The sequence below is a fragment of the Sardina pilchardus genome, chromosome 6, assembly GCF_963854185.1.
Source record: "Sardina pilchardus chromosome 6, fSarPil1.1, whole genome shotgun sequence".
In the NCBI taxonomy this organism is placed as follows: domain Eukaryota; kingdom Metazoa; phylum Chordata; class Actinopteri; order Clupeiformes; family Clupeidae; genus Sardina; species Sardina pilchardus.
The window spans coordinates 13,054,639-13,126,727 of record NC_084999.1 but is presented as its reverse complement, the minus strand read 5'-3'; the positions used below and the strand labels follow the sequence as shown (position 1 = coordinate 13,126,727).

General features: G+C 43.9%; 3 protein-coding genes, 1 long non-coding RNA gene and 1 pseudogene across 4 annotated transcripts; 1 reads left to right on the top strand and 4 right to left on the bottom strand.

Annotated features, from left to right (window-relative positions):
- Nucleotides 1-224: 224 nt before the first annotated feature.
- On the bottom strand, nucleotides 225-6,904 carry tent5aa (terminal nucleotidyltransferase 5Aa). Its single transcript, XM_062538510.1, has 2 exons — nucleotides 5,875-6,904; nucleotides 225-4,310 (listed from the first exon to the last, which is right to left on the bottom strand). The coding sequence occupies exons 1-2, from the start codon at nucleotides 6,295-6,297 to the stop codon at nucleotides 3,531-3,533; spliced, it is 1,203 nt and encodes a 400-aa protein (XP_062394494.1). The 5' UTR covers nucleotides 6,298-6,904; the 3' UTR covers nucleotides 225-3,530.
- An 8,518-nt stretch (nucleotides 6,905-15,422) lies between these two features.
- LOC134082330 (serine/threonine-protein kinase pim-1-like) lies at nucleotides 15,423-18,610 on the bottom strand. Its single transcript, XM_062537976.1, has 8 exons — nucleotides 18,549-18,610; nucleotides 17,953-18,300; nucleotides 17,721-17,815; nucleotides 17,516-17,566; nucleotides 16,910-17,288; nucleotides 16,628-16,804; nucleotides 15,612-16,472; nucleotides 15,423-15,499 (listed from the first exon to the last, which is right to left on the bottom strand). Exons 1-7 carry the CDS (start codon nucleotides 18,571-18,573, stop codon nucleotides 16,375-16,377), a joined length of 1,173 nt encoding a protein of 390 aa, XP_062393960.1. The 5' UTR covers nucleotides 18,574-18,610; the 3' UTR covers nucleotides 15,423-15,499; nucleotides 15,612-16,374.
- Nucleotides 18,611-21,457: 2,847 nt separating this feature from the next.
- LOC134082648 (serine/threonine-protein kinase Nek11-like) lies at nucleotides 21,458-32,366 on the bottom strand. Its single transcript, XM_062538509.1, has 15 exons — nucleotides 32,189-32,366; nucleotides 31,214-31,379; nucleotides 30,710-30,828; nucleotides 30,114-30,178; nucleotides 29,555-29,681; nucleotides 28,062-28,211; nucleotides 27,784-27,862; nucleotides 26,974-27,059; nucleotides 25,926-26,045; nucleotides 25,098-25,191; nucleotides 24,538-24,733; nucleotides 24,060-24,232; nucleotides 23,480-23,540; nucleotides 23,024-23,105; nucleotides 21,458-21,931 (listed from the first exon to the last, which is right to left on the bottom strand). The coding sequence occupies exons 3-15, from the start codon at nucleotides 30,718-30,720 to the stop codon at nucleotides 21,733-21,735; spliced, it is 1,443 nt and encodes a 480-aa protein (XP_062394493.1). The 5' UTR covers nucleotides 30,721-30,828; nucleotides 31,214-31,379; nucleotides 32,189-32,366; the 3' UTR covers nucleotides 21,458-21,732.
- Nucleotides 32,367-57,471: 25,105 nt separating this feature from the next.
- On the bottom strand, nucleotides 57,472-68,235 carry LOC134082647 (uncharacterized). The gene is made up of 4 exons (XR_009939647.1): nucleotides 68,102-68,235; nucleotides 67,268-67,354; nucleotides 66,998-67,094; nucleotides 57,472-57,753 (listed from the first exon to the last, which is right to left on the bottom strand). It is a non-coding gene; the product is annotated as an uncharacterized LOC134082647 (long non-coding RNA).
- A 1,239-nt stretch (nucleotides 68,236-69,474) lies between these two features.
- The window catches only part of LOC134082329 (polycystin-1-like protein 2), a 36,800-nt pseudogene continuing 34,185 nt past the window's right edge, over nucleotides 69,475-72,089 (top strand).

The window sequence follows — 72,089 nt, the reverse complement described above, 5'->3', positions numbered from 1 at the left end:
TTATAAACTTTTGATCTTTCCCTTTTCCAATAACAACTCAATTCCCATTTGATGTCTACATTTGAAATTGTTGACTGACAGAGAAGGACCAAGACATTTTTTTTCCATTTTCGTTTTTTTTTTAATGACATCATCGACCCATTGGACACATAACAGCATTTGCAAAACAAAAAGAAGGGGAAAAAAGCTGTTCAAAAATCCTCTTTCAGCAATCTGACCATAAATTTTCAAAAAGCAACATTTATTTAAAGCATCAGATACAGTTATAAAAAATAATCATTTTCTTTTTAAAAAACACAAAGCTTTCATAAATTTGTCAACCTTTTTTTTTCAACAGTAAATGAGAACTATGTGCAACACTCCTCACTGATCGCTAAGACCTGAGCACTGGTCTAGCGATGCTCATCCACCTTTATCACCTCACAAAGGGCTTAGGGTGCGCTCTCGTTTCCCCACAATCCACAGGTTACCGTTACATGTACAAAAACAAGCAAACACAAAAGAAAACGGAAATGAGTGAAATATGAAGATTAATCAGGCTGAACACTGGTGACCAGGAATCAGAGAAAAAATAAGCACTGACATCACAAGAATCAGAGTGTAAAATGGTCTTAATATATAGATATATGAACTACACTGTAAATGAGACCCATCTCTGGTAAACTGTAGCGAGTTGATTCGGCACAGACCAAACGGACCAACACAGAGTGGAGAATGGTGTGTTCAGCAGAGCTGAGAGGAGGAGAGTTGCGCTGAGATGGGATCAGCTGCTCTGAGCAGAGAGCTCCAAGGCCAAACGGGCCTGCCTGGAACAACCCCACGCTCCCCACCACACACACACACACACACACACACACACACACACACACACACACACACACACACACACACACACACACACACACACACACACACACACACACACACACACACACACACACACACACACACACACACACACACACACACACACACACACACACACACACACACACACACACACACTGCTTCTGAAAACCTGGCTCTGCACAGTGAAAACATTACAAACATGCATCTGAGTGTAAACAACGAAGGAAAATAAAAGTACCATACATTTGAAAGCGAGGATCAACTGCTGCACACGAACAGCATAAATTAACTTTAATTAGTCGTGTAGCATTTAACCCGGGGGATGCTATGTTAAAAAATGACATGAGGCATTAGTTTAGCCTATGAGTCATTACCCATGAGCTCACAGCACAACCACGGGGTAATTATCTCCTAATCAAGAGGGCAGTAAGAGACATTAGCAGGACTGTCTGCACTGGGACACGAGGAAGTAGGTGAGCAAGTAGAACACTTCATCAAAGCATCATCCAAAGGTGGAGCAGGACTGGACTTGAGCACCTAATTTTTTTCTCCTAAATTCACCACAAAGGGAAAGATTACTGCGCGTCCCTTTTGCTTGCCTCTCCCTCTCTGTGTATATACTGTATATATATATATATATGTATATATCTTTCCTTTCCTCCAAGTTTGGTAACTCTGTGGTTCTGATTGAGGCCTTTTTGCAGAGAAAATATTTTCGCTTGCGGGACAAACCCCTTCACCAGTTGAGCCCATCTCACCAAGCCCTCCCTTTCCTTCGTCCTTTGTCTCCCTCTTTCGTTTTCTGGATCAATCCCTCACTTCTTCTCTTCCACTTCAGGGCTCTCTGATCGTCTCTCTCTGTCGTGAAGTCTATCGGACGGCTGGGCGGTATTCGACCAGCGACAGGTCAACGTGGGGTCAGCGTGGCATGGCTGTGTTGGACCCTGTTCAGAGCGTGAGAGAGAGTGCGCTCAAACACAGCCCGTCTTAGTCCAACCGCTTCAGCTAAAGCTGCCAAATTCCCTGCATGGCTGCTACAGTAAACAGAATCTCGTCCGCTCCCAGTGCCTCAGCAAATATCGCGACAATGCCAACCCCTCCAAACATACACACACACACACTCACAGACACACACACACACACACACACACACACACATTCACACACACATCACTGCTTTCGGTTCGGTAGTGAATGGCCCAAGATTTTTCACTTTGCTGTCCACCAATTCCTGTAATTCACTGCTGTCTTACAGAAATAGAACTCGAGTGATGTATAGGTTTTGTCAGTGCAAACTGCTTGAAGTGACACGAGATGTGCTGATTAGAGAATAAATTAATGAGCTGCTAACACTAAGGGGTTTCAGCGTTTCTCTCTCAGATCGCTGCGGTCCTGAAACGTCCTGGGGCATGGCAATAAACATCTTAATCTCATCGCTTCTCTAAGGTGCCTACACTGGACAGAGCCCCACTTGTCTTGCAAAAAATATACATCTACCCATATGCACGGGCTGCACAAATCAGAAAAAACTGCTGGACTGTTCCAGGCATTACATTCTTTCACAATGTTCACAAACTATCAATGTGTTGTGGGGTTGATCATAAAACAGACAGGGTTAAGTCCCAAAAATAAAAACAAAAGTCTATTTCATGTCATTCACCAAACAAGGCTTCAGGCACTTAGAAGATATGGTCACATATACAAATATAGACATTGATAATTATGTTGTTTTCCTCCCTAAAATGTAGGTCTCTTTAAAAAAAAAAAAAAAAAAACAAGGAAAAATATTTGTCAAATCTTTGGTGTATAAGCCATGTCCATTTGGATGTGTTTCTTGTGGAGTCAGTGACAGTCACATCACTATGGTTGACTAAGACCCCTGTAGCTGTATCAAAGGGGGGTTGAAAAGGCATGGGGGGCTCAGGTTTTGTGCTCTACCCCTGCTTTTGTGAGCCCTCAGCCTGACTCACCTAGCACACATTCTACAGAAAGCAAGGCGGCTTCACACATGCAGTCTGCGAGGCAGCCTTCACACAAAAAAGCCACGGTGCCTCGGAAGCGTTCCCTTTTTAGTCCATCAGACTCGCCACATCTTTCATGTTCTCAATTCACACAAATTCTTTTTTTCTTTTTGAATTATTCTTCTCTCAAGATACGTAGGAGACTCACCTGATCCTGGGTCAGGCTCTACAGTGGCAGGCGTGGAAACAGCTGCTAGTGTTCTTAGCTAAAAGAACTCGGTTGACCTCAGGCAAGAGGTACCCTGGCCCGCACTGCATGCGCGGAGAGAGCAGGGGCAACAACACACGGCCCACCCCAGGTTCTGTTTGAAGAGAGGTCGCCGTAGTAACGGTCTCACCAACAGAGAAGCACCATGCACTGAGCCAGGGGAGGAGGAGGTGGTGGGGGGAAGGGGGACCTCACAGGAGCTGGAGACCAAACAAGCCCGATCCGTCACGTTCAAGCTGTGATACACACGGAAAGCGCGGGGGCCTGGGTGTCAGGCCGGGAACAAAGAGAGACACAAACCTTTTTTTTTTTTTTCCTTTCTTTCTCTAGCTGATTTCAACTGAAAACAAAACACAGGACAGACTCGGGCCAATCACCCAGCTCCTGTCCGAACAAACGCTTTTCTCTCTGCCTCTCTAGTTTTTTCCTCTCTCAGTCTGTCAGCATACGCCTCAGTTACACGGCAGCCAGGTAGAGTAGGCGTGCTGCTGGCACGGGAACATGGGCTGCACCTGGGCGATGTAATAGTTGCTGAAGTTGGCGTCTGCCACGTAGGGCGCCGGCTGGTAGTAGCAGGTGACGTTGGCCACGTTCGGGATGACGTTCTGCTCGCCTAGCACGCGCACTGCCAGCATGGCGATGAGGCCCAGAGTCTGCCGCCTCTCGTGGCCCATCAGGCACACGGTGCTCTCGTTGACCACCCCGTACAGGGTCATCAGGTAGTCGTACTTGCGGTCCTCCAGGCCCACGAAGTGGTTCTGCAGGTAGGACTCCAGCTTGCGCTGCTGCTCGCCGATGTCCGAGAAGTCGATGAAGAAGCGCGAGCACATGTAGCGCTGCAGCGACTTCATCTCGGACTCGGAGGCGGCACGGAAGCCGCGCACCAGCAGGTGGCAGTACTTGAGCAGGCCGCCGCCGCGGATCTCCTCGGGGTTCCGCGTGCAGATCAGCTGGTGGCGCAGGTGCTCCAGCGCGGCGCTGAAGTCGCCGTAGACGCTCTCGCCGATGATGGTGGGGTGGAACGTTTGGGTCATGGGGTTCTCGGAGCACTCGTAGAACAGCAGCAGGGAGTCGAGCTTGATCTGGAAGGAGTCCACGCTGAACTCAAACTGCCGCCTCAGTGAGTCCACAAACTTCAGCTCCACATTTTTGCCACGGTTGTTGGACAGTGAGATGAGGCTCCACCGGTCCGAGTCATTGCACACCTTCACCATCTTCTGTACATACGCCTCCTACAACACACACACACACACACACAAATCACAAATCACACATTATAACAATACCATAAGCTAGATAGCTAGAGAGAGAGAGATGAATACATTAAGCTACTGTAAATTATTCAAGTCTGCATTGAACTGTTCAAGTGAACTTACTCCTTATACTGTATACACTAGAGTGTGTGTGTAATATCCATGGTTTAGCTCTGTGTTACACTGTTAATGCCAATATTAGTCCTTTGACATACTGTCAGCGTGTCTGTCACTGTGAATGTTCACCTGGCTTCCTGTCCCAGAATCAAGAGAATCAAAACCTTTCTCTTATCACGATATAGGCCTACAGTACACACAGAGAGCTATGGATGCAGACGGGCATTTAGAGAGACTCACTTTCAGTGTAGACATTCAATTATTTAGTGCGACCTCGAAAACTATAATGATTTTAATCAGAGAGCTTCATATTCCTATTTAAAATGTATTAATTTCACTTTTCTAACCAGATTGCCAAAAGGCTAATTGCGTTTACTACGTCTAAGAGTTAAGTGGCTGAGAAAGCGGGATCGGCTTAAAATTGGTTTAACGCAGAGACGTCATTAGACGAGATGGTTAGGGAGGCTAACCCCACCGGAAACGATCAATGTTCAAGATTATTTTTTGTGCAACAATCTTTGCGAGGTATAGCTGACAGACGGCTCTCTTGCTGTTGTTGTGCAGTTGACTTAGGCCATATCTCATCAAGGTTTGCACTAGAGTTATCCATCTGCTGACAACAGGTGCCTTCTTAGCCTAAATGCACTTTTTTTAAAAAAAATTCCCATGAACAATGGTCGTCTATTGCAAACCAGTTTTCGAGATAATGGACGCTATCACAATTACAACTGATCTGGTAGGCCTTGACTACGCAATCACCGAATAGAAAAGTAAAGTGTGTCTGCTAAATATTTCCTCCATAATTGCACTAATCATCGTGCAATAAACAGCCTGGCCACTATCTTTGTTTTGGGTGATATTAGGACATTTGATTTCAACTAGGCTCCCTAACTATTTCAGCAGATAGGAAGGTGCTGTTGAAATTTTGCGGTGACAGACGTTTTCAGTTTGGCGATGCTATCGATTCTCAACAGAGTGGACTGTAACTATGTGCACAGTTGGAGCTCCTATTGCTCGCAGAGCGCACAGGCAATAGCAACACAAACAGCCTTCCTATTTGCAATTTGCTTCAGCCAATTTTTTTTTTTAATTACTCGGATGGGGGGGGGGGGGGGGGTAAATACTACTTTTGGAGGTCACAGTCGCTTCAAACATAGGCCTGGCGACGCCCATGGGTTAGCACAATCCTAATACTACTGGGGTAAAAAAAGTAATAACGCTCTGACGTTTTAATGAGGTCCATAACGGTCATATCAGTAGATTTTAATTTCTAAGTAGCCTATATGCCTTTGCTAGAATGGAGTTTGGATGGACACGAGGCAAAATGTAGCCAACGTATCTGCTGGACGAATAGTATGATTCATACCATAAAGGCACTCAAATAGCCTGAATAGCCTTTACCAATAAATCTAAACCCGTAGCCTACCTTTAAGGTCAATGGAGTAATTTTCTCCTTGTTCACTCCAACCGGTAAGAAATCAAGTAGACAGTCCAAAACAATATCCTTGACCATTTGAAATTCCGTCTCGCTTTTCAGGTCAGCACAAAATATGAGATCCAAGTCCTTGTATCCGAGTCCGGTGTCTTCGTGCAGAACATGACTCGCTGCGGAGCCGTTTAGACGCACATCTCGTACATGTATGTTTCGCTCTTCCATGCGACTGCGAACCACTTTGACGATTTGGCGGGGCTTCATCTCCAGAGTAGGAAAGTTTCCCCGACCATGGATGGGTATGGTCTCCGTTAGGATGCTGTCCAGACGCTGCACTTGCTCCCAGCTTAGAACACTAAAATTGCAACTACTGCCAGTCGCATCGCTATTCTCTAAACTAATATCGTCGTCAGCCATCGTAAAGCGTTGTTTAAAAATGGCAAAAAGGTTGGATATGTCTTCTTTGTAATCGTGGTAATCTGAGTATTAACCTGTTTTAGTTTTCTGCATTGGTAGCCAGAAGCCTGATAAATGTGTTGCTTCGTGCGTCCGTGATGTCGCAGATAAAAAAATCAATTACATCGATGCAAATGTCGTTGCCTTACTAAACTTGCTGAGGTGTTGCGGATTGCAGGCGTCTGACTGCAGCACAGTTAGATATTGGGGAGTAATAGTGGGTCTTCTCCGATGCTTCACTTTTTCGTTTCCCGGACGCTTCCGTCAGTCTCGTCCGCATGAAATATCCACTTAACCGACTACACTGCGAGCGAAGCTTACTTCTGCTGATCATTTGTATCGAACTGGTTTGTATATCAGGCTCGTGGGAGTTCCGCCTGTGACCCCATCGCCCGAAGGCACGCCTATGAAATTTGCATGAATGTGCCTTGCGCCTGGCCAGAAGGTTCTGCGCGTTGACAAGCTGACTCGCAGAGAATTCTTTGGCGTCCTCAATTCTTCTACGTTACAAAAAAACTCGTGTAATGTCTCTTCCTCCTATTATGACGGTCCGTCAAAGAGGCTTGGTACAAACAGGCGATGAGAAAGCACTGAATAATTGTGTCCCGATGCATCTTCTGCCGTCATAATTTTACTGTATCTGTATCTTTCTCCTTGCGATCCTGTTCTTTGTACGGGCCTTTAGCTGTGTCTGACGACCCTTCCTTCCTTGTGTAGGCTCAGCACAAGGTTCACCCTACGATCAGGGTCAAGCTGCTTTACGCTGAGTGCGGACTAATTTGAGTGACAGCATGAGACTCCAATTACAACTTGACATTAAAAGAGCTGTCTCATAGCTAGCCTTTTCGCAGTGCATGGACATCAAAGAATGAATAACTGCACTATACTAATGTAGCCTCGAAACTAGTGATTTGTAGCCTACAAGCAAACCAATATATGCAAAACATAGTAAACTAATAGAATCCGACAGCATGCCGGTCATCGATTATCTACGAAATCATTTACATGTTGCCACTACATGCATTAATGCTGTTAATGCATTGTGTTTCGGGGGGAAATTCAGGTTTGTAATATTTTTTTTTGCCTGACGTTTCTCCATCGCCATCTAGGGGTTGAAAAGATTATGCAGGCCAGGCACAGCCCACAGGCAGATAGCCTACTCATGTTGATATCGAAACTTTTCAAAAATGTTTCGAAAACATTTCCCCTCTGTTTCATTTTATATGCATGCAGCCCTCGCCTACATAACTGCCCTGCGAGTTCTCTGGATATTTTTCTCCCAGGTGTAATATTCAGTTATTTTGCCTACTTAAAAGGTTAATCCATGAGCCCTAATATCTCAATATTTCTGCTAACCCTTGACCTACAACAGTCCCTGCATTAACTGTCTCACCCTTTGGCATAATTTAGTGTAATGCTGTTTGATGACTACAATGCAAATAATCTGATTGAATCAACCAGTCATTGCAAATGGCATCAAAGACGTGTGGACAGTTAGAAGAATACATTGGGGGGCATGTTTGCTGTCTGGAGGTTCTGTGATGGAGGATTCTTGTCCCTCTTGAGTTGGAAATGTGTGTCTCCCGTCCAGTTGTCAGTGGACAAAGTGAGTCAATGGTGATCTCTTTTGTTCTAAGACCAGGGCATGTCAGCTCTGCTCGTTTTCAACCGACTACGCCAAAGCCACTGGGATGGATTCTCAGCTGTACCACAGCCAATTCCAAAGCTCACTTGATGGTATCAGTGTGTTTGTGGTAGTAATGACGAGAGTGAGGAGGGAGTAACACACTTGTAAGGGGTGTCAGTACAGGGCACCTGTCACCGAGGATCCATCAGCGAGCCCAAAGCCCTGCGTCACTCGGCCCATCCATCTCCATAAAGCCAGATTATCCCATTTACTCTAACTCTGCTTCATGCCTCCGCCCGCACTAAGCAGCGCATTCACACTCAGCGCAAACTCCCAGAGTGCATCAGTGCCTCTCCCCTAATCAACGCTACACACTCTTATGCGGACATCCTCTTCCATCACGTAGCCGGCGGGAACCAGCTGTACCCTACTGTAGATGTGTCTATCACATAATTGACACATCACACATCTTAACTAGACAGCTTTACACACAGGGTATTTGAACTTTACCTGAGTGTATGTCCATATGGTGCTGTAGTCACAGACACACACACACACACACACACACACACACACACCTACATGGCCACAAGACATTCTGATGATTATTGTAAAATAGAGGCCAAATGCAGCTATCAGTTTTTATGCACTTGGCCTTCAGCGTTTTTTTTTTATGCGCTGACCACGAAGCCAAGAAGTAGTCAAAAGTCTACAGAGAGCCCTATTGACCACTAGTTGTTTTTCATCTCCATAAGTTCAATATTGTGTGGAAACCAGGCCTACTGCCCTCGCTTCTTTTTTTTTTTACAAAAAAGCATTTTTTTATGATCAGAGAAAACACTTCACCAGAGGCCCATACAAGGTGACCTAGACACTTAGGACCAATAATATGGAAGAAGAGACCCATTCTGTCTGCCAATGAGCAGATGGAAGCCTCAGATTTATGAGCCTGAAGTTCAAAACCCAACTGAAAAATACCTCTAGATCTCCAAGAGCCAGGCATGGGAGGACACCGGCGTCACTCTTTCATAACTTTACATGACTGTGGACGAGGCTAGCAGCTTTAGGCTGACTAAATAAACAAAGGAACATCTGGCCTCCAAACAAGAAGAAGATGTTGCGATCTGGAAAAATAAACTTTACAGTGTCCACAGGGGCCCCGATTTCAGTCAGGTGCGCTCTTAAACAAAAACCTCTTCCCATTTTTGCTGCTTTGTTTCCGGGATCAGAGACTGCAGAGGGTCTAATCCAATTAGGCCGTCTTCAACAAGCTTGACCCCACCAGCCTGACCCTACTTGACCTGACCAAAACAAACATCCTGTCTGTGGTCCAGCTGGGTCAACCGGTAGAGCAAATTCCAGTGCATGGGGCTAGCAACACCAAGAACGGACCAGAAATGTGTAGCAACAAGGGTACACTTAGCCCTGAAGGCAAAAAAACAGCCCCTTCATCTCCTTAATTTCATACATCTGTCAGCACAAAGGGGACTCACCTACAATGAAGCACTGCCGAGACCATGACTACAGATAAAGATCTATCTGCATGTGCCACAGGTCCCATAGTTAGTTTTTAGCAACGCGAAATAAAACAAACACTTCCACTAGTGTTTCCACTGGGTCACTAATACACTGTGGTGAGCATAGCTGTTGTGAAACAGTAAGAGAGACTTGCACACACGGACTATAATGAGGATATGGCCACATGCAGCAGAGAAGCAGAACAATGATGATTTCAAAGTAGATAAATGCAACCGCTTTGTACTGGCTGGATATTATGGCTACGCAAGCTGCTGTGAATTTCATTGCCTCTCACTGAACAGCAATGTCTCATCATCAATATCTCACACTATGCTTTTTTTTCTGAGCCGAAGTTTCACACTTAAGTGAAGAGGTGAAGAAACAACAGAATAACCCCCGACTTGGCTAACATCCTGTTTTGTAGTGGAGTGAGTGTGAATCAAATTACTATCTTGTTTATTGTACGGCTGCATATATGCTCACAACATGTCTGGCACAGCCTCAGTGTGTTGTGCTCTTCTAATGTTGTCATAGAAGCAGAAAATTGGCAAGGCCAATCAGGCTTATATCAATGATGGGGAAAACTCTGGCCAACTTGCCAAAAGAGACTTGTACAAACAGTGTTTAGCACTGAGGGGGAATGTGAAATTGCGTGTCTATTGCACTTCTTTACATCATTCTTGGAGCTGCTACACAGGAATCTCTCATTTAAGCGTGAGCATTCATCAACGGGATGGGGACATATTTCGCTTGATGGATGAGGCAGGGCTGCACCTTTATCTATTTCCCTTCCGCTGGACTGTGACTGCAGTGGGAAGTGAAAAGGCCACATGCCTCCAAAAAAAGCCGTCCCTCTCCTCCTCTCTCCCCCGTCCGCTGAGCTGACTAGTATTCCAGGTGTGCAGCCTTAAGTCCATCTATCTCGGCTGATCGCCCCGGCGCTGGGGCTGCAGTTAGTTTTGGGAGGAGATCACAGGTGCGCAGAGCCAGAATGGGATTCCCAGCCCCTCGGTTAATTTGTCGTGACCCGTGTGACGAAGGCCTGGGGAATTGCTCTGCTCTCTCCGCGACGGCACGGCGCAAGGGTTATATCAGGCCGCTGCAGACGCTCGGGAGGAAGCAAAAAAGAAGAGGAAAAAAAGCAACTCACTGTTCATTGTGTTCCATTTACGAAGGAAAAAAGCGAAAGAAGTTTACCTAAGGCCCAAGCCAACACAACTGTGGATCTCCAGTTGGCTCGTCTCCTCTCTGTTACTTAACACTACAGCAGACACACACACAAAAAAAGCAGAGCCGTTTCCAGGGGATGGTTGCATCAGATCACCCATTCCAAATCCCCAGGGAGGCTTGATCCTCTACGATTATGGGGTGTTTGCAAACTATCCGGCACCGTGACTCTGGACTCTGGACGGGCGAGAGGTATGGAATGCTGTAGGAGTGCTTTACCACACTAATGTCCCTAACAGATCCTCTCTACAAGCGGTCGAAGTGCTCGAAGCGCTTAAGTGCGAGGCGAGTCCGCACTTGCCGTCGGCAGTCTATATAGGATGATAGAGTGGAAATGTTGAGTGGGCTGGCCTTGAGCTATGGGCTGCTGTCTACTGGAGATGTGAGGGCATTCCATAACTGCCATTAGAGCTCACAGAGATAAGAGAGAGGAGGGCAAAACTCTTTCCACATCAATTAACTGTATTCACTGTATTCAGGGTGGACTTTGGATGTTTATACTGGTGAACAAAGACTGTATTCAAATTGTGGCCCTGTGGTACAACGTAATTTTGTTAAATGAGGAATCAGATTAACACGTAGAGAATCAAATGTTAGGCGTTGATGAGACTGTGATTATGCCTTAACTAGTGACGGAAGTTATAAATGATCCCATGAAACTGCTGACCACTCAAGCCTTGACAGGCTGAGAGTGCAAAGCTGACATCACTGTCCAAGGAAATAGGCCTCGCCGGTCTTCTCAGCATAGAAGTGTCTGTTTCTAATGAGCAGTATGACACATGTTGTCAAAATGTTACGCTCTACTATTGTACAGACTTGGACAGTTTTATTGTTGTTGATGTCATGTTAGCCGCCACAGCCTCATAACCTGTATAAATGAGACTCTGGGGTTTGTTGGTTATGCCACAGCCACCACAGCCACAGCTGTTGGCGTAGAGCAGCTGAGATCAGCGGGGGACTGTAGTTCTTGAGTTCGCCCGATGGCACCCTACCACTCGACGCTTTGGCACTGGAGTGCTTGGCATCAGGACAGAGCGTGCCAGACGGCCTGCAGACTAAGGTCGCCTCGGTGACGCCAGCCGTGGGAGGTTTATGATGTCATCAGGTTGGGACGGCACATCCTGGGCACGCTCCGAGCCAGATTCCCCCCCCTGGCCCTAATTATTCAAAGTGGCCAGCTGACCAACGAAGAGCATCCCTGTAATCCACGTTAACTGGCTCCATGACGGCGAAATGGGATCAGGAGTGCTGGCTAGCCTTCTCCTTTACCAGGAGAGAGACTAAGTTGTCAGCCAGGGATTTAGACTCGGGGACTGTGAGGCCTACTAGGAATGGAAAGCTGAGCTGAAGTTGAGTGAGGATTTAAACTCGTCACTCTCTCTCTCTATCCATCTGCCCCCCCCCCCCCCCCCCCCCCCCCCCCCCCCCCCCCACACACACACACACACACTCTCTCTCTCTCTCTGTCCCTCTCTCTCTCCCTCTTGCCTTGAAAAGTGAAAGTGACAGATGTCAAAGGGTGAGACTCGACAGCACATCTTATCTGCCTTTGACGTAAGAGTGTAACTCTGCACATGGGAAAGATTAGATCTCCGATTCCAGGATTGTGCACTGTGGGTATCATTCTGCATGCCTACAGTAGATAGGCCTTGGAGACAGAGAGAAAGAGATACTTCATGGCAAGAATTAATCCCCGGAGAGAAGACTGTCCAGGCAAAGGTTCTGCTTCTATTCTGTTTCATATGTACGCCTGGTCGCCGTTTTAAGAGTCTCAATATGCCATTCTCTGTGAGTGCAGATGCTGAGTGGGACAGCTTAAGACATCACCATGAAAGGCCCTCTGTTCAACAACCAGACTACTCCAAGTCTTTTATAGTTTTCAGTCGTAAAGAAAATACTGTGATTCATCTTTTTATTGTTCCCTTAACCCCACTCCACTGGCATTTGATGAGATGGGCGCACACCATACAGCACACTCTTTTGAAATCATGGGCTTAAACGGAGAGCTGATTTTGTTGAGAGTGGACCAAAGGACCTTGTCCAGCGATTGTCTGCATGCTTCTTGAAACCCTCAGCTTTACAAGCTGGTGAGCAGCAGCATTGGTGTCTAGAACCAGCTAGATCATATCAGAGCTCATTAGCTTAGTGTGCTCAGGGCCCACGAGTCGGAGCTCAGTGCACTTGTGGATGAGCTGGCTGCCCCCTCATTGAATCTCGGCAATTCCAACGCTTCCAAATTGTTATGATAGGAATTTATACATATATTACATTACCGATATATGTGCATATACCGTGCGTGCATGCGTGCGTGTGTACTGGCCTCTCATGCAGTGAAGCAACCTCAGGACTTTCTCTGCATGATTCCACCAACAACAAAAACAAATAAATAATAATAATGAAAAATATATAAAAAGAACTACTAGGCTGGTCTCAAGCATTGCAATACAGTATAATGGCTGCTGATGTTAACAGATAGAATAAACATATCTGCTGATTGATTAAAGGTACTGATAGCACCACCTAGTGGTAGACTGGGATGTTTTTTGTATTACTTAGTGTGTGTTTTAGTTTTATTCAGAGTATGATCAGTTTGGGAAGATATGTTTTTCTATATAACTATATGATTATGGGGATTTTCCCTTAACCGACACGTGATATAAATTTTCACACAACTACATAAAGTGTTCTTTTTTAACTACATTTTTAGACTTTTTGGCTTTATTCAGCTGAAATAGTGAAGAGTGACAGTAGTTCAGCAGACAAACGCCATAATTTAGGTGAACCTGTTTTTTTTTTCAGAATCTAGTAGAGTACACTGTAGGTACCTCTTTAAGATTTAGGGGGGTGCCTGGTGATATCCCTTGGGCAATTCGTATGTTAAGTCTTTCTTGTCCAATGTGTTGAATATAAGGTGGACATACTGTACTACAGGTGAATAGAGTAAAAATAACAAGCAGATATCACTATGAAACTTCACCAATTGATTGCTTAGATCAATATTAAAAATAAATGTATTAATGTTTTTAAAAAAGGATCCTATGTTCCCCAGTTAGGATTATGATAAATGATAAATCCTCTCCCCCTCCCCCTCTCACTTCCGTCAATAGAAACAATGAGAGGATTTTTCAGGAGCGATGATATTACTGTGGCGAGTCGTAGTGCTCCCAAGTGCTACTCCGCCATACATTATCCGTTTTACCCTTCTTTCTACCGTTTTCTCATCGTGGTGAACACAATGTCATGAAGCCAGATATAGCCCACTCTTTTCCCCCACACATGTTTCCTGGGAAGAATGGTAGATTAAAGCAACATGAAGTGCTGCATGCATGTGTTGGAGGGAAATAGAGTTTAGGTTCAGTAGGTGCATCAGGCACATCCCACCTCACTGGGGCCAAGTGCAGGACACAATAATTGTAACAGTGATAAAAGAAAGTAGATGTCCGCACACTGAGACTCCAAAACTAACAAGGTTTAGTTAAAACCACATGCAACGTTTCGACCCACCAGAGTCTTCTTCAGGCATCTGGACCAGTTTACCCATGACCAAGATTCTAGCGCATAGAGCTGTATGGTCTTTGCCCATGACACCAAGCCATGCAAGACAGACAACAACCAAATTAACAAAATAATACAAAAAGCAAAAAAAGGGAAATCAATCAATTAAAAAGAAAAAAATCATGTTAAATTGGTAAAATTTCTAATCGGCTGAAAATGTCCAAGGGCAATGATGACTTGTATGAAACTGCGTAGCTGTGTCTGTATGACTGTAGGACAACTGCACAAGTTTATTGAATGATCCAAGGACCGACATTAGCAAGTCAAACTCTTTGAAACAGTCCAACAAGAGTTATACAGAAGCGTATCAGCTTCCTTCTCCTCAAGTCAAGTCATGTCAAGTCACATTTATTTATATAGCACATGAATGTAATTCACCTCAGGTGCTCATAGAAATAAAATAAATACAGTAATAAAAACAAAAATATACATGACAACAAAAACAGAAAAACAAAACAAAACTGTCAATTAAATGATGGAAATAGCAGAAAGTAATCAAACCAAAATGTGCCAAACCGAGCGGCGCATCTTGTCTGAATCACCGTTCCTCATCACAACCAATCATTGGAAAAGAAAGGCATTTCAGTACTACAGTCTATAGACCACAATGTACTCTGAATGCCTCACTGATTGCCTCACCTCTGTCCATTATGAACCTGTTCACAGTAGCCCACTATTCAGCAACCTGTTTAGGCTACATACTGGTGGTGAAAACTGTTCTTAGTTTTGCCAAAAGAGTGATAAATTCAAGAAATGTGTTCAGGCAACTGATCATTTGGTTCAAAGAATGGAGTTTTAGCAATTGTGCCAAAACTGTAACATTTGGCTACAGTTAAGGTTGAGGTATTTGAAACTTTGTTGGGCACCAGGCAGGTTTGGTGACTGTGACTTTAAATGGTGCTGGCCTACATTTTCTTTTATGAGCATCATTTACATTAATACTGAATATTCTCATATATCAGGCTTTTCAGATTAAAGCCCATTTGATATTGTTTATTGTATGATTGCCTACATTAGTATGGTGATTTTTTTTTCTTTAACCTTTCTTCTTGCTTTCCTTAACCATTAACAAAAAACAACTGACATTAAATTGACCACATTGTTTATTTTTTTTATTGAAATATTCAATGTTTTGAAAATTATATAATTGATAAAAGAGGTGGTCAGCTACAGTGGAGAGAGAGAACAACAACGGTTGTCAGGGAGAAGCCTTCTGGAACAGTCCATGAAATGATCCTTCAACGGAATAAAGAGCTCTGTTAAGTAGCCTACACTTCAAAGTATTCTGTATTCTCAAATTATTCTTTAAAGTCATTCAGTGTATAGCTGAATGACAGTAACTTCTTACTTTTTCATGAAATGAACAGTGCTTCCCACAACAGGCCCAGTCCGTGGTACTTTTGACACAGGCATGCTGGCTCGGTGTGCAGCTGAGAGCAAGGCTGAGACAGTGGCATTCAACCAGCCCTACTGAACCTTGTCAATCATGGGAGTGTTCGTAATGGGAGCAGGCCTTTAAAAAGAAGATTTTTACAATGAGTAGCTCTTATGTATGATCTATGTGCTTAGTATCATCTCGTATCCAACCTTTGATCCAAATATCATTATAATCTGTTACTTCATGTAAATGTTCTTTTGGAAACACTTGCTGGATGAACCCACCGGAAATGAGATGGTATTTGCTGCCTGCTCCATCTACAGCGGGCCTTTTTCATGTAACAATTATCGACTCAGCAGGGTTGTGAGAGCTCAGTGAGACTCAAAGTCTCAACCCACCAACTCTGCTTAGTCTCCACAATTTTACAGGAATACTGTTTAGATGTTAGACGTGTTCTTGTGAACTAATACACCTCCTTGCAGTTCTTGTGGAGATGGTATTTCCCATGGCTTTCCTTGTCCAGATGTTCTGAGGCTTTAAGGGATGCTGTTCCTTAAGCAACCTCCTTCCCTGTCACTCACTGGTTTTGTATGAAAAGATGTTAGATAACACGTACACACATGGTAAGAAGAAAATGTTTTTCATCTGTGAAATGTGTAACATTTTGATTCACTGTCGATTAGACTTTATTTGCCTTACAGTTCCTCCTCTCTCTCCTTGCTGTAACCTAACCCTAGTCGGCTGAGAGCCACTTGTGCTGGAGAATTTCCTCCAGGACTGGCCGTTTGGATGGGTCTTTCTTCAAGCACCAGTGAATAAGATTACGGCATTCTGTACAAGTTATATTGGACAGGAGGGCACAACAACGTCATGTTAATTCACCTGAGCTTCTTTCTGACCTCAGCTTTTGGGAGGTGTTGATCTGAATGTCTATGGACAGGTCTGATTACACTCTGGAATGTTTAAACGCTCTTGCGTTGGCTCACCACTGGATAGACCCCTCCTGCAACGCAGTCGTCTGGTGACGATCTCAACGTCGTCCACAAATGGCAGCTCCCCACAGAGGAGGACGTAGAGCAGCACACCCAGGGACCAGACGGTGGCCGGACGGCCCTGGTAGCTGTTGTGCAGCCACCACTCGGGTGGGCTAAACGCCTCCGTGCCTGTAAACAAGAGGTCATTTGGTGTCATTTGAGACTCTAGATTTCAAAGGTCAATCAGAAAATTCTCTACTTCTGACGGTCAAATGCAAAATTTGTTCGCCATACCAGCAAAGGCGTTGTAGGGGCCCTCTTTCAACAGCTCCCCACAGCCAAAGTCAATGAGCTTGACCGTCACATCATCGGTGTTGACCAGGATGTTTTCTTGCTTTACGTCACGGTGTAAAACGCTGCAGTCACGGCAGTGTTTCAAAGCAAGGACCACCTGGCGGATGATGTGCTTCCCCTGGCTTTCAGTGAGCCGACCTCCCAAAGTCTCGCAGTACTCGTATAAATCCATGCAGGGCATGGGGCGCTCCAGGATTAGAATGAACATGGTGGGCAACGCAAACCATTCCACGAGCTTGAGGATGTTAGGGCACTCTGGTGGCCTGGACACTATGGTCATGAGGGCCACCTCCAGAGGGAGCTGTTCACCGGTGTCAGGCTTAGAAAGAGTTGGAGGAAATGAGGGGAGTTAGAATACAATTTTGAAGTTGTAGTTGAAATCAAGATCCAATTAAGAAATCAAGGCAGTTGGGATATGGATAAAAGAGGTAACATGGGTTACTTTATTGTTCATATGCCATAAGAGTGTGTCATTCTAGAATTCTATTCCAGGTTGGGATGATTCAGCTTCAACTAGATGGACAAAACTTTAAAATGATCACTTACCACAGTTATATAACCCCCTGCATTCTCCTTAGGGATGAGCTTGATGGCAACCTACAGGGAGTAGGAAAAGTGTTCAACTGGCTGATTAAGAATTACTGCTAAAGTGTTCAACTGGCTGATTAAGAATTACTGCTAAAGACCAGGCAATTAACGAAATAAAACCAGAACAGAAATGGGAAAGTAGTACAGAGGTGAAGAATCTCACTTGTAATCCGTCAGAATTTCTGATTCCTTCACAAACACATCCACACCCTCCTTTACCAAGCAGGTCTCCCATGGTGTATTTGCGGATAAAGGATGCTGCAAGCAAAAATGAGCACATACAGAACTGTGAGTCAAAGTAATTCCAAGAGATGAGGGATGCATGAGGAGTTGTGATTCTGCAGTGATTTCAGGAAACATTGAGTAAGCGGTGATTTTTTACAACGTTTGTTAACCTTCATCGTTGGGTGGCGCGTTGGTCCTCCTCGGCCTCTTTGTAGTGCGGGGCTCAGCACGTCTCCTTTTCAGCACTGATGGGTCCACCGCACCGAGGTTCTCCCTAGAGGTCTCCTGGGCTGACCCCACATTGCTGTAGTCCCTCTTTCTCTTGCTTTTGTCAGGGACTGCAGCTGGTGGAGCCATGTTGCCCTGGGTTTGCTGCTGCCTGCAAGTTCTCTCTGGCCTCATGGGTCCACGCTGGGTGGACTGAGAGGTGGAGGCTGCAGCAGTGGGCTCCGTGGAGTTGCCTGAGGTGGAAGGAAGGACATCTGTCCTATTGGGGCCTCTTCCCACCACGCCCTTAGCTGAAAACAACAAGTGTGGCTGAGAATGGCAGTATATTTCAGAATTTCCTAAATTGAAATATTCCTCATCACAGCTGAGATTATATGCACAATCATTCTAAAATAGCCTATTTCAATTCCATTCTTTGGAAAACATCTTTACAATTTCAATGTATTAACAATAGGCCTACATAAAGCTTCGATCTATATTTGTATAAGCCTATGTCTAAATAGGCCTATTCAAGACTTGAATAACAATTTGAGCTTACCTCCACGTCTACGCTTAGCCGGCATTATTAATCGTGCCTGTTTTATGTCTAGTTGACATGAACGAAAACAGTACAAAACACTTATGTGTAGCAAAGTTATAAACGCTTGATATTTATAGCCTGACACGTTACGACCCCTGCGTCATTTCGCGTCGGTATGTTACGTCATAATGCTTAAGTAAACGGGCACGGACTGGGTCATCTTTTGAGAGTTTTTTTTATGGAATATTTTACAGCAGGGAGCTCTAAAATCTAGCTTCTATCTAAACCCGAGCTGAGGCTAGAAAGGCTCTTATTAAATTAAACTACCAAAAACAAATTCACTGGGAGGCATTCCTTCAACCACACATACCATACTGTCAAGGGTCTGTTATTTCCTCAGTTATGTCAAGATCAACCCTCATTTTCACAAGGAGCATTTTGGTGATATAGCCTAGCTAAATATGCTTAGTTTTATGAAGTGGACTGCAAGATAGCTTTCCCAAGTGTAGCTCCGATTTATTCAGTGGACATGCAATATGTCCTCGTAAATGAGTGTGCAATTTAGCCTGCCTACATGAGTTATTGGAAAATGGTCCACTTGCAAATCAAGGTTAACCTTTGGTGGCTTTGCTGGAGTAGAGTTCAACTAAGTAACAGGAACACACTAATATAGGCGGGAGTAAATCCATAGTAATCCATAGTAAACTTAGGAGTGAAGCTGCCAATATGGCTGCCCCCGCGAAGTTTTTTACGTCATGATCCCGAGCCCCTCGTAAATGAGTGTGCAATTTAGCCTGCCTACATGAGTTATTGGAAAATGGTCCACTTGCAAATCAAGGTTAACCTTTGGTGGCTTTGCTGGAGTAGAGTTCAGCATCGGCGATCGTTTGGAGCTACTTCGAGTTCGATTTCAGTGGTGCCGTCGGAGGCCCCGTGCGCTGTTAGTGGTGCTGAACTGTTTCACGACTGCAGGGTGCGCACACGCGATCAATAGTCTGTCCTGAAAATCTCACAAGGCTAATATTTCGTTGGTCTTCTCTGCGTGCTTCCGGACATTACTTGTTTTTCCAATTGCATCAACAAGAGAGGCCAATCCGACTAAGAGGGTAGGCTATCTAATAGTCCAGATCCATAGATATAGAAACCTATAGGTCATGCTGGGAACAGCTAGCCTACTAATGAACTGCTAGTTTATGGCGCCCTGCGCGAACCTGAAAAAGTGGTAGCCTAAAGCGCCTAAATGAGAAAGTTATAACACACCAGAGAGACGATGAGTGAGTTCTATTAATTCTGTCACAACGGTGTACAAGTGAGAAAAAATGACAAAGTAGCCTGAATTGGAAAATTCATATTTGTATTTCTGCAACTCTGTTAAAAAGAAGAACATGCATAGCCTATTTGGGTATTTCCCAGATTAGGGGTCAAATTGGGTTGCTGAAATTTTGAAAATCACAATTCCAAATTTGACTAATTGGTATACATCAAATTAATGGTCCTTTAGTCAGGAGTGACGTTATGAGCTTGGTTGAGACCATACAATAAGGGAATTTATTATTTTTTGCCATTTTCTTAACTATGTCAAGTAAATGTGTCATTACCATCACATCATCAAAAAGATATAAAAAATGAAGCTTAAATGATAAATCAATGCTTTTAAAACATTTTCTGGTTTCTAATGAAATCTATTTCATCTTTAGCTCAATGGTATTGTTGTTTTTTACTTGCAAGATGAATTATAGTCATTTTAGTATCTACATTTCTGATTCATCAATCTACCCTAGTTTTGAATATAAGCTTATTTTAAGGAAATGCCATAAATCAAAACTTTTTTAATACAGTGATCATTTAGACTGTCAAACATTGTCAAAATATATAATTGTTGGATAGTTTTGTAATTTATACCTAATTTATTGCTAAAAATATGTATGTGATGGTGATGACACTGCAGCTCTGGTAATGACAGTTTGATGTGATAATGACAAATCACTGATAGTAAACTAATACAGTGATCATCTAGACTGTCCAACATTGTCAAAAATACATAATAGTTTGATATTTTTGTAATTTATACATCATTTATTGCCAAAAATATGTATTGTGATGGTAATGACACTGCAGTTCTGGTAATGACATTTTGTGGCGGTGATGACAAATCACTGATGGAAATGTGCTGGTAATGACTGTGCTGGTAATGACATTTTTGTCAAAAAACTAGCTTTCCAAAGCAGAGATGATGACTAAGCAAGTGTAGCTAGCTTTCTATGTGTAATGTACACAATTTAACTATTAAAGTGACAAAAAATAATTTAAAAAATATTTAAAATACAGAAATACAACACGTATGGTAATGACGCATAATAAGTGTACATGCCCAACACGAAGAATAAAGAGTGGATTTAGTCACTTTTCTGGACATTAGGGCATCTGTCTTGCAGCTTGAAATCCATGTGCTCCACTATGATATTATGTTACCATGGCTACCAAATACATTTTTGATGAAAAAACAGTAGGAAAGTGCCTCTATGTAGAGTGTGATGGTAATGACGGCAAAACCATGGGACAGGTATAAATAGAGCAAAATAGAGTATAAAATGCATATATATGCTTAATCTGTGGATGTAGTCTATTAGTTCAGGTAACATTTAATTCATATGCATACTTTTTTTTATTAATTTGTGATAAATAATGTTTGAGATATGACGTGACATCTAAAAACTCTAGTGTGGGACAACACCAAAACATAGTTTTTGTACCATAAAACATCAATAAAATGTGTTAAAATCATTAGTATGAGCAACCATAAAAAAAGTCTATGCTTGGTTTTGTTTATACTAATTAGTGGTGCTCAAATTTATTCGATTTAGTTTGTTTTTCATATAATTACACCCAGGGGACATAAATTGACCCGAATTCTGGGAAATGCCCATTTATCAATTTGATTCAACATACAAAGAATTTAGAAATCTTAAATAAATGTCTCCTAAAACCCCAACCAACCATAAGATGTATTCCCTTTATTTGTTCTTTTCAGTAATATACACACATTTAAAAACACCTTCATATTCCCACAATATGCTCATAAAATGGTGTGTGTGTGTGTGTGTGTGTGTGTGTGTGTGTGTGTGTGTGTGTGCATGCGCACGCACTCAAGAGCGTGTCCATATTTACATCATACTCCATATCATACATAGGCCATAAATCTCTAGCTGCCACCCTGGGCCTCCTGGAGCTGCTCCTCGTAGTACAGCAGCTGGTCGACCTCGAAGCAGTCACTGGGTCTCTCCACCATTCTGCTCAGAGCCTCTCGGACATCCAGCTCACTCTGCCTCCTCCTCCTGGCCTCCCTCAGATAGTTGTACACCCTCTGGAAGACGTCCTCCCCAAGCTTCTGGGTCACTGCCCTGGAGAACATGAGCAGACCAGAGGAACCGTTCAGCTGTTTCAGGAGCACAAGACAATAACTAATTCAGTTCAGTTCCTGTTTCATTTTCAGGAGAGGGCGGACTTGTACTCTATGGGTAGGATAACATGTCCACATTAGACTGACATCAGGTTCATTCCAGCTGATATCTCTGCTGCACAATAGGAAAAAAAAAGTCTGAAAGCACATTTGCTCATAGGAGACTGAGCTGTGAATGTGCATAGAATGTGCATCAATTATTGCTACTGGTTAGAGCAGGGATTCCCAAACTGTGGTAGACGTACCACCGGTGGTATGCCAGCTGCTTCTAGGGGGTAGGCCTACGCGAGATGGAAAGGGCTATGGCAGAAAGGTGTTAAAAAGAAATGTTTCAAATGTTCTGTAATTAATTCATGAATAAATAAATCATTTTGAATCAGGTTTTAATGATATGGAAACATGTCATTAAAGGAAATCATTTGTGAACTCTATAGTAGGCTATATTTTCATTTAAAAAGAGGCGGCTTATTAAACATGATGTCTGGAATGCGTTTGGGTTTGGGAACTGCTGGATTAGTGAATGGTAGACAGACACATCAGAACCATGGACAGCACCAGGGCTGACTCTATCGCCATCCATCCGTCCACATGGACTCCATGCCTGTGTGATCAGTGTGCGAGGGCGCCTGAGCACACACAGGAACCTGGTGCCCTGACTCGTGCATGAGTGTGCTGTGCACTTGGGTCTCCGCAGAAACCAGCACGCAGGAGGCCTGATGGCTTCAGCCTGCCTAACCCATACCTGCAAGCAGAGCCCTCCAGTTCCCTGAAGTAACCAATAGGCCAGAGGGGAGATATTACCTCCTAGGGGAGGAGGGGAGGGGTTGAGGGGAACAATATGCCCTGAAGAGAGAAGTTGTTTCAGCAGCAATGAAAATGTAAGCAGGAGTGGACACAGTATATGTCTATGAGTGAACATACTTATACATCACATATACAGTACATCTCGTTGTGGGTATCTGTGTAGAGATCTGTATGTTTGCTTGTCTGTACGTTTTGCAGACAGGTGTGAGCTGAAACAGGTCCCACTCACTCCCTCATGCGCTGGATCCTGCTCCGTGCCATGGTGGTGTTGATGTGGGCGGGGCCCCGTGGACTCTCTTCTGCCCCAGCTCCTGAAACACAGCAGACAGCAAGACTTATAGCTGCTTCCCTATTTTGCATGCACACACACACACACACACACACGCACACACACACACACACACACACACACGTACGCACACACACACACACACACACACACACACACACACACACACACACACACACACACACACACACACACACACACACACACACACACACACACACACTGTATTTATATACATTAAATATATTTTATAAATAAAAATATTACTTTTATAAATTGTATAATAGGAAAACTAACATACCTTAAACCTAACAGTTCTCAAATCCCACGTGATGCCCTAGCACATGCCCCAGACATCAGGAAAAACATTATGGATCCTGTGGTAAAACTACTCACCAGTAGGCTCACTGTCGAGGACATTCTCCATATGCCACACCATGGCCTCAAGGTCACCGTCCTGGGGAAGAACATACAGTAGAGGTCAGCACCCAGCCGCCACTCCGTTTGGGTTCAGCGCTGTTAGGGACAATACAGCGGCATATAATCCTGTCATGCTCATAGAGGCTGGCACTGGCAGTCCAATGGAAATAAAGTGGATTATTAGTCACTGGAGAACTGGACTGGAACCACGAGTAAAATCTGATTATCAGTCAGGGTTTCTGCAGGGTTCAGTCAGGGTTTTTTAAGACCATTACATTTAAATGTATGACCTACACAAATTTTGAAAAATAACTTCAGTCATTAAAATTTCTTTCAAAATAACATTTTGTACCGGTAGTTTGCGTGGGTTTATGTGAAAGTCCGGCGATTAAATCCTTCTGACAAGTCTGTTTGCTGCACTGCCACATTATTAAATTATCATTATTAAAGGACTTATTAAGACTTTATGACTTTCATCCTGATCTCCAAACTCTTAGATTAGTTTGATTTCTCTTTCATTAGTCCAGCGCTTCACTAATAATCTCACACGTCCCACCTGTCCATAGGTGTGGGAAAACGCGTCATAGGCCTCACTCTCCACGTTGCTTTCATCTTCATCCTTCATATCTTCCTCATCCTCCTCCATCTCATCCTCCCCTTCCTCAGAACACGACTCAAAGCCATCTTCATAGTAATACGCCTCCGCTGTCAGAGGGTCCTCTGGGATCTCTGTTGACAGACAGGCAAACACATCCATCTCAAATCTCGCACGCACGCACGCACGCACGCACGCACGCACGCACGCACGCACGCACGCACGCACGCACGCACGCACGCACGCACGCACGCACGCACGCACGCACGCACGCACGCACACACACACACACACACACACACACACACACACACACACACACACACACACACACACACACACACACACACACACACACACACACACGCTTTGCACATGACCACTGTGCTTCTGTATGATGGGGGTGAGGGAGTCAAAGTAGCAGTGCTGAACCTCATACCAGCACTGTTCTCCACGCACATCACTTTATCCTCCCCGATGAGACGAGCTGTCTGATTCCCACCACTCTCCATCTGGTCAGGCCTGCACTGCTGTGCTGCAATCTCATCTCCCACTGAGCCTGCAGGGCCTGCTGATTGGCTATCCAGCGGTGGCGCTGGCTGGTGCAGACTAATGTCACTCTCCCTGGTGGTGTCCTGTTGGGAATTAACAAATATAATGGAGGGACATTTTATAAGGAGTATTGATGCTCTAAATTGAATTCAGTTCTGTTACAGATACATTGACGATAGAGTCTTTATATACTGTAAGTCGTATTTTAGTAAGAGCTAAGAAGTATGCTCTTATCTTTTTAATTTTCCTAAATGAAGTGTTTGTGCATGCGTAACTCAAATTTACTGACCCATATTTGGCAGTGACACTACCAAGGTAGTTGCTATCATAGTTAGCAATATGTTTTTGGGAAACAGACCCCTGAGTAGCATCAATAACTTCATCGAACAGCTGTTACGTTTCTGAGAGCCCTGTAAGGCCTGTATCCTGTCAATCATGCAGACGTACGGTGAGCACATCCACAGTGACTGTCTGAAAATGTCGGCACCGGAGCTCCCGCATGCGCAGACAGTTCTCCTGGTACTTCTCCTCGGCCAGCTGCCTGCAGTGGGAATGGGAATGGGAATGGGAATGGGAATGGGAATGGTCACTAAGAGGAGCTGAAGCACAACACTTTAACGTCTCACTGGCGTCAGATATACAGCAAGAAGCTGCCTGAGAAAGGATTGCCATCCTCTTACCATGTGGCACATTCAGAAAAAACACAGGTCTTAAAGAGACCCTATGCAACTTTCTGCAGAAGACGATCGCTCTTTGTTTACATCTGGAAGTCTGAGACGAAGAACCACGCTTGCAATTTATATATTTAAATATAGCCTATACATGTATAAATATACAAGCTAAAGCTGTCGGGGAAGCTCTGCAGAGAAAATGCAAGCATAAAACGAGCGAAAACGAACAACGAAACCGAAACCAGAGATGAAATCGCCAATCCTGCATAGTTCCTCTTTAAGAGATATTTCTTTGACTTTGAATAGGGGTCATCTCAGCCGACAAGAGGAGGAGAGGGGGAGAAAGGAGGAAAGTTAAAGAAAGGAAAATATGCAGACAGAGGGAGATGAAGAGCAAAAAAAAGAAGCAGCACCTGCAGAACTGATATGAGCTGTAATTGTGTGTCATATCAGTTGCGAGAAGAAAAAAAAAAACAGTATTCCTGTCACGACTCATGACACTCAACACACTGCAGGAAGAGGTGAGAGATAGAGGGAAATGGAACAAAGAGAGAAAGTGGGATGAAAATACAGCAAAAGAAAGAGAGAAGAGAGAGTCGCTCACTTCAGCTTCCTGGCTTTCTCATCTGCGGCCTGCAGCTTGCGGAGCCGCATGCGCTCTCTGGGGGTCATCTTCTGCACCTCGGCCCTCTGCTGCAGCGTCTGGAGGTGCACCTTCCTCTGCCTGGGGTGGGGGGGGGGTGGGGGGGGGGGGGGGGCGGAGGGTTGGGGTCAGAATAAGACAGAGGGCAGTCATTAGTCAGAGGTGCTGCTGGTCCAGACCATCAGACAAAGCTCATTAACGCAACACGCCAGTCACCCAGGCTCAGGATTCTCATTACAGGAGTGGACAACTAGCCCCTAGCAGCAGCAAATGTAATTTGGCTAGCGGGGCAGTCTAGGCACGATCCATTGAACTTAGGAGCCGAGAAACTGAGATAACGGGCGGCTCAATCACAGCGTGTATAGAGTCGGTGGGCGGGCTTAACATAATGGTGACTGACATGCAACCAGAAGTTGCGACGGTAACGCATCCTGCTATTTGAAAACAAGAACATGATTCGTTTAGCGTTATCCTATTGTGTGGAGAGGGTAGGTTACGCATCCTGCTACTTGAAAACAAGACGATGATTCGTTTAGCGTTACCCTATTGCGGAGATGGAATCTGAAAGACAACTGTTTATCCCACCCCTCTGATTGAGCCCTGCTTACGGTGAGTTCCCAGACCCTACAGTACATCTTGATGTGGGTCTGGCTGGTCAGGCTAGTGAACACCACCATCTAACATTGTTCCATTAGAGAATGTCACTGAAGAAGGGTTAGATGGTTGTTGTAAGCATTAGAGAGGACCCAGCCCTCCCCTCTGTCTGTGTGCTGTAGAGGCAAGTAATTTAAGGGCATCTGTTGACCGTTTCAAAACTGTTGAGTGCTCTTGTCTGTTATCGTGGGCAATGCATCAGTGAGAAGCAACATTGTGGCAGCTTTGCCACAACAAGGTTAGTACAGATAGCTGATTACCAAATGTTGCTAAGCTGTTTGCTAAGAATGCGTGCTGCTGGCTCACCAAAGGACAGAGGCATGAGCTTCTGTGGTCACAGAGGCAATGTACTCACATGGCTTTCAGTATCTGAGCGGCATCTTGGTCCCCACCTGATGTTCTGTCCTGCAGAGTCATGCTGGAGAACTTGTGCTTTATGGCCTATGGGGAGAACAGAAGAGGAACAACAGTGAGCACATCACGGCACATATGGAATGGAGAGTCAGTGATACGGCTGTCTATGGAGAGTCAGTGGTAGTGTGGTACAGCTGTGCTACCGTAATACGTTTACATACCCTGTACATACACATTCTAAGGTTGACTAACAAGAGGAATAAAAAATCATCTTTTGAAAATGTATCGTAAATAGATAAATGTTCTATTCTCGCGCTGAAGTATCGCGGAAATTCAGTTTTGGCAGGAAAAGGTAAACAGAGTAGTGTGCAGGTGTGACAGTGCACACTTTGAATTCATATGGTTTCTTCACAATTAGTGAGTAGAAAATGCATCGTTTTGTCAAATAAAGACCCTGTCCATGTTGCGCAGAAATGTTAATGACATTTTGAGACTGTTGAGAGGCAAAAAGGCATGTTTAGATGATGCCCCCAGACCTAGCATTGTAGCTCACTGGGAATCCAGGTCAGTAGCACTGTTTTCAGTCAGGGTTTTTTTTTCTTTCAGTTTTCCAGTAGCAACATCTAGCGATCAAGATCCATGTCAAATTATTGCTTTCTTATGTGGATTTTTTTTTTTTTTTTTTTTGAGGATCATAGGCAGAAGACTGCTTAGTGGAAAACTTAATTTTTCATAATTGACAGTGATGATGGAGCAGCCATTTCTGACACTCTCTCATGTGTCCAGCTTATGGTTCAAAACAGGACTTTACCTGCATGTTCTCTTCAATGTACGTGCTTCTGAGTGCCTCTGCAGCAGATGTTCTGGACACTGGGTCCTTCACCAACATCCTGTCAGTGTGGACAGAGAAGAGGAGAGAAGAGAATGAAAGAGTAAGGAGAGAGGGAGTTAACATGGACACACACACAAACGCACACATACATACACACACACACAAACACACACACACACACACACACACAATCCACATTCAGCAGCAGTGCCTGGAGAGATCAGAGCATCAACACACACCTTTCCAGCTTCGCTCACCTCTGCAGTAAGGTGTTGAGCTCAGTGGAGTATCTCTCAGGCAGACATGGGGTCTCACCCTCAACTATCTTCATGACAACAGAGAGGAAGTTGTGTCCCTCAAAGGCGTGCGCCAGACAGCACATCTCGTACAGCACACATCCCAGAGACCTGCAACACAAGAACTATGTCAAATGAAGACGTTCTATGAAACCCAGTCTCATATACAGTAAGTAAAATGTGATGTTTACCTGCATCATCATATGAATGAATTGACCAAAAGCAAATACCGTAATTTCCCGACTATTAGCCGCGGCTTAAACATTGATTTGGCAAAATGTCTTCCGCTATGAGGTTAATACAGGGGGGCAGTTGATATGGTGTTAATATGGGTATGTTTCTTTTAACTTGCATAAAACACTGTCCTGCGGCTTATACACAATGCGGCTTATATGCGGGAAATTACTGTAGTCTTTAGTGCCAGATGCTGTTCAGTGTTAGCAGGGTACTCTGAGAATTCAAACCATGACAGTTGCTTTAGTTGTACTGTATATATTTCGACTTACAAAAGCAAGCACTGCATGTCAAGTAGTAGAGCAAAGAGAGAGCAGTGAAGCTGATATGCCGCGTTTACTATTCTACAGGCAGTAACTGAAGACGGAGGATGTCTGCATACATTACATAGGCAATGCGTGTTCAGAGCGGAACACTTATCGAAAGTGATCGATCCAATGTGGATGACTTTGTTGCTATTGGAATGCCTTGAAGTGGACAACACAATTCATTCATCATATGACAATAAGGAAAGGCTCAACACTATGCTTTCCTTTCACAGTTTTCTCACGTCAAACCTGTGAAGCAGATGAGCTTGTAGATATAATTCCAGATGTCAGCAACCCTGAGGACCCAAGCCAAGTTCTTTAATCTCATAACAAATACCTGGCTTGATCATTCAATTCAAATATTCACACATTCTGCAAGCTACACAGAGCACAGTCTGAAAGCACATTATGTAAATTATAATAGAGATGAAAACCTAATACTGAGCTGTCCCTCAGAGGACTTCAAACACTTCACTCATTCAAAGTTTACAGACTGAGAACAGAGAACAAGAATACTGAGAACAAGAATACTGAAAGATTCAGGGGTTCAATTCCCGGCTTCCACTGTTGCGCCCTTGAGCAAGGCACTTAATCCCAAATTGCTCTGGGGACAATGCAATCCCTTGTAATACTGTTGATACATGAAAGTCAGTGTCTGCTAAAGGATTAAATGTAAATGTAAAAGACTGACTGGGGCACCTGCACCGCACGCCAACGACCTGGGTTCGATTCCCGCCCCGTGGCCCTTTCCAGATCCCACCCCAACGCTCTCTCCCACTCACTTCCTGTCTCTCTACTATCCTACCATTAAAGGCATAAAAGCCAAAAATATATACTTAAAAAAAAAAAGAATCACAAACTCAAGCACTTCAAGAGTTGAGGCCATTCTTGGCACACTTCTCTGCAGCTCACCAGATATCAGACTTGGCGTCGTAGCCCTGGTGGCTGAGGGCCTCGGGGCTCATGTAGTACGGGGTGCCTGTGAAGGTGGTGGCCAGGTCACACGAGCCCATGAGCAGGCAGGACACTCCAAAGTCACCTGGGGAGGAACACAGCATGCTTTGGAACTATCCCACAAACTACAGGGAGGAACTTCAATCAACAGTGATCTAGCAGTACTGTCCAGTAGGCTACTGTGAAGACTGAAGACTGTCCCAGCAATTGTACTTCTTCAGACAGAAACACATTACATTATTTTTTCTCAGTAACGTTATTGTAGTGCTGCTGCTTCTATTACCACAAGCTGGAACTTATGCTCTGACTCAGCTGAGTATGAACTTATGCAAAAATATATGTCCTTTTAACAGGCCTTTTAAGGCGCTGATCTCTTTCCTTTTGACTACAGCGAGCACCTGTAAATATGATATGTCGATGCTTTTCACACCTCTTACTCCTAGACATCAACTTTAAGAGATTACTAAAATATCAAAAACCCGATACCCATGAAGTATCCACCAGTGAACCTACCTACCTATTTTAACAATGTTTTTCTTCAGAAAAATGTTTTTGGCTTTCAGGTCCCGATGAAGGATCCGCCTGAGAGATGAGAGGAGAGAAGAACAAACAGGCTCAATCAAACACCGCTGAGCTGATGGGAGTCTGGAAAACACACACTGTTCTACAGGTCTCTCAGAGCCTGTTCTGCTTTTTTGGGCAAAGCAAAACTCCAAACCATGCTTGTAATATCAATATCCCATGTGTATGACAGTTAGTTTTAAGAATACTGTATATCAAATTAAGTAGTAGTAGTGTGTATATTAAGTCCTGTACACAACGCATAGCCTACAACATGTAGATCTCCATGTCTTTACCAAGGATTTCAATGTCAAGGGGGATGTACTGTTCTGATAACTTTCCGTGGTAATCTCAGTTCAAGATAGATCTCACTTCATATTGCAGTTGTCCCCGTTTAATATGTAATTTGAAAAAGTAAGTTAATTCAATGGATTAGAGAGAGAGAGAGAGAGAGAGAGAGAGAGAGAGAGAGAGAGAGAGAGAGAGAGAGAGAGAGAGAGAGAGAGAGATGTGCTGATATGTAGGCAGAGCTGGAGAGTGAGGCCCCCTCACCTCTGGTGCATGTAGTGGACCCCGAGCAGCAGCTGAATGAGCCACTCAGTGACCTGTGTCTCATGGAGCCAGCTCCCCGCAGCTCTCAGCTCCTCCAGCTTACAGTCCAGGTCACGGTCCTACAGGTCAGACAGAGGGGCGAGGGAGAAGGTGAGAGGAGCAACCTTATCAAGCTCTTCAAAGAACAAGTGCATGATGATGCCTACACAGCTCTAGTGTCCACAGGTCCAGAATTTGCAGTGAGGTGCGGTGTCCACTTCCACAAGATTTCAAAGATGTACGTATGAGCTACAGTAAGCTCTACTGGTCCTTTCAGTAGCCAAATGGTGACTACTATACAGGTTATGAAAAGTATAGGACAATGCCATTCTAAGATGTGCACAGTGCTTATAGTCGCATGCAGGATTATATAGAATTATAACAAGGGCACGTACATCCCCAAACAATTATTGGGCGTCAAAAATAAAAGTCACACAGAACAACACAGAACAGAACAGAACTTACCTCACAGTACTCGGTGATGATGCAGAAGCTGTCCCTCTCCAGGAAGCTGGTGTAGAACTTCAAAATGGCGGGGTGATGCAGCTGTGACAGAAGCTGGGCCTCCTGATTGGCCTGGACCGTCTCATTGGGTTTTAGGCCACCTACTGGGATTTCCTTCAAAACTTTACTATAAGGACGCAGAAAAAAGAAGACCGTTTCATTGACTCTGGCCCGTCTCTCAGTAATGTATTTAGCCTACTTAGTTCGTAACAAAAATGATGCAAGGTTCTACCTATATTGAGAATCACATTCCCTACCACATTATGTTAAACACCTAAAAAGGGACGGAATTACTTATTTTTTAATTGAGTGACATAGAAATCTCAGAGGATACGCTCAAGGGAATGAATACATAAACACATGTAAGACTGAGATAGCTCTGGAAGTTAGATACATTTTGGAACAAATAGACTGAAGCTCGGCGCCTTCTTGAAGTCCAAGGCAAGTCAGACTAGAACCTGTATACACCTTGATGAGGAAGTAAGTGAGTCAGTAAGCCTTTATTGTCATTGTAACAAGAAGTACAATGAAATTACAGCACCAGCCTGGCCAAACAGTATGACAGAAGGGGCGGACAGAACAGGAAGGTGGGCAGAGGAGAAAAATTACAGCATAACATGAGGAGAGGGAGGAGAAAAAAAAGGCAACACTCGACTATGCTCTTGTAGAGAGTAGAGTGTGGGATCTTAGTTGCACATTAAAATCATAACTCAATTAGCTGACAATTGGCTGAACAATTGACAGAAACCTATTTTCATATTCTTTATATCTTCACCCCTTACAAAAAAACTTCAAGGGTCAAAACTGCAGTTCATCTGCAGGAAATGCTTTGTATTGCACCACATAGCAGCACTGCTCCAGTCCTTGCAGCAGAAACGTGCACATTGTCCCATACCTGCATTTATATGGCACTGTCCCGCTCCAAGGATAACTTACAGTCTATCACCAGCTGCAGCCTTGGTGTCCTGAACCAGATAGATGGTACCAAAGCTTCCCCTTCCCAGTTTCCGATTGATGAGATATCTCTTAGCAATTAGCGTAGTGTGGTCAGGGTCCACCGACTCAGAGTTCAGTGCGTTTGTGGGTGGTTGAGCTGCCCTCTCTTTGAATCTCGGCATGTCCAAAGCTGTAGCCTAGAGAGGGAAATATGATAATAATATCTAAAAGACATTACCCGAAGTAAAAAGTCAAGGATGCTAGTTATTCATTTGCGTGAAACAGGAAGTTTTTGGATGATTAGACCTACTTTCATTGTAAGGATAGAAAGTGGGCTCATTTTGTGATGAATGAACATGGAACTGGAACTTGACTTTTCAGAAGTTCTTCGTAAGATGTATTTGACACAAACTACAATCTGCCACACTCACCTCAGCGCACGCACCTGGATGTTTTCATCAACTTTAACTGTCACGTGCGGCTTCCGTGTTTGCATTTGTTCCTATGGCAATGGATGATTGCAATTCCTATTTCTCTCTCTGGGTGATGCTATTTTACCTACCTACCTTGTATTATTTATTTATTTTTACCAGTCTTGGTCCACGGGAGGTATGATTCCGCTCGGGAAACGGCGAAGAGCCCCGTATAAGAGCCCCAGTGTGATAGGCTGGTTGCTGTCACGTGACACACGCAACTAAAGACGTCAGCAACGCCAACAACGTCTACTGTATGCGTGTACGTCTTTTAGGTGTACGTAGAGTTACGAAGCGCTCTACTCGGACAGTTTTTGTAGTTATAAAAAAGTAGTTTAAACGTGTGATTTTACTCAGGGAAACGGCTGGAAGTAAGTTGATACGTTTTTTTCATATGGTTACGTTTAATGTTTTTTGTTCTGGTTGTTTTAATTTAGTTTCATCATCAAGGGCTCTTATAATAGACCAGGGCTCTTACTGCGTTCGGGGCTCTTATGCCAACAACGTCGAAGCGCTCAACTCGGACAGTTTTTGTAGTTATAAAAAGTGGTATAAACGTGTGATTTTACTCAGGGAAACGGCTGGAAGTAAGTTGATACGTCTTTTTCATATGGTTACGTTCTATGTTTTTTGTTCTGGTTGTTTTAATTTAGTTTCATCAGCAAGGGCTCTTATAATATAGGCCAGGGCTCTTACTGCGTTCGGGGCTCTTATGCCAACAACGTCGAAGCGCTCAACTCGGACAGTTTTTGTAGTTATAAAAAGTGGTATAAACGTGTGATTTTACTCAGGGAAACGGCTGGAAGTAAGTTGATACGTCTTTTTCATATGGTTACGTTTTATGTTTTTTGTTCTGGTTGTTTTAATTTAGTTTCATCAGCAAGGGCTCTTATAATATAGGCCAGGGCTCTTACTGCGTTCGGGGCTCGTATTACACTCGGGGCTCTTCATCTAGGAATGTAGCCAGTGACTGCATACAAATATTTGCAATTGCAAAATGCATTCACCTAATATATGTATTAATGTTTTTGTGTTTTGGTTGTTCTTTACACCTCCATAAGCCAGGGCTCTTATAATATAGGCCAGGGCTCTTATAATGTATGTATATTGTAGGTTATGATGATCTTTACAATCACGCTTGCCGTGTAGCCTAAAGCTAATGGGATCATTTTTATTTGTGCATATTATTACATTACATTACATTACCTTTATTATATTGGGGCTCCTCTTATTACTTTACAATTGCAAAGTGGATAGATATATAGATCTATAGATAGATATATAGATCCAGATTGATTGATAGATAGATAGATATATAGATAGATAGATAGACAGATAGATAGATAGATAGATAGATAGATAGGGGAAATTATGGTGTTCATCAGTAATTAATATTATAGTATAAGTAAGTTATAGTATATGTAAGTACTGTATATACTCTTTTGTTCCCATGAGGTAAATTTGGTCTCTGCATTTATACTAATCTGTGAATTAATGAAGCACACAGTGAACACACAGGGAGGTGAATCTCACACTGACCTGGAGTAGTGAGCTACCTGCTACGGGGGGCAGTGCCTTGCCTTGCCCAAGGGCACTTCAGCCGTGGATGTGGGCATGGGATAGTGGTGCTCATCCACTTCCCCGTCTACATTTTGCCTAAAGGTCGAGGATCTGAGTCTGACTGAATTCCCTGTGTACTGCCCATAACCCTCCACAAATACCGAATCCGGTCAGCAGCGACCAGAACAGGGCAGCACATCGTCACAGCGACCAGAACAGGGCAGCGCATCGTCACAGCAACCAGAACAGGGCAGCACATCATCCCAGCGACCAGAACAGGGCAGCACATCGTCACGGTGATCAGAGCGACTAGAACAGGGCAGCACATCATCCCAGCGACCAGAACAGGGCAGCACATCGTCACAGCGACCAGAACAGGGCAGCACATCGTCACAGCGACCAGACCAGGGCAGCACATCGTCACAGCAATCAGAACAGGGCAGCACATCGTCACGGTGACCAGAACAGTGCAGCACATTGTCCCAGCAACCAGAACAGCACATCGCAGTGACCAGAACAGGGCAGCACATCGTCACAGCAACTAGAACAGGGCAGCACATCGTCACAGCAACCAGAACAGGGCAGCACATCATCACAGCAACCAGAACAGGGCAGCACATCGTCACAGCAACCAGAACAGGGCAGCACATCGTCACAACGACCAGAACAGGGCAGCACATCGTCACAGCAACCAGAACAGGGCAGCACATCGTCACAGCAACCAGTGCCTAGACATCGTCCCAGTAACCAGAGAGTGTCAGCACATCGTCCCAGTAACCAGAACAGGGCAGCACATCGTCACGGTGACCAGAGAGTGTCAGCACATCATCCCAGTGACCAGAACAGGGCAGCACATCGTCACAGCGACCAGAACAGGGCAGCACATCGTCACAGCGACCAGAACAGGGCAGCACATCATCCCAGCGACCAGAACAGGGCAGCACATCGTCACAGCAACCAGAACAGGGCAGCACATCGTCACAGCGACCAGAACAGGGCAGCACATCGTGACGGTGACCAGAACAGTGCAGCACATTGTCCCAGCAACCAGAACAGCACATCGCAGTGACCAGAACAGGGCAGCACATCGTCACAGCAACTAGAACAGGGCAGCACATCGTCATGGTGACCAGAGAGTGTCAGCACATCGTCCCAGTGACCAGAACAGCACATCCCAGTGACCAGAACAGGGCAGCACATCGTCACGGTGACCAGAGAGTGTCAGCACATCGTCCCAGCGACCAGAACAGGGCAGCACATCGTCCCAGCGACCAGAACAGGGCAGCACATCGTCACAGCGACCAGAACAGGGCAGCACATCGTCACAGCGACCAGAACAAGGCAGCACATCGTCACAGCGACCAGAACAGGGCAGCACATCGTCACGGTGACCAGAGCAACCAGAACAGGGCAGCACATTGTCACAGCAACCAGAACAGGGCAGCACATCGTCACAGCGACCAGAACAGGGCAGCACATCGTCACAGCGACCAGAACAGGGCAGCACATCGTCACGGTGACCAGAGCAGCCAGAACAGGGCAGCACATCATCACAGCGACCAGAACAGGGCAGCACATCGTCACGGTGACCAGAACAGGGCAGCACATCGTCACAGCAACCAGAACAAGGCAGCACGTCGTCACAGCAACCAGAACAAGGCAGAACATCATCACAGCGACCAGAACAAGGCAGCACATTGCAGTGACCAGAACAGGGCAGCACATAATTTTAGCATGTAATCTCTGCTCAGTGGTTTTTATTTTGGATTGGAATCCTGATTAGTGATTCTTTGTGCATGTGTGAAATCCTTCAGTTATCCTCAGTGGCTGATATTTTGTACGTTCAGTTCTGTCTCAGGGAAGCCACATGTATATTTAGGGTTAGACTACTGCTTGAATGCAGGTGAGTAAACAAACCTTGCAGTACCTCTCCCTCACTGCCTCACACACACACACACACGGAAGAGTAGGCTACTTCTTAAATATTGACAGTTTTTTTTGTCCAGCACCTGGGATGTGGGATTCTGGGATTCACTAACTGAACATACAGTGCCTCTCCCATAGGGTCTATATAACAGCTTAACAAAACTGTCAAATGATAAAGTTGGTAAGAAATGCATAACAGGCTAGTCTTTATTGGGGACTATTTTCACATGTTTTGGAAATGCCCACCTATTGTCAAGTTTTGGGAACATACTGTCAAAACACTCTCAAAATTGTTAACGTATGCCCAAGGTTACTTTTACTAGCAGATGATTCTGATGTAATGTTTAGCCTCCAACAGAAAATTATCTTAATGGCGTCCTTAACCGCCTCAAAAAAGACCATTTTGAAAGGTTGGTTTGTGTCTGACATAAATCTGGCAGCGGTTTGGGTTTCCTACATTTTGAAAATTTGGACATTTTAATTCTTGAGCGTGCTACCGTAAGATTTGACAAAGCCACGCCACGAACAATCGATAACTGGTCAGCTGCTATATCTTTCTTTTCTTCAAAGTCAAGTCAAGTCAAGTTTATTTATATAGCACATTTCATACACAGAGGTCATTCAATGTGCTTTACATAAACAAAAACCAAACAGTAATTATAGCAGATAAAAGCATAGATGGGCAAAGAGTAATAGTAATCTTGATGTGTCTGAAGTCATGATACCTATGTTTTTGTTTTTTCTTTCTTTCCTTGTAAATACTTGTGCATCTCAGCCAGCACTGTAAGTGTAACCTCCATCATTTCGTTGTACATTATGAATTGCTGTTTGGTGTGTAATTTGTTTTTTATGTGAAAACAATAAAAAATATATATTAACAAAAACAACAGTGCCTCTAAATCTATCATCACACCCCTTACAGTATATATGTGTCCTTTTATTGATTTTTCAATTTCAATTTCAATTTAATTTTATTCATAGAGCACCAAAACATTACACATGTCTCATGGCACTTACATACAGAGTGTTAAACATTCAGAGATAGCCCATGAGTAACAGGGGCGAGTAAAAACTCCCTATAATTGGAGATACATATAGGAAGAAACATCAGACAGATCCACGACTCAAGGGCCCAACCCATCTGCCTAGGGTCAGTTACAGTATACAGTAAGGTCATTTTTGGTGTCAGAAAGTTCAAATAGTCCAGTGTAGAGAATAAATTGTCCATAGGGATTAGGAATTTTCGTAAGAAAATGAATGGGTTACTAGGATGCATGAGCTAGGAATCAAGGCAAGGGAACCACAGCAGGCGATGGTAGGACAGACATAGGGATGGAACTTCAGGTGTGATGAGGGCCAGGCACAAGGATGGCTGATGACTGGTAATGGTTTACCTCACAGGTAAGGTATGGGGGAAGAACGAGAGATATAGAGTGGGTTCGTATTACTATAAGTCATGATGGTTAGTATGAATAAGCATATCAATGGTAATATAAAATGTTATACTATAGAGAGAAAAAAAGACAGAGAGGGAGAGTTGAGAGAGAGATTTTTATTAATTTAATTTGGCAAATTTTTCAATCATTTACAAAACCATTCTCTTCCATGTCAAAGTGAAAGCAGATTTCTAAATCAGGATGCCTGTGTGAACAGGTCTCAATTAGGATTGCACATCTGGATTTGGCTCCATTTTTCTTTGTAAAACTGCTCTCAAGTTAGAAGGAGAACAGTCCTTTTCAAGTCTAGCCACAGATTTTTTTTTATTGGACTGTGCTTTTCTTCTATAACAGTCACTTAGCCATTTATAAGCCCTGTCATTGTGAGTCTGCCAGGCTACTCACATCCCAAAACATTGCATGGGTAATAGAACCACAAACACCACACGGGAGTCCAAGAATAAATATATACATTAAGAATGATGTGCATTGTTTGGTTATTTCCCCTTCTTTTTAATAGATGAAGCGACACATTATATGGAATGGTGAGTCAAAATATGACTTCACCCAAATGCCTAGGCGGAGGAGAAGGGCAAGCACGACGAGAGGAGTGCTCTCACAACCTGACCCTCCAGTCCTGACTGACCCTCCAGTCTTCCTGACTGACCCTCCAGTCCTGACTGACCCTCCAGTCTTCCTGACTGACCCTCCAGTCCTGACTGACCCTCCAGTCCTGACTGACCCTCCAGTCTTCCTGACTGACCCTCCAGTCCTGACTGACCCTCCAGTCTTGACCGACCCTCCAGTCCTGACTCCTGTAAGTGCCCATTGTCCCTTTGGAATTTCATTTGTTATCCAATAAATCACAAGCACACAAATCTTTCTTGATTTGTTTTGCCATTGCTACATTTTCTTTGCAATACAGTATATTTGGTTGTTACTTGGCTACTGTTACTGTTATGTTGCTACCTTTCTGTTGTTTTTAGGAAACGGAGCCATGTGCCTTTCAGCACACCATCCCACTTCAGGTGGTTGATTCTTATATTGCTCAGCTGAGGCAGCATTCAGCTGTGAGGGTGTGCAATAATGCTGCCTCAGCATTTTCGCTTCCTCACTTCAGTGTGAAGCTGATGACACTCACAGTATGTTTTGTTTTCTTTCTGCTGGTGTTCACTACTTTATCACTGCATTTAGCAGTTCAATTGCATTTAAGCATTTGTTATATTTGTTTCCATTTTCTTTAGGAAAACAGATATGCAATTGTGGAGAGGTGTGGCAAGCTCCTCCCCAATGGCCATAGCTGGGTCTACTGCTGCTCCTGCTCTCGAAGGGAGAGTGAGCTGATCCGAGCCATGGCCAGAGTCATTTCATCAGAGACACGTGAGATGTTTGCTTTTGGGCTTATATCATGGCATTACAATTATGTCAAGGTATTAGAAACATGTAGTTCAATAAAATATTTTCTGCAATCATTTAATGGTAATCTTTAATCTGTTCAATCAGGAATTACAGAGCAGTACTGTCTTCATGTCCTTGCGCTACAGCAAGTCGTGGAGGACTTCGACAGGGCCTTTGGGTTTCATCCCAGCATGCATGACAATGGTTAGTTGTATCATGAGTCATTAATGAAAAAAAAAAAACATGAATTACGTGAACTTTGATATTGAACAAATCCTGTAATGCAAAAATAGCTACATTTCAGACTGAATTTTATTCCCTTAACAGAACATAGTTATTCGTCTGCTGATGCCTCCCTGCAAGGATGTGAGGTAATGATATAAATGTAAACAGTATTGCTATTGTTAACAAAAGCCAATTAATCACTTCATTCCCAAAGACACTCCAAAGTCTTGTGGGAAGCCTTCCCAGAACAGATTAAACTGTTATAGCCATCTCTACCTGTAGATTTAGAATGGGATGTCATAAAACCTCCTTTAAAACATCTGATTTTGAGTATTTTGTTCTTCCCAGGAGGTATTCCACATCTCTGAAAGGGACATTTGCTTAAAAGCACCCTCTGGGCAATATGGCGTGGTACGCTGTGGGGCAAAGAGGGCGTGCCTCACATGTCCCTCCACGACATGTGGTCATGTGGGTGAGCTGCATAGACTTTTGTCTACCTCCCCAGACCAATATGAGGACATAAGGGGGATGTGCTTGGAGGATGCACCCTCTGAGGCAAATGGGTCATTTAAATGCCTCTCCTCTAGGCCCATTGCCTTTCGACCTGTTCCTGGGTCAGTCCGCCATACCCCCGGCTACAATCCCCAGTCCCATCCCATGCTTCGGGACAGGGCATGTACAAGGTGTGGGACTCCTACTGTGGAAAATCAGTTGAGCACAACAGTAGAGGTTCCTCTTATAACGAGGAACTTTGTGTTCAACTGCAAAGGTTGGTATGTTTACATGTATACATCAGAGAATAGTATAAGTATACTTTTTTGATACCGTGAGGAAAATTCGGTCTCTGCATTTATCCCAATTTGTGAATTAGTGAACACACACAGCACGCAGTGAATACACACAGTGAGGTGAAGCACACACTAACCCAGAGCAGTGAGCTGCCTGCCCAACAGTGGCGCTCGGGGAGCAGTGAGGGGTTAGGTGCCTTGCTCAAGGGCACTTCAGCCGTTGACTGGTCAGGGATCAATGCCCGAACCGAGAATGCTGCACTCCTCTTTTTTATTGAATGTACCTGTATACATTTTGAAGGGATCTTTGTTGTTATAGTTCTCTCAACTACATGCTGTGAGTCCCAGCCCTATGATGGCATGGAGGATGCCATCCTGAACATGGGAACTTATCTCATATCACATGAAGTGATGCGGGATTACATGTATCATTTTTTGCAGACTGGGTAGGGCTTTCTTTATCTGATTTTTTATCTGAACACATTTTCCGGTAACACTTTACTTGAGGGGTTCATTCATAACACATTCATAACAGCTGTCATGAACTGCATATGAAGCATTCATGACTGATTCATGAAACATGACTCAACATTCATACCAACCTTTTCATGAATGAGGAAAACAAAACGACTAAAACTTGTCAAAGTAAAAGTCCAACAATCTAGTAATCCATATACAGGGTATTATGAATCCTCTCCAGCGTTTGTAAACATCTCATGAATATTTTATGAAGTCTACTTCAAATGTCACTTTACTATACGAGTTGTGAAGTATTCATCATACTGGGAAGTGAACTAGGCTACTGACCATCTGTGGACCTCTGAATGGTTGGACATTCCTGTTTTATATATCTATATACAGTCATTGGTGTAGACAATTATGCAAGAAAGACAGCAATGCTGCTTTGCGATTGTTGGACTTTTAAGTTTTGACGTTGAAGTTTTTGACGCTTTGTCTTCCACATTCATGAAAGGGTTGGTATGAATGTTGAGTCATGTTTCATAGAACAGTCATGAATGCTTCATGTGCAGTTCATGACAGCTGTTATGAATGTGTTATGAATGAACCCGTCAAGTAAAGTGTTACCCATTTTCCTTATGAAGCAATATTTGCTACATGACAGAAATGTCAGAAGCTATTAATTGTTAGTTGTCATGTTGTTACTTTTCTTCCTTCAATAAAGGGTTACCATGTTTGGATACTTCAAAACATGGATACATCATTTAGAAGATTCAGGGTGCCAAGTCATCCCTTTAACTTACCAAAAGTTTAGGGTGGCTTGGTACGCCTTTGTGGATCTTCTGGATCTATCTTTCGAGGCTGGGTTCGAGTGTACCAGATGTGGTCCCACACCACACACAATCATTTGTGATGGGACTGCACTCAGCTTCAGGCGGGCACTTCTGCCATGGAAGGAGTTGTTGCCCCAATCGATCACAACTGGGTCAACACTGAGAGGGAGATAAGTACAAATATATTATTTCAAATATATTATTTCAGACCTTGTCTAAATTAGCTGTCTAAATTAGCTGCTTCTTCTTTTTTTTAACCACTAGTCACAAGGACAGGGTGTTTGCTCCTAAGGCCAGAGGGCGTCAGCTACTAAAGCTGTATGCTGACACGGGGCTGTCAAGAGAGGAGAGTGTGGAAATTCTGGCCTGTGTTCCATCCTCTCTGTTGCCAGTTCTACAAATATGGCCACAGAAATGCCCTGATGCCCTGGTGAAGCTTGTCAGGGCATTGTCAAAGAACACTGCAGCATGTGCGCTCTTTCACCCTTCCCCAGAGCTGCGCCATTTTGTGCAGAGGATGGCAGAGGGTGCAGCTGTGAAGCAGTCTGTCAGTGACATGCACTTTCTGCAACAGCAGTCCCCTCTGCTTTTTGAGTTCATGAAGAGCAGTGAGGAGAGTCATGCACCATCATACCTGACGTCACTCCTCCTGGACCTGCTGGACAGAGCAGAAAAGCCTTTTGTTGTCCAGGAGGAAGTGACTGAGGATCCATGTCCAAGCCTGCCACACCGCATGTCCTTTTTCCCTGCCCTCCCGAAAATAAGAGAGAGGGGGCACTATGTGGCAGACAGGCATGGAGCTCAACCTGCCTGCCGTAAAGGCACCAGTGGGCACCCCTCTCTACTACCTGGGATATTCCTGGTGCATTGTTTGCATGGTTTGTAACTATCTCAGAATACAATCATTAATTGTTGTTATCTTGAAGCATCGTCATTGCTGTCTTTGTTTCACTCTCAGGAATATGCTACGGATTTGAGGTCATGGTGAAGTGTGAGTCACCAGACACACCCTTTACTGTCCTCAGGACACGTTTCAGGGAAAGTGAGTAGAAATATCTCAAACAGCATCATTCATTAATTGCACTGCCATACCAACTGCACACACATGAGCTTCCTATACAGTATGTATATTCATTTACCCAGTACCTACTGTAAGTACTCTGTATTTAACTTGAGTATTGGAAACTGTAGTTTACTCCACTACATTTGAAAGCCAAATACTGTTCTTTTGACTCCACTACATTTGGAATATGAAATAAAGTACTTGTTACTTTTAAACACATTTGGAAATGTTATGAACATAGCTCAAATGATTTAGTTTGATGTAAGGAACTAAAGGTCTTTGCAAGTCCTATGACTGACCAACCCTTTTAATGACCTAATAAGCACTACATTAAAAAGGACAAATAAGTGCTTCTGTACTTCAATCTGACTTAACCCTCATGTTGTCCTTGGGGTCAATTTGACTTTCACTTTTGGTGGTGGTTATTACACTCTTGTTAAGTACCTACCACAAAACAATCTGGGTAAAAAAAAATATTTCAATCATTTTTTGAGAGTTTTTTTAGCTGGGGTCAAATTGACCCCAAGGATAACGAACGTCTGTAAGATTTGAGGACAACATGAGGGTTAAGTTCCACTTGTATTGGAGTCATATTTGACAAGGTGCATTTACCGTATTTTCCGGACTATAAGTCACACTTTTTTTCATAGTTTGGCTGGCCCTGCGACTTATATATGAAATTTAACATGTTTTTGAATAATTCCAAAATGAAAGAGGAGTAAACATTACTGTCTACAGCTGTCTACAGCTACAGATGGGCGGCCATTCACGCCTTCTCATCATTAATATTAATCTTTTTGGCCTCTGTGTCTAGTTACAGCCTCTGTATGTTCTTGGTCTTGGATTTTGTGAATACATTTCTAAATAAATGCGACTTATACTCCGTTGCGACTTATACTCCGGAAAATACGGTATACTTTCACTCTCTGAAATTATTGAACTTCATCCACCTCTGCCTTTACCAGTTCCCAAGGTTGTAGTGTATGACAACAGCTGCAACCTCCACCAATATGCTCTTAACCGGGACCCAGTGCTGTTCAAGGACACATGGTTCTTGGTGGATCGCCTCCACTGGAAGAACCACACAGGTCAGGAATTAGTGAAGATCATAAGCCACAAAAAGAACACTCTCGTAAATGAAATCTTAAAAAGTGTCCCCTTTTCCATTACAGGTTGTTCAGTGGGATATAAATTGGCCGACTATCCGCAATTTGATGAGATTAATTCGCAATTGGTGGAGCAATGCAATGCCTCCTTAAAAAAACTTAAGGGCCAGTTGTCATACATGTCTCCTGACAATTTCTTTCGGCAACTGAAACTATTCCTGTGGAAAAAAAACCAGGACCGGGTTTGAGGCAGGCTCTCACAACACCCTCCCTCCCCCCTCCCCCACCCCCCCGAGGTAAGGACGCTGAGGCACAGCGCCTCTCACAACACCCTCCCCCCTCCCCCACCCCCCCTGAGGTAAGGACGCTGAGGCACAGCGCCTCTCACAACACCCTCCCCCCTCCCCCTCCCCCACCCCCCCTGAGGTAAGGACGCTGAGGCACAGCGCCTCTCACAACACCCTCCCTCCCCCCTCCCCCACCCCCCCTGAGGTAAGGACGCTGAGGCACAGCGCCTCTCACAACACCCTCCCCCCTCCCCCACCCCCCCTGAGGTAAGGACGCTGAGGCACAGCGCCTCTCACAACACCCTCCCCCCTCCCCCACCCCCCCTGAGGTAAGGACGCTGAGGCACAGCGCCTCTCACAACACCCTCCCCCCTCCCCCAACCCCCCTGAGGTAAGGACGCTGAGGCACAGCACCTCTCACAACACCCTCCCTCCCCCCTCCCCCACCCCCCCTGAGGTAAGGACGCTGAGGCACAGCACCTCTCACAACACCCTCCCTCCCCCCTCCCCCACCCCCCCTGAGGTAAGGACGCTGAGGCACAGCGCCTCTCACAACACCCTCCCCCCTCCCCCAACCCCCCTGAGGTAAGGACGCTGAGGCACAGCACCTCTCACAACTCCCTCCCCCCTCCCCCACCCCCCCTGAGGTAAGGACGCTGAGGCACAGCGCCTCTCACAACACCCTCCCCCCTCCCCCTCCCCCACCCCCCCTGAGGTAAGGACGCTGAGGCACAGCGCCTCTCACAACACCCTCCCTCCCCCCTCCCCCACCCCCCCTGAGGTAAGGACGCTGAGGCACAGCGCCTCTCACAACACCCTCCCCCCTCCCCCACCCCCCCTGAGGTAAGGACGCTGAGGCACAGCGCCTCTCACAACACCCTCCCCCCTCCCCCACCCCCCCTGAGGTAAGGACGCTGAGGCACAGCGCCTCTCACAACACCCTCCCCCCTCCCCCAACCCCCCTGAGGTAAGGACGCTGAGGCACAGCACCTCTCACAACTCCCTCCCCCCTCCCCCACCCCCCCTGAGGTAAGGACGCTGAGGCACAGCGCCTCTCACAACACCCTCCCTCCCCCCTCCCCCACCCCCCCTGAGGTAAGGACGCTGAGGCACAGCGCCTCTCACAACACCCTCCCCCCTCCCCCACCCCCCCTGAGGTAAGGACGCTGAGGCACAGCGCCTCTCACAACACCCTCCCTCCCCCCTCCCCCACCCCCCCTGAGGTAAGGACGCTGAGGCACAGCACCTATCACAACACCCTCCCTCCCCCCTCCCCCACCCCCCCTGAGGTAAGGACGCTGAGGCACAGCGCCTCTCACAACACCCTCCACCCCCCTCCCCCACCCCCCCTGAGGTAAGGACGCTGAGGCACAGCGCCTCTTACAACACCCTCCACCCCCCCCCGCCCCCCCCCCCCCCCCGAGGCTCCAGCAGCAGCTCCACCAGCAGCTCCACCAGCAGCACCAGCAGCTCCACCAGCAGCACCAGCAGCTCCACCAGCAGCACCAGCAGCAGCTCCACCAGCAGCACCAGCAGCTCCACCAGCTGCTCCACCAGCACCACCAGCAGCAGCTCCACCAGCAGCAGCTCCACCAGCAGCTCCACCAGCAGCTCCACCAGCAGCACCAGCAGCTCCACCAGCAGCTCCACCAGCAGCACCAGCAGCTCCACCAGCAGCTCCACCAGCAGCTCCACCAGCAGCTCCACCAGCAGCACCAGCAGCTCCACCAGCAGCACCAGCAGCAGCACCAGCAGCACCAGCAGCACCAGCAGCAGCTCCACCAGCAGCTCCACCAGCAGCTCCACCAGCACCAGCAGCAGCTCCACCAGCAGCACCAGCAGCAGCTCCACCAGCAGCACCAGCAGCTCCACCAGCAGCACCAGCAGCTCCACCAGCAGCACCAGCAGCAGCTCCACCAGCTGCTCCACCAGCAGCACCAGCAGCTCCACCAGCAGCACCAGCAGCAGCTCCACCAGCAGCTCCACCAGCAGCACCAGCAGCAGCTCCACCAGCAGCACCAGCAGCTCCACCAGCAGCACCAGCAGCAGCTCCACCAGCTGCTCCACCAGCAGCTCCACCAGCACCACCAGCAGCACCACCAGCAGCACCAGCAGCTCCACCAGCAGCTCCACCAGCAGCTCCACCAGCAGCACCAGCAGCTCCACCAGCAGCACCAGCAGCAGCACCAGCAGCACCAGCAGCAGCTCCACCAGCAGCACCAGCAGCACCAGCAGCAGCTCCACCAGCAGCACCAGCAGCAGCTCCACCAGCAGCTCCACCAGCAGCTCCACCAGCACCAGCAGCAGCTCCACCAGCAGCACCAGCAGCAGCTCCACCAGCAGCACCAGCAGCAGCTCCACCAGCAGCACCAGCAGCTCCACCAGCAGCACCAGCAGCTCCACCAGCAGCACCAGCAGCAGCTCCACCAGCTGCTCCACCAGCAGCTCCACCAGCACCACCAGCAGCACCACCAGCAGCACCAGCAGCTCCACCAGCAGCTCCACCAGCAGCACCAGCAGCAGCTCCACCAGCACCACCAGCAGCAGCTCCACCAGCAGCAGCTCCACCAGCAGCTCCACCAGCAGCTCCACCAGCAGCACCAGCAGCAGCTCCACCAGCACCACCACCAGCAGCTCCACCAGCAGCTCCACCAGCAGCTCCACCAGCAGCTCCACCAGCAGCACCAGCAGCTCCACCAGCAGCTCCACCAGCAGCTCCACCAGCAGCACCAGCAGCAGCTCCACCAGCAGCTCCACCAGCACCAGCAGCAGCAGCACCAGCAGCAGCACCACCAGCAGCACCACCAGCAGCTCCACCAGCAGCACCAGCAGCAGCTCCACCAGCAGCTCCACCAGCAGCACCAGCAGCAGCTCCACCAGCAGCACCAGCAGCAGCTCCACCAGCAGCTCCACCAGCAGCACCAGCAGCAGCAGCTCCACCAGCAGCTCCACCAGCAGCACCAGCAGCAGCTCCACCAGCAGCACCAGCAGCTCCACCAGCAGCACCAGCAGCAGCTCCACCAGCTGCTCCACCAGCAGCACCAGCAGCACCAGCAGCAGCTCCACCAGCAGCACCACCAGCAGCTCCACCAGCAGCACCACCAGCAGCTCCACCAGCAGCTCCACCAGCAGCACCAGCAGCAGCTCCACCAGCAGCTCCACCAGCACCAGCAGCAGCAGCACCAGCAGCAGCACCACCAGCAGCACCACCAGCAGCTCCACCAGCAGCACCAGCAGCAGCTCCACCAGCAGCTCCACCAGCAGCACCAGCAGCAGCTCCACCAGCAGCACCAGCAGCAGCTCCACCAGCAGCTCCACCAGCAGCACCACCAGCAGCTCCACCAGCAGCACCACCAGCAGCACCAGCAGCACCACCAGCAGCACCACCAGCAGCACCAGCAGCTCCACCAGCAGCACCACCAGCAGCACCAGCAGCACCAGCAGCAGCTCCACCAGCAGCACCAGCAGCAGCACCAGCAGCAGCTCCACCAGCAGCTCCACCAGCAGCACCAGCAGCAGCTCCACCAGCAGCACCAGCAGCACCAGCAGCAGCTCCACCAGCAGCACCAGCAGCACCAGCAGCAGCTCCACCAGCAGCACTCACCATCATTATCTCATTTTTGACAAAAAGTGGATTTAGAGGCTTTTGCATCTGAACTCTTTGTGATAATGTGTCCGTGCAGATGTAGAGACTCAGGTCGAGAGATGCCAAAGTAGAAGAAAACTTCTTTTTTTTATTATAAGCTACCGGTAGGTTTAGACATTAGACATAAACAAACAAAAGAAAAACACTGATCAAAACGAAAAACAAAAACATGGGATAATGCCCACTAAAGCTAGGCCCTTTACGTACCCATTCTGACCGAGACAATGTGCCCTCTCACGGCAGAGGCCCATCTCCCGAATGAAGCGCCCAATACTCTTATATGCTATTGGCGCGGACCAAACACAGCAAACAATCAATTAGCGCAATAACGTATCCTCTTAGGCTAGATACTATACAAGCGCAATACCTTACTTGACAACATTCCTGTCTAATCATAACTACTTCGCTACAGTCCCCCAAAATCACAAATAAAACAAAACTACAGAAACACCCCTGTCTCCATGAGCGCTTACCTTATGGGAGCGCGCCCCGTCCCTTTAACTGGGTCTCACCTCCGACACTCTTGTCGCACCCCGGAAGACAGGTACACATCAGGTAAGGAGAACAATACACAATACCAAGACACAATACACAGACATACATTGGCACAGTCGCAGCGGTTTCTGCGCGCACGAAACCCGCCACAACTACCCCGACATTATGCCTTGCATCAGCCGCTATAGCCATGTTTAGCGCACGGCCTATTCACTATTTCTTCGCATCATACAAAGGCACAACACATAGTTATTCCTCACTTCAACATATGCATTTCATTTCTTTCTCTGTTCATTTCTCCTGTATGTGTGTACTGTATGTAATGCCTGTTCAAGCGCAAACTCGGTTCCCATTGTTCTTACTGGCGGGAATGCGCCCGCTTGCGTGACAGACGCGGTGCGCTCTGTCACACTCTTCATGTACTTTATGCAGTAGTTTTTGTTTGTCTACAGATTTTATTTGTTCACTTGATTTCATTGTTGGTTGATTACTGTAACTGATTATGGTTAGAAATACTTGAAATATTCAGTCTACAGTAGTCTTCAGTGTCGTACAGTGCAAATGCAAGTTTATAGACCTATTTATGCACACTTTCCCTATGTCGAACTAATCATGGAGAATGTTGTGGGTTTGTCACTATTTTTTGGACATCTAAATGATCCCTTACATAACAATGTCTGGGCAAAAATCTAGCACATGCTATTTCCTAATTTTTCTTTTTACAAATGTGTTTTGCATTTATCACTGCATGGTGAAACTGGCTGCAATAGTGTCTGATCATTGAGGACTGTGTTTGTTAAATGACAACTAATAGCATTTTCACAAATATGTGTATATGTTTTAACTGAAGTGTGTCAAACAATCTAGGAATTATGCAAACTGAGTGTGGCGTTTGGATAGCTGTGCTTATATTTTGATAAAAAGAATGTGTAAAAAATTAAAAATTGCGTGTAAACAATTAAAAAAAACTGTAATGTTCTGTGTTGCCTTGTGTATAATAAAGTGTATTTCTTTCCAATTGCCATCTTTTCTTTGACTCTCCACAAAATTATTTATATTACCATCATCCAGAGAGCTATTTGCTGCAGTTTCAGACCGTTTTGGATGCACACAAGTTCATGAATCAAACCAAGCACATGAAATAGACATGATTTGCATGACATCACCCTGCTGGTCAGTTTTTACCTACGTGATAACCTTGCAAAGTACCATCCAGACAGCTAGGGCCTATATTTGCTGCCGTTTCAGACAGTTTTGGATGCACAAAAGTTGATTAATCAAACCAAGCACCTCAAAACATCTACATTGTGCTATTATATGATATATTCAAGTGTTTTGATATGAAATAAACATGGTTTGCATGACATCACCCTGCTGGTAAGTTTTGACCCACGCGATAACCTTGCAAAGTACCATCCAGACAGCTTTTGGCTGCAGTTTTGGATGCACAAAAGTTGATTAATCAAACCAAGCACCTCAAAACATCTATATTGTGCTATTATATGATATATTCAAGTGTTTTGATATGAAATAAACATGGTTTGCATGACATCACCCTGCTGGTCAGTTTTCACCTACGCGATAACCTTGCAAAGTACCATCCAGACAGCTATTCGGCTGCAGTTTTGGATGCACAAAAGTTGATTAATCAAACCAAACACCTCAAAACATCTATATTGTGCTATTATATGATATATTCAAGTGTTTTGATATGAAATAAACATGGTTTGCATGACATCACCCTGCTGGTCAGTTTTGACCTACGCGATAACCTTGCAAAGTACCATCCAGACAGCTATTCGGCTGAGTTTTGGATGCACAAAAGTTGATTAATCAAACCAAGCACCTCAAAACATCTATATTGTGCTATTATATGATATATTCAAGTGTTTTGATATGAAATAAACATGGTTTGCATGACATCACCCTGCTGGTCAGTTTTCACCTACGCGATAACCTTGCAAAGTACCATCCAGACAGCTATTCGGCTGCAGTTTTGGATGCACAAAAGTTGATTAATCAAACCAAGCACCTCAAAACATCTATATTGTGCTATTATATGATATATTCAAGTGTTTTGATATGATATAAACATGGTTTGCATGACATCACCCTGCTGGTCAGTTTTGACCTACGCGATAACCTTGCAAAGTACCATCCAGACAGCTATTCGGCTGCAGTTTTGGATGCACAAAAGTTGATTAATCAAACCAAGCACCTCAAAACATCTATATTGTGCTATTATATGATACATGCAAGTGTTTTGATATGAAATAAACATGGTTTGCATGACATCACCCTGCTGGTCAGTTTTCACCTACGCGATAACCTTGCAAAGTACCATCCAGACAGCTATTCGGCTGAGTTTTGGATGCACAAAAGTTGATTAATCAAACCAAGCACCTCAAAACATCTATATTGTGCTATTATATGATATATTCAAGTGTTTTGATATGAAATAAACATGGTTTGCATGACATCACCCTGCTGGTCAGTTTTTACCTACGTGATAACCTTGCAAAGTACCATCCAGACAGCTAGGGCCTATATTTGCTGCCGTTTCAGACAGTTTTGGATGCACAAAAGTTGATTAATCAAACCAAGCACCTCAAAACATCTACATTGTGCTATTATATGATATATTCAAGTGTTTTGATATGAAATAAACATGGTTTGCATGACATCACCCTGCTGGTAAGTTTTGACCCACGCGATAACCTTGCAAAGTACCATCCAGACAGCTTTTGGCTGCAGTTTTGGATGCACAAAAGTTGATTAATCAAACCAAGCACCTCAAAACATCTATATTGTGCTATTATATGATATATTCAAGTGTTTTGATATGAAATAAACATGGTTTGCATGACATCACCCTGCTGGTCAGTTTTCACCTACGCGATAACCTTGCAAAGTACCATCCAGACAGCTATTCGGCTGCAGTTTTGGATGCACAAAAGTTGATTAATCAAACCAAGCACCTCAAAACATCTATATTGTGCTATTATATGATATATTCAAGTGTTTTGATATGATATAAACATGGTTTGCATGACATCACCCTGCTGGTCAGTTTTGACCTACGCGATAACCTTGCAAAGTACCATCCAGACAGCTATTCGGCTGCAGTTTTGGATGCACAAAAGTTGATTAATCAAACCAAACACCTCAAAACATCTATATTGTGCTATTATATGATATATTCAAGTGTTTTGATATGAAATAAACATGGTTTGCATGACATCACCCTGCTGGTCAGTTTTCACCTACGCGATAACCTTGCAAAGTACCATCCAGACAGCTTTCGGCTGAGTTTTCTGACAGTTTTGGATGCACACAAGTTGATTAATCAAACCAAGCACCTCAAAACATCTATATTGTGCTATTATATGATATATTCAAGTGTTTTGATATGAAATAAACATGGTTTGCATGACATCACCCTGCTGGTCAGTTTTGACCTACGCGATAACCCTGCAAAGTACCATCCAGACAGCTATTCGGCTGAGTTTTGGATGCACAAAAGTTGATTAATCAAACCAAGCACCTCAAAACATCTATATTGTGCTATTATATGATATATTCAAGTGTTTTGATATGAAATAAACATGGTTTGCATGACATCACCCTGCTGGTCAGTTTTCACCTACGCGATAACCTTGCAAAGTACCATCCAGACAGCTATTCGGCTGCAGTTTTGGATGCACAAAAGTTGATTAATCAAACCAAGCACCTCAAAACATCTATATTGTGCTATTATATGATATATTCAAGTGTTTTGATATGAAATAAACATGGTTTGCATGACATCACCCTGCTGGTCAGTTTTCACCTACGCGATAACCTTGCAAAGTACCATCCAGACAGCTTTCGGCTGAGTTTTCTGACAGTTTTGGATGCACACAAGTTGATTAATCAAACCAAGCACCTCAAAACATCTATATTGTGCTATTATATGATATATTCAAGTGTTTTGATATGAAATAAACATGGTTTGCATGACATCACCCTGCTGGTCAGTTTTGACCTACGCGATAACCCTGCAAAGTACCATCCAGACAGCTATTCGGCTGAGTTTTGGATGCACAAAAGTTGATTAATCAAACCAAGCACCTCAAAACATCTATATTGTGCTATTATATGATATATTCAAGTGTTTTGATATGAAATAAACATGGTTTGCATGACATCACCCTGCTGGTCGGTTTTGACCTACGCGATAACCTTGCAAAGTACCATCCAGACAGCTATTCGGCTGAGTTTTCTGACAGTTTTGGATGCACAAAAGTTGATTAATCAAACCAAGCACCTCAAAACATCTACATTGTGCTATTATATGATATATGCAAGTGTTTTGATATGAAATAAACATGGTTTGCATGACATCACCCTGCTGGTCAGTTTTGACCTACGCGATAACCTTGCAAAGTACCATGCAGACAGCTATTCGGCTGAGTTTTGGATGCTCAAAAGTTGATTAATCAAACCAAGCACCTCAAAACATCTATATTGTGCTATTATATGATATATTCAAGTGTTTTGATATGAAATAAACATGGTTTGCATGACATCACCCTGCTGGTCAGTTTTCACCTACGCGATAACCTTGCAAAGTACCATCCAGACAGCTATTCGGCTGCAGTTTTGGATGCACAAAAGTTGATTAATCAAACCAAGCACCTCAAAACATCTATATTGTGCTATTATATGATACATGCAAGTGTTTTGATATGAAATACACATGGTTTGCATGACATCACCCTGCTGGTCGGTTTTGACCTACGCGATAACCTTGCAAAGTACCATCCAGACAGCTTTCGGCTGAGTTTTCTGACAGTTTTGGATGCACACAAGTTGATTAATCAAACCAAGCACCTCAAAACATCTACATTGTGCTATTATATGATATATGCAAGTGTTTTGATATGAAATAAACATGGTTTGCATGACATCACCCTGCTGGTCAGTTTTGACCTACGCGATAACCTTGCAAAGTACCATCCAGACAGCTATTCGGCTGAGTTTTCTGACAGTTTTGGGTGCACAAAAGTTGATGAATCAAACCATTGCTATTATATGATATATGCAAGTGTTTTGATATGAAATAGACATGGTTTGCAGAGCCTTTTCTGTTGCTGGCCCCCAGCTGTGGAACCAACAGCCACTTGACATCAGAAATGCCCCCTCAATAACCCTCTTCAAATCCAGGCTTAAAATACACCTTGTTACATTGGCCTTCCCTGTGCGTTTATTGTCCACCCTGTTATGTCTGTAATTAGGCTAAGTGTTGTCTGTTGATGTAATCTTAGCCTAATCACTGTTCTGTATATTTATTTGCTTATCTATTTTATCCTATTTTATTATGTGTTAGGTCATGCACTTTGTACAGCACTTTGGACAGTGTGAGCTGTGGTTAAATGTGCTCTAAATAAACCTTAGGCCGACTCACTCACTCACTTACTTACTAGGCTATTCATGCATTTGTGTCTAGGTATGAAGATGCTGACCTAAGATGCTGTTGAAAGGAACCAACCTTTGTAGCTATAATTAGCCTAGGGAATATATTAACACACACACACACACAGCCTGCACAAAGTAGCCTAATTGAGTCACTAAGTAAGTTCACTGATTTTTTTCATAGCCTACCTGTTTATTAGGTTAACATTCTGCGACAGTTAAGTGAATTACGTGTAGGCTAGGCCTACCCTACTGTGCATTTGTAAAAACATAGGACAAATACCCAGGGAAAAAATATTTGATGCCACTTTTGTGATCGTGACCTTGAACTTTGTTACACTGTGTATGATTGCTACCTTATACAGGCGGTTGCTAGATAGACTTGATGAAATCTGGTGCGCTACAATCTGTATTGGTCCTGATATGAATTTCATTGATTGGCCGAAAACGTGATGGTCTTTTGCCAAACTAAAATCTTGTATTGCCTAATCTCGATGTTTTTTTTCTTTCTTTTTATTTCGTGCTGCGTGTTTCTGCTAAATAGCATTCTGATATTGTGCCACAAATATTAGCATGCATTAGCGAAAATAGATAGCTCACCTCCGAGGCTGGGTTTCCACCCTATACTTTTAATGCCCAAGCATTACCAAGAGGAAAGTGCAAAAAGGCAACAATACAACATTTTAACACAATGTTGCCGCGAGGCATTCCATCCATCCGCTCCAAACGAAATGCATGTTAGACATTTGATCTTATGTAAGGGGCCATACACAATTACATCGCAGGCCGGATTTTGACAGGTGTGTAGGCTAAACTACAGTAACAGAACATAGGAGAATCCATTCCTGAGTAGGCCAAGGCTAATAGCCTACATTACATCCACTCGTAGGCCTATACATTATAAGACCAAACAATGGAGTGAAAGTGCAAAGGTGATCAGCACAGAGGATAACAATTTCATTTGCAATTTATTACCAGAGCACACTACAATGTCTGAGAATGAGATGCCTCTGGTTGACTCTACAAATGTAAGTCGAGATGATGTCATCATATGGAACAACCCCCCTTTCCAAAATTCACACCATTGTATGTAGCCTACATGAAGACAGAATGTATACAGTATAGTTTTATACATGTAACATTACAATTGTATAATTGTTTCCAAAGAAAATGTGTAGGCTATTTAGTTGGGAAAAATGTCCTCAGCACTCTATGTTGGTGAGTTGATGTTGGAGTTATTCTTAAGTCGTTCCATTTGTTTTACTGTTTGAACTAGACCAAAAAAAAGAAGAGGAATTACAGTCAAGAAAAAACAAGGAAAAAACTAAAAAGGATTTTGTCCAAGGTGAGTGGTCATAATTTTAATATGTGCAACATTGTTTAGAATTATCAGCATTTTTCTTCAAAACAAGTTAAACTGTTTCTCTTATCTGTTTTTGTTTGTATATTTGTGCACTTTTTATGGAAGGCTACGAAGATCGCTGAAGGACAATCATGTCCTTCCTTCGTGTTCATCTACATGGATGAAAAATCCATCCACTGTGCTGGTAAGCTTTTGCTAATTGTCAGGTTGCTTTTGTGGGGGCAGCCGTGGCCTACTGGTTAGGGCTTCATGCTTCGAGCTGGAGGGTTGCCCGTTCGATCCCCGACCGGTCCACGGCTAAAGTGTCCTTGAGCAAGGACCTAACCCCTCACTGCTCCCTGAATGCTCTGGGTTAGTGCACCACTGTATCACCATAAGACACTGCCCACATACACAGCACTGGCCAACCCCGCAAGACACACATACACACACTGCCCCTTACCAGCTTCTTATTAAGCCACATACATACAACACACTGCCCACCACCCTCTGAATCATCAGTATGCCACTGCCACACACACAGCACACTGCCCCCCCCCCCCCCCCCCCCCCCCACACACACACCTACCTAACTGCAGGACTTCATATACAGGTCCTTCTTCTACTCCAGACTCAGTCCACTGCGTCCACAGGTCCCCCAAGGTCTGGAATCTGCCCTACTCCACAATCTTCCTCAGGGTCCGGTCACCTCTTCTCGTTGTGCACCGTTTTCTGCCACACTTTTTCCTTGATACAGCGCTCTGGGAACAGCCTATTCGTTCATAAATGTCTTTCTGTGTCTTACTCTCTTACTTGAGGGTGTCGATGATGGCCTTCTGGACAGCAGTCAGGTCGGCAGTCTTACCCATGATTGCGGTTTTGAGTAATGAACCAGGCTGGAAGTTTTTAAAAGCCTCAGGAATCTTTTGCAGGCGTTTAGAGTTAATTTGTTGATTCAGATGATTAGGTTAATAGCTCGTTTAGAGAACCTTTTCATGATATGCTAATTTTTTTGATTTTTCATGAGAATTTTCATGAGCTGTATGCCAAAATCATCAGTATTAAAACAATAAAAGACCTGAAATATTTCAGTTGGTGTGCAATGAATCTAAAATATATATGAAAGTTTAATTTTTATCATTACATTATGGAAAAGAATGAATTTGATCACGATATGCAAATTTTTTTAGAAGGACCTGTATACCACACTTCTCCATGCACTCCACAACACTTACAATACTTCTCAACTTTTTCCACACACACACACACACACACACACACATACCTGACTGCAGCACTTCATATATATACTGTATATATCACATTTTTTCATGCACTACACAACACTCAGACTTCTTAACTTACACACACACACACCTGACTGCCCTCCTCCTACCCCACTTCACTGCATCATAAGACCCTGTCCCACCACCACTTCACCCAAGACATCACATATGCCTGCCCTTTTCATTCCCACACACACACACACACACACACACACACACACACACACACACACACACACACACACACACACACACACACACACACACACACACACACACACACACACACACACACACACACACACACACACACACACACACACACACACACACACACACACACACACACACACACACACAACTAGCACGACCCCAGGCAGTTGGGTTGCCCCCCCCCTCACTTACGCCCTCTTGCCAAACTGTTTCTGTGTTGTAGGTCCAGGTCACATGAAAAAATTTCTAACCGACCCTGTCCTGGTGGCATTTAAAGACGCGGCTAGCCAACAGCCAACAGACTTGGCACCACAAGGTAAAGAAACATGTTTGACTTCATGTCATTCCTTGGACCGTAATTTTCTCAATTGTTTCTATAATGTCGATGATGTAGATGAAGTAATTTTGAAAATCACTGACAAATGTTGTGCAGGAGGACAACAACACAGAGAAAACGATGTTACGGAAAAGGATGTTACGGAACTGAATCTTCAGGAAATTCCTTACCATGGGCTTAAACGGATCATTTCTACAATTGCCAAAGGTAATTTAACTCATTTCCTAATTATGTCATATCTTTTGGCATACACTCCACACAACATTAAAACGAAAAATAACTCATCAGAAATAAGATCAAAATTAATTTGTATTCTCATCTGTTACAGGTACAAGGTATTTCTGGAGGGAGCAGAACCGTCCGCCCTGGTGGCCAGAACATCTCCCATTCATTTCCCCTAGCCAAAAACGTAAGAGCATTCAATGTTTTGTTCTGCAATTACAATTAATATAATTGCAATTATCTTGTTTTGATTGAGAAAAGATAAATCAAACAACACTCAAGTACAGTACTACTGAAAGCACTAGTAAAACAAAATGTAACAAAGGATAAATTCCTTACAATGGAGGACAAAGCATGTTGGAGCAAAACTATTCCTGTTGTCGCATTTGATTGTAACATATTGGGTTTTATCTTTTTATCTTTCCAGATGTGTTTCTTGACACTGGGACAGGGCGCAAGCTCACATATAACGAACTGCTAATGATTATGGAGGCATACCAAAAACATCTGAACAATAAATAACAATAAATGAAATGTTTTTTACATCTGTAGTTCTGGCATGTTTTTGTATTTTTCATCAGTCTGTTCATTAGGTTTGTTCACTCTATCCTGCTAGCTATCTGTTTACTAAACATTCCTACATCGGTACTGAATGTCAGTGAGTTGTCCAGATGTTCTAGAGTTTTTTTGAAGAGGCTAAGGCACTCATTCAAGTGACAGTGGATCTGCTTCGGTGATGATCAGAATCCGCTTTATTGCCAGGTTTGCATTAACAAACAAGAAATTTGACTCCACTGATGGCATCATCCGCCGATCTGTTTGCCCGGTAGGCAAACCGCAGGGGGTCCAGCAGGGGTACTGTTATGTCCTTTAGATGGCTCAACACCAGTCTTTCAAAGGATTTTTTGGGGAAATGGGATGATTGTGGCATTTGAAGCAGGAGGGCACTTCACACAGCTCCAGGAACTAGTTAAAGATCACACAGCTCCATGATCATGATGACAAAAGCTGACAACCTGGAAAGTCAGAATCAGAAAGAATAAAAAATAATAACAGTACAAGTATCAGGTGTACAATTGGTTTCTTGTTGTAAGTTGTTGATGCCATTTGACATACATTAGGACATATCCCACCTTTCTGCAAACTGTTGACAACATAACTACAGATGTGGCTCTATTCTGCATATACGCGCACGAGGTACACATGTGGTACGTTTTGAGCTCCAACACAGAGGCAGAGCAATTTCACCTAACCAAACCATATATTTTCTGAAAGCTCATGAGTTGTAGATGGCATTTGACATACATTACATGACATCGACGAAATGCTGTTGAATAAACACATTACACATACACGACTGACGTTCACCAACACGGAAAATGCCAGGGGTGCTCCAGTCTCCCCTGCACGGCACCAATTCTCATATGTGGTAGGAGCGTATGACAAACTGAGCAGCTGAACTCACAGTCAATACATTTTGAGGTGTAACGCTGGGATACGTACACCTAGGTACCATAAGTCATATATTTTCTGAAAGCTCTTAAAGAGTAGATGTCATTTAATATATGCAAAGCCATATGTCACTCTTCTACAGGCAAAAGAACTGACCTCAAACGTGGTAGGAGCGTATGACAAACTGAGCAGCTGAACTCACAGTCAATACATTTTGAGGTGTAACGCTGGGATACGTACACCTAGGTACCATAAGTCATATATTTTCTGAAAGCTCTTAAAGAGTGGATGCCATTTAATATATGCAAAGCCATATGTCACTCTTCTACACGCAAAACAACTGACCTCATACGTGGTAGGAGCGTATGACAAACTGAGCAGCTGAACTCACAGTCAATACATTTTGAGGTGTAACGCTGGGATACGTACACCTAGGTACCATAAGTCATATATTTTCTGAAAGCTCTTAAAAACTAGATGTCATTTAATGTATGCAAAGCCATATCTCACCCTTCTACAGGCAAAAAAACTGACCTCATAAGTAGTAGGAGCGTATGACAAACTGAGCAGCTGAACTCACAGTCAGTACATTTTGAGGTGTAAAAATATAAACTTTTTCAAATCGAGTTGGCCTATGCGCACAGGCGACGCGCTCAGTGCCACTGCCACGCATATCTCAGAGTGACTGCGAACACAAATAGCCTAAACCTAGCTAGATTTGACGACTCTCACAGGAATGGTTCTCCGTTGAATCTACCAAATGTATGGGATGAGCGGCATAACACTTTTGAGCGCTTTATCTTTTTTTTATCACTCGTCTACTATGAATGCATTGCATAGCCCACTGCATCTTGTAATTTGTTGTGACAAACACTTGTGCCATCTAGCCTACAGCTAATAACAACTTGTGACGGCTATTCATTCACGTGTTGTAAAATACTGAAATTGTCTGAGGTTTACGCAGGCTAAACTTTAAATTGTAGCCTCTTGTCTCCCATGCCAGTTTCATTCATCCCGACCGGGCAGGACGCACGTTTCCGTTTTGTAGAAATAATTCCTGAATGTTTTTGTTCAGAGCTGAACATGCAACTGTATTTGACAGATGACAGATTTGGTTGCTAGTGACAAAATATTAGCGTTCAATGCGGTACAATCTCGCTAATTATGTTTTAAAAAGCATTAAAAACGTTCCGTCTCTCTTAGGCTATATGATCAACAGGCACGCACAATATACAGCTTAAATCAAAGAATTGCAGCTTTAGGCTACTAAATCACAATTCACTAACTTTACCATACAGTCGCAATGTTACATTTTCATACAGTTTCATCTTTATTTCATGGTATATTCTAAAATATCCACCATTATAAATATTCTTGGTTTTAATAGGATATTATAGTATTGACTGGCTTTAAAATATATCCTATGGTGCTGCTGAGCAGTGCAAAGGTTTTGAAAGATACAAAAGGCCCTGTATTGGAGTTGTAAACACTTTTAAGGTATAATATTGTCTAAATTGTGTTAATGATGTTTAATTGGTTGCTGATACAACTAAATCTGATACAATCAATGTGAAATCCAGGTAGGCCTATATTGCTGTCATTATTCAACATTTTCAACATTAATGAAATGCTGACAGCCTACTAAATTTTTACTTCAGCTGACCTCCTTGTCTTAAAGTAAATCAGAAAATAAGTTATTTAGACAAGTGAGTGCTAGACTGCTCCTGTAGCCAACATGGGAATTGAACTGTTACATGATCCTTGGTGATGTAAATTATGAAAACCCCTTTCTTTGGTTGGTCTTGATGCGGCCTTGACTCCTTTAAGACTCGGTCTTGACTCAGACTTGCTTCCTAAAAGACTCGGTCGTTGTCACTCGGTCTTGGCTGCAGTTAAACCAACGGTCTCGACCCCCCCCGCATCATAGGGCAGTGGCGGCGATGCGGCGACGCCCCCTTCCCCTGGACAGACACCACCTTAACTAACAAATTTTCTGGGGGAAACCCTGATAAGTCATATATTTTCTGAAAGCTCTTAAAGAGTAGATGTCATTTAATATATGCAAAGCCATATGTCACTCTTCTACAGGCAAAAGAACTGACCTCAAACGTGGTAGGAGCGTATGACAAACTGAGCAGCTGAACTCACAGTCAGTACATTTTGAGGTGTAACGCTGGGATACGTACACCTAGGTACCATAAGTCATATATTTTCTGAAAGCTCTTAAAGAATAGATGTCATTTAATATATGCAAAGCCATATCTCCCTCTTCTACACGCAAAAGAACTGACCTCATACGTGGTAAGAGCGTATGACAAACTGAGCAGCTGAACTCACAGTCAATACATTTTGAGGTGTAACGCTGGGATACGTACACCTAGGTACCATAAGTTATATATTTTCTGAAAGCTCTTAAAAAGTAGATGTCATTTAATGTATGCAAAGCCATATGTCACTCTTCTACAGGCAAAAGAACTGACCTCAAACGTGGTAGGAGCGTATGACAAACTGAGCAGCTGAACTCACAGTCAATACATTTTGAGGTGTAACGCTGGGATACGTACACCTAGGTACCATAAGTCATATATTTTCTGAAAGCTCTTAAAGAGTGGATGCCATTTAATATATGCAAAGCCATATGTCACTCTTCTACACGCAAAACAACTGACCTCATACGTGGTAGGAGCGTATGACAAACTGAGCAGCTGAACTCACAGTCAATACATTTTGAGGTGTAACGCTGGGATACGTACACCTAGGTACCATAAGTCATATATTTTCTGAAAGCTCTTAAAAAGTAGATGTCATTTAATGTATGCAAAGCCATATCTCACCCTTCTACAGGCAAAAAAACTGACCTCATACGTGGTAGGAGCGTATGACAAACTGAGCAGCTGAACTCACAGTCAATACATTTTGAGGTGTAACGCTGGGATACGTACACCTAGGTACCATAAGTCATATATTTTCTGAAAGCTCTTAAAAAGTAGATGTCATTTAATGTATGCAAAGCCATATCTCACTCTTCTACACGCAAAAGAACTGACCTCATACGTGGTAGGAGCGTATGACAAACTGAGCAGCTGAACTCACAGTCAATACATTTTGAGGTGTAACGCTGGGATACGTACACCTAGGTACCATAAGTTATATATTTTCTGAAAGCTCTTAAAGAGTAGATGTCATTTAATATATGCAAAGCCATATGTCACTCTTCTACAGGCAAAAGAACTGACCTCAAACGTGGTAGGAGCGTATGACAAACTGAGCAGCTGAACTCACAGTCAGTACATTTTGAGGTGTAACGCTGGGATACGTACACCTAGGTACCATAAGTCATATATTTTCTGAAAGCTCTTAAAGAGTAGATGCCATTTAATATATGCAAAGCCATATCTCACCCTTCTACAGGCAAAAAAACTGACCTCATACGTGGTAGGAGCGTATGACAAACTGAGCAGCTGAACTCACAGTCAATACATTTTGAGGTGTAACGCTGGGATACGTACACCTAGGTACCATAAGTCATATATTTTCTGAAAGCTCTTAAAGAATAGATGTCATTTAATATATGCAAAGCCATATCTCACTCTTCTACAGGCAAAAGAACTGACCTCATACGTGGTAGGAGCGTATGACAAACTGAGCAGCTGAACTCACAGTCAATACATTTTGAGGTGTAACGCTGGGATACGTACACCTAGGTACCATAAGTCATATATTTTCTGAAAGCTCTTAAAAAGTAGATGTCATTTAATGTATGCAAAGCCATATCTCACTCTTCTACACGCAAAAGAACTGACCTCATACGTGGTAGGAGCGTATGACAAACTGAGCAGCTGAACTCACAGTCAATACATTTTGAGGTGTAACGCTGGGATACGTACACCTAGGTACCATAAGTTATATATTTTCTGAAAGCTCTTAAAGAGTAGATGTCATTTAATATATGCAAAGCCATATGTCACTCTTCTACAGGCAAAAGAACTGACCTCAAACGTGGTAGGAGCGTATGACAAACTGAGCAGCTGAACTCACAGTCAGTACATTTTGAGGTGTAACGCTGGGATACGTACACCTAGGTACCATAAGTCATATATTTTCTGAAAGCTCTTAAAGAGTAGATGCCATTTAATATATGCAAAGCCATATCTCACCCTTCTACAGGCAAAAAAACTGACCTCATACGTGGTAGGAGCGTATGACAAACTGAGCAGCTGAACTCACAGTCAATACATTTTGAGGTGTAACGCTGGGATACGTACACCTAGGTACCATAAGTCATATATTTTCTGAAAGCTCTTAAAGAATAGATGTCATTTAATATATGCAAAGCCATATCTCACTCTTCTACAGGCAAAAGAACTGACCTCATACGTGGTAGGAGCGTATGACAAACTGAGCAGCTGAACTCACAGTCAATACATTTTGAGGTGTAACGCTGGGATACGTACACCTAGGTACCATAAGTTATATATTTTCTGAAAGCTCTTAAAAAGTAGATGTCATTTAATGTATGCAAAGCCATATCTCACCCTTCTACAGGCAAAAAAACTGACCTCATAAGTAGTAGGAGCGTATGACAAACTGAGCAGCTGAACTCACAGTCAGTACATTTTGAGGTGTAACGCTGGGATACGTACACCTAGGTACCATAAGTTATATATTTTCTGAAAGCTCTTAAAAAGTAGATGTCATTTAATGTATGCAAAGCCATATCTCACCCTTCTACAGGCAAAAAACTGACCTCATAAGTAGTAGGAGCGTATGACAAACTGAGCAGCTGAACTCACAGTCAGTACATTTTGAGGTGTAACGCTGGGATACGTACACCTAGGTACCAAAAGTCATATATTTTCTGAAAGCTCTTAAAGAGTAGATGTCATTTAATGTATGCAAAGCCATATCTCACTCTTCTACACGCAAAAGAACTGACCTCATACGTGGTAGGAGCGTATGACAAACTGAGCAGCTGAACTCACAGTCAATACATTTTGAGGTGTAACGCTGGGATACGTACACCTAGGTACCATAAGTTATATATTTTCTGAAAGCTCTTAAAGAGTAGATGTCATTTAATATATGCAAAGCCATATGTCACTCTTCTACAGGCAAAAGAACTGACCTCAAACGTGGTAGGAGCGTATGACAAACTGAGCAGCTGAACTCACAGTCAGTACATTTTGAGGTGTAACGCTGGGATACGTACACCTAGGTACCATAAGTCATATATTTTCTGAAAGCTCTTAAAGAGTAGATGCCATTTAATATATGCAAAGCCATATCTCACCCTTCTACAGGCAAAAAAACTGACCTCATACGTGGTAGGAGCGTATGACAAACTGAGCAGCTGAACTCACAGTCAATACATTTTGAGGTGTAACGCTGGGATACGTACACCTAGGTACCATAAGTTATATATTTTCTGAAAGCTCTTAAAAAGTAGATGTCATTTAATGTATGCAAAGCCATATCTCACCCTTCTACAGGCAAAAAAACTGACCTCATAAGTAGTAGGAGCGTATGACAAACTGAGCAGCTGAACTCACAGTCAGTACATTTTGAGGTGTAACCAATAGCGGAGCGAGTGGGGGGGCAGGGGGGGGGCGGTCGCTCCGGGCCCACGGGTGCAGGCAGGGGGCCCACCTTTGGCCAAATCTATCTTGCTGAATTGTTGTATTTAACGATGCTTATATGTACTGATTGCTGGATGCTACTAAAGATGCCGCTGGTCCGTAGAGTGCCCTCACAATGGGAGCCCGTCTGTCATGCCCTTAAACACTGCCCGCAACAGGCATTTCCCCTCTCACGCTACACTAGCGTGTTTTAAAAGCGAAACTGATGCACGACCTGTCTGGGTTTTCTGAGGTAGCCTAGGCTACAGGTTGCATTTACCGTATTACAGAAAATCAAGTGAGTTAGCAAGATCTATATATCTATTTAGAGTCTGGAGCATACGCGTGGCAACAGCTGTCAGTTCGCATCGTAGTAGGCTGCGCCGATGAACATAAACGGTTAAAAAAAAAAAGTTCTGATAGCCTGGAAAGCCTCTCTATATCTGCACACGGAACATGTCAATGTTGTTGTAAACACACGAAATAGGTAGGCTACAACTTCAATAGAGACAAGAAGATAGGCTAGGTTGGCAGGAGATTGCCTAGGCCTACCTGTAACTCCTCAAATTATGCCCATTTTATTTAGGCTAATTAGGCTCTGCACGTGCGTTTTATTGTGAGACATGCGTTTCATTTGGAACGGAGCGGCATGCCATCAAAAGCAGAACATTTTTGGTTTGTTTTGGGGTCTAATTTACTCTTACACTGTTTGATTATATTGCTTAATGTTTGGACTGATGGCCAATGCAATAAGGGGGTATTTGATGGTTCACTAATTATGTTTCATGTAGTTGAAACACTGTCGGGATTTCCACCGCTGTTTACGCACAAGGCAGTCAACTCATTCAACGTGCGCTGTGTTGGTTAAGTTATTGCGCAGCCAATAAATACAAATCCCGGCCATAACTTGAGATACATACGGTATGCTACCTCTGTCACCAACACTTAGTGTCAGCGGAGTTCCTGCCTCGGTGTATTGCCTAATCTTGTAAAAAAAATAAAAACAAATAAGCCTAAACGGGCAAGCGTAGTGAAATTAAACGGTGAGAGTTTTGACCGGTAGTTTAGCCTACACAAACAATCTTGAATCAACATAAAAGAAAACAGCATGCCCCAGCCAATAAGCACAACATGGAATGGCTTTTAAAAAACATGATGTTGGGATAAACACCGAGTAGCTGGCAGGCGTACCTGCAGGTGTACGGCCGTACGCATTGCGCATTGCTCAACAACGAGAGAAAATGTCCCATGTGCGTGTGTGTGTATTCATACACAATTTGCCTACCATAACTTCTCAATGCAGCACGGTATCCCATTAACTGCATGACATAGGCTACAATTTTCTGCAAAGTTAGTGAACACGTTAGGCTATCAAAGTCAGAAGTAGCCTAGGTCTATATGCACATAATTTGTTTGAGCAGCAGAGACAATAGGTTATGCACGCACGCAGGCTCGCAAGACTATAGGCCTATTTGTTGTTACTTTTTACGCGGCGATAGGCCTATTTGCTATTTTATCGCCATATAAGCTAATATACTAACTTAAGACTCATCATGGATGTAAACAACGAAAACAGAAAGGATGGAGGCAGCAAAGCTAGAGGCGTTATTTCAGATGGGCAAGAACAAGGTAGGGAATGGGTGCTTGTCAGAACGTTTAAAGCTACGTTAGTATAGTAGTTTAGTACTCTAAGGCTACTTTTTAACGGACCATGCACGAACCTAACGTGGAAAGGACAAATATTGTCAGCGCTTTGAAAGTCTTGTTGCGCGCGCGCACGCACGCACGCGGAGGGCCCACTAATAGGTCTTCGCCCCGTCTAGAGTGAACCATTAGCTCCGCCCCTGGGTGTAACGCTGGGATACGTACACCTAGGTACCATAAGTCATATATTTTCTGAAAGCTCTTAAAGAGTAGATGTCATTTAATATATGCAAAGCCATATGTCACTCTTCTACAGGCAAAAGAACTGACCTCAAACGTGGTAGGAGCGTATGACAAACTGAGCAGCTGAACTCACAGTCAGTACATTTTGAGGTGTAACGCTGGGATACGTACACCTAGGTACCATAAGTCATATATTTTCTGAAAGCTCTTAAAGAGTAGATGCCATTTAATATATGCAAAGCCATATGTCACTCTTCTACACGCAAAAGAACTGACCTCATACGTGGTAGGAGCGTATGACAAACTGAGCAGCTGAACTCACAGTCAGTACATTTTGAGGTGTAACGCTGGGATACGTACACCTAGGTACCAAAAGTCATATATTTTCTGAAAGCTCTTAAAGAGTAGATGCCATTTAATATATGCAAAGCCATATGTCACTCTTCTACAGGCAAAAGAACTGACCTCATACGTGGTAGGAGCGTATGACAAACTGAGCAGCTGAACTCACAGTCAGTACATTTTGAGGTGTAACGCTGGGATACGTACACCTAGGTACCATAAGTTATATATTTTCTGAAAGCTCTTAAAGAATAGATGCCATTTAATATATGCAAAGCCATATCTCACCCTTCTACAGGCAAAAAAACTGATCTCATATGTAGTAGGAGCGTATGACAAACTGAGCAGCTGAACTCACAGTCAGTACATTTTGAGGTGTAACGCTGGGATACGTACACCTAGGTACCATAAGTCATATATTTTCTGAAAGCTCTTAAGCAATAGATGTCATTTAATATATGCAAAGCCATATCTCACTCTTCTACAGGCAAAAAAACTGACCTCATACGTAGTAGGAGCGTATGACAAACTGAGCAGCTGAACTCACAGTCAGTACATTTTGAGGTGTAACGCTGGGATACGTACACCTGACCTCATACGTAGTAGGAGCGTATGACAAACTGAGCAGCTGAACTCACAGTCAGTACATTTTGAGGTGTAACGCTGGAATACGTACACCTAGGTACCATAAGTCATATATTTTCTGAAAGCTCTTAAAAAGTAGATGTCATTTAATGTATGCAAAGCCATATCTCACTCTTCTACATGCAAAAGAACTGACCTCATACGTGGTAGGAGCGTATGACAAACTGGCCAGCTGAACTCACAGTCACGTAGACCTAGGTACCAAAAGTCATATATTTTCTGAAAGCTCTTAATTTAATGTATGCAAAGCCATATCTCACTCTTCTACATGATCTCATCGACGAAATGCTGTTGAATAAACACATTACACATACTGTACCTGTAAAACTGCAAGTGGGTGACCCACGAGTGACGTTCACCCACATGGAAAATGCCAGGGGTGCTTCAGTCTCCCCTGCACGGCACCAATTCTTCATCTGAAAAAAAAAAAAAACATGAATTGGGACACGTCCCATCTTCCTGCAAACGTTTGTCCACATAGATATCAGGTGGGGGTATTTTGCGTATTGGTGAATGAGGCGTACATATGACATTTTGAGCTCCAACAAAGAGGGAAACAAAGAGGGAAAGCAATTTGAGGCATGCAAACCATGTATTTTCTGAATCTGTATTTTCAATATCAACTGCCTCTTCAAAACCGGAAAGGATGTCCAGACCAAAAATGAAGAGGCCTCATCTGAAAGAGATAAACAGGAACTTTAGATGGGAACCAATAGGAACCTATAAATCACCCCACCAAGAACAATTACAATGCCTGTCTTCTCCCTTTTTCCAGTAGTAAATGCAATACCCCGTGAATCAGAAATATATATCCAAATGACTATTTGTTTACTCATGACAGCTGGCAACAGAATGCATGCAACCCATACATCCAGATATCAGAAGCAAGGATCTGTGAAAACATGATGAAATGAAAACAGAAACAGGCATAAAGATATGTCTACAAAACATTGCAGGATCATCCCTAAACAACACCAGTACACCTTTTTCCTTTTTCATTTCAGCACTACTGCAATTCATAGACATATCAGTTATTCTTATGCAGGAAAATACAGTAAGATGGAAATGCGGTTGTACTGCCTTGTTTTGTTTTTTTAAAAAAAACGGTGCGCTTAAACTGACCTGCTTAATTTAATGTCAAACACCATGTCAACTAATTTAAAAGCAGGATTGTACCACTATCGCACTCATTTCGATAATTTAACCATAACGTGCCGTGAACAATGATTTATTTGGCTAATTACGTTATCCACGTCTTTTACGCGCTACAATAATTTGTACTAAGACATTGCACTAAATCCGCTTGATTCTAGGCGTTTTACAACATGAAGAGTTTTGGTCGGTCAGGATAAGTACACCTATATGTTGTTCGAAACAAAAACAAAAACACAACATTATTATTTACTAAATTGACATAGTTTACCTTGCCCACATGCTTATCCCATAAGGCTCGTTCTCGCTTCCGCTTCTTGTGGTAGCGTGTGTCACGTGACAGCAACCAGCCTATCACACTGGGGCTCTTATACGGGGCTCTTCGCCGTTTCCCGAGCGGATACATACCTCTCCACGGAGGTAACCAAGCCCAAAAATTCAGATTTAGGAATTAGGACCATAAATTAATAGGGCTCGGGATCATGACGTGAAAACTTCGCGGGCGCAGCCATATTGGCAGCTTCACACATTAGTTTACTATGGATTATAGGCTAGGCCTACTATGTATTTACTCCCGCCTATTTGTGTGTTCCTGTTACTTAGTTTTTACCTTCTTAGTCGTATGTTGCTGCGTAGTGGTAGTCCACATATAGGGCACTACGTAGTGGGGTGTAACAGCGCCACCCATGATCGCAAGAGGAAAAGAATCGCTAATACTACATGTCTGCTTCTTGTCTTCTGCATCTGAATGAATGGATATTACATTCGGTGCGCTACCAATATGGCGGCAATATTCCTAGAATGCAATTGGCTTGTTCCCGAGCCCTATTGAGATGGCATGCATTAACATTTTACAAGGCATTACTAAAATGGTAGCCTACTTAGTTATTATCAAATAACCCATAGCCTAAATTACTTAGTTTATAAGTTACAAACTCATTATGCATAACATAGGCCTACATGTTTATTAACAGTAGGCCTAAGCCCTGAAGAAATATAGATGACAAAATCCCCATATAAACTTACATAGTTCATTGTTTAAGAAAATAATAATGAATGGTTGAAAGTAACAGAGTAGTAGGCCATGTAGCCTACTGTGGGCTACATGTTTCCAAAAGTTGTTTTGCAGCCCCCAATATTTAGCAAATACTTCAGCTTTCAGGCCTGACTCAGCAAACACATTTGTCCAAAGGAATTTAGAAAAGGTGATTGAGATGGAATTTGAACATTTGGATCTCTACTCTAGCTCGAAAGGCTACCCACTGTGCCACAGCTGGCATTCTAACTGTAATAAAAGCTATATTTACATATTGTAAATGGCTTATTAACAAGGTATTTGTGATGGTCGCAATAGCGACCACACACTGAAAACCCTGGCTCTCCCTTTTCCACTGAGTTTTATAATGTTTGTTTAATTATATGCTTAGGGCCTACTTTCTTATCTTCCAGTGTCTATGCATCCATATTTACACACTTTGTTTAGCAACATTACATGACAACCAAGTAAACACCTCAGACAATATGCAACATGGTTACTTTATTGATTAATTTAATAGTTTATGATTGTGTAGATGAGTGCACGCATCTTGATCAATTGTGTTCGGTTAGTTCTAAGTTAGCATTTCTTTGGCTTCATTTACCATCATGTTCGCGGCGTTTCTGTTTGAGTGCGGCCGAGTCCAGGAGCTGTGTGCGGCGTCATATTCGGTCCGGGTGGACTTCCTGGCAAGACGGAGCAGTTGGTTCCGCTGGTTTAAATGCTCAATGGCCACATCCATTGGACGACTTTGCCATAGGGGTGGAGGAGCTTTTTGTGCTTGGTTGGAGTCTCTTGTTTGCGTTTATTTTGTGTTTCTTTATGAATGTCTTTATGCATAGTTTCTTTGTTGCTAGCCCAGTGGGTAGTTATCTTTTTGAATGTTTAGTAATGTCTAAAAGTTAATTGATTTTGTTGTGCTCCCCTTTCAATTATTAATGGTCTGTCCAGTCTGTATTTAAGTTCCCTTTTGTCTCATTGGGATAGTTCTGGTCGCGTGTTGATGTTGGTGCGTTGGAGAGTGTCTGTTCTGTTTAGATGCCCTTATTGTGGGTGCAGAACTTTATTTAAAGTATCATTTTGTTATCTAATACTCTTTTTGGTAATAACACAGTATTAGTGGTTAGTTTAGTCTTTACTATCATTAGATACCATTGATGAAAAATAATGACAAGTTACAGTAGGCCTACAAGACACTCAAAACTTCATCTGCTTGGCGCAGACAGACACACTTTATAGTGTAGGCCTAGCCTACATATAAGACAGATCCAGAGAGATGGACCCCAGACACTTGCAGAGAACGCCACCACACAAGGACTAAATACAGACACATACATATAGGCTACTACTAATAAAAATGTTTAAAAAGAAAAAAAAAACTTATGTTATGATGTTTGAAGACAATTTTGGCCCATTTAATTGAACATTTATGTTTGAATGATCTCAGACAGTGCCCCTGAGCTGTGATGGACTGATGGTTTCCAAGGTCTTCCTCTCAAACCCTTCTCTAGCACCAAAATTGTAAGGGAATCCCGATAGAACAACATGGAACCACGTGTTGATGAGGTGTGGACGATTCTAAGGGCCCAGCACTGATCAGTAGGCTAAATATTATTTTAATAGGCTATTATTGTCTTGTGTAGATTTTAAATAAGACATTTCATTTGATCAGTTAAAATAAGCAAATTGTATATGGTTGTGATTTGCACCTCCTATTTTCACGGTAGGAACATTTTAATGTAGGCTAGAGTATTACAGACACGAGACACCCTCATTGTGGACCGTACCATTTTTAACCACTTTGGCGCTAGAAGCAACGGAGATAGAGAACGACACGACTGCGGCGGTGTCAAGTTGAGTGACGCCAGGTGAATTCGGTTTGCTGCTGACGTGCATGGGTAAATGTAAGTTGCTAGCAGACGTCTAGCTGGTTGAAAATGTGTTACAATCTGGCTGCATGTATGAACGTAGCCTATGTAGTAGGTCTACCCCCCACCCCAGTAGCCGAACTGAGCAGGCTAGGCTACTCCCCAATTGCACTCTGCACTTTGGAAGCTGTTAAGCAAGAGTCCGGTAAATTACACAGTCCAGGTATCAAAAATGCACGCAGAAACAGCAGAAAGCTAACAGGGAGAAAAATCACTCGTAGGCCTATTGTTTTTTCCAAAAGAAATGTAGGCTATGGCCTATTCACTGACGATGTCGTGACACAACCAGCTAGCTATAAGCTAATGATAGAGACCAGGCGATTTCGTTTTATTGTAATAAAAAAAACAACAATTGTCAATAAAAAGTGCACTGTTTATTAAACACTTCACGTTTATTGCCATGGGAGATGAATAATCATGAATGTATTGTACATGATCAGAATGTAAGGAGGTCTGTAGCCTATTGAACTTGATAGCTATATGCAAGATAAAATATTACCCTACACGTTGCTGGCGTTAAGATCTAACTAATGAGGTGCCCTCAACATACACTAGATTCTGTGATAGGCTACATTTAAATCTTTCGTGAGGCCCAAGATTTCTGGCGGCGCCCCTGCTTGTAACTACGGTAAGCGCGTGTTTGCTATGGTAGCTGGCCGTGGTCCTGAATGTCTGGAGCGGAGATCGCGATGCGCGATGGCCGCCTGCACTCCCTATGCAAGGCGAACGGGTAGACTAGGCTGCTATATTTTTTTGTGAAAAAATGGCGTGTGACGTATGGATAAATATCCTGCTGCGGAAGACGGGTTAATTAAATGCTGTCAATCATCCCTTTGGACTCCTCTCAAACTTTGTTTAGAACACATTATTTTATACATTGGCGCCATTCTTTCACCTGGAGACAGGAGAGCCAACACGTCATCATAGAATGGGCGAGATAGAAAAAAAATAGCGTGATACCGTGACAGATTTGATTAACAGTCCACATTGTACTGTCAGTCCCTGATTAATTCCAGAAAAACCGGTTCCATAAAAGGGAGTTACTAAGAATCAGAAGCCAGCCCTTTCCTTAGTGGGTGTCCATACTCATTATGTGCAGTAAAATTGTGTGACATTTTGTAGTGAGGTAGGCCTACTCACTTTGACGCTGATTTTTTCAAGGTGCTGTTTTGTGTCACTGTGTTATTGGATTAAGGGACTTATTTTGCAACACTTTTGGAAGCCATCCTCCACTTTCTTAGTGCTTCAAATGTGCAGCTCTTTAACACTGCCTGCACCTGTTCACATGTAATGGC

Bases quoted from the DNA above. Each gene is read 5' to 3' on its own strand.
- tent5aa (XM_062538510.1), bottom strand. From the start codon at position 6,297: ATGGCTGACGACGATATTAGTTTAGAGAATAGCGATGCGACTGGCAGT. The intron at 4,311-5,874 runs GTAGGCTACGGG...TGTGTGTTGTAG, and splicing joins TTACTCCATTGACCTTAAAG to GAGGCGTATGTACAGAAGAT.
- LOC134082330 (XM_062537976.1), bottom strand. From the start codon at position 18,573: ATGCCGGCTAAGCGTAGACGTGGAG. The intron at 18,301-18,548 runs GTAAGCTCAAAT...TGTTGTTTTCAG, and splicing joins GGCTAAGCGTAGACGTGGAG to CTAAGGGCGTGGTGGGAAGA. The intron at 17,816-17,952 runs GTTAACAAACGT...TTTTGCTTGCAG, and splicing joins CGCGCCACCCAACGATGAAG to CATCCTTTATCCGCAAATAC.
- LOC134082648 (XM_062538509.1), bottom strand. The intron at 27,863-28,061 runs GTGAGCGAAGCT...CCACACTGACAG, and splicing joins CTCAACACCTTACTGCAGAG to GATGTTGGTGAAGGACCCAG. The intron at 25,192-25,925 runs GTGAGCGACTCT...TTCCCACTGCAG, and splicing joins GAGAAAGCCAGGAAGCTGAA to GCAGCTGGCCGAGGAGAAGT.